We start from the raw sequence: 72,089 nt of genomic DNA on the forward strand, positions 1-72,089 counted from the left end.
CTTAACCAAATAACTTGACAAGCACAAGTTATTGCAGCAATAAATTAAGCTTTTGTAGTTGACAGGGAGACAATTGGTTGCTTCTTAGAAGACCATGATACGACCCCTATGCCCAACATAAAAGCATAGCCTGAAGTGCTTCTTCTATCATCTTGATCTTCTGCACAATCACTGTCAGTAAACCTGAATAACTCTAACTTTTCACCCTTCTTGAAGAATATCCCAAAATCTTTAGTTCCTTGTAAGTAACGAAGGATTCTCTTGGCAGCTAACAAATGTATTTCTGTTGGATTTTCCATATATCTACTTATTAAACTCACAGAATATATTATGTCTGGTCTTGTCGTAGTTAAATATATTAAACTACCAACAATTTGTTTGTAAATTGTACTGCCCACCTTCTTCCCTTCATGATCTTTGTTTAGCTTCAAGCCAAACTCAGTTGGAGTGCTTATAGGATTACAATCCTTCATTTAAAACCTGTCTAAAATTTCTCGCACATACTTCTTTTAAGAAATAAAGATTTCATTAGTTGATTACACTACTTCTATGCCAAGGAAGTAATGCATCATACCAAGATAAGACATTTCAAATTCAACCATCATAGATTTCTTGAATTCTTTAAACATGACACCATCAGTTCCAGTAAATATAAGATTATCTACATATAAGCAAACAATGAGCAGTTTCCCTTTTTCTCCAATTTTAACAAAAAGTATGCATTCATATGGAGATTTGTGAAAGTCTTCTTTAAGAAAATAGGCCTCAATGCAACTATACCAAGCTCGTGGAGCTTGTTTTAATCCATAAAGGATTTTCTTTAATCTATATACTTTATGCTCATTTCCGATCTTAATATGACCAAGGGGTTGTTCAACAAATACTTGTTCCTCCAAGTTTCCGTGCAAGAATGCCGATTTGACATCTAGCTGATAAATAGACCATGAGTTATGTGCGACCAATGTGATCACCAATCTGATTATGTCATGTCTTGCAACGGGAGCAAAAACTTATATATAATCGACTCCATATTCTTGCTTATATCCCTTAGCTACTAAACACGTCTTATACTTGTCAACTTCACCATGTTCTTTTAGCTTTATTTTGAAGACCCACTTTACACCAATGGTTTTGTTCCCTTTTGGAAGATCAGTCAACTCCCAAGTATCATTTCTTTCAATGACTTCAATTTCATCATCCATCTCCTTACGTCATTTTCCATCTTTGACGACATTTTCAAAAGTTGTAGGATCACAATATGAAAATAAGGCAAAATGAGTGATTAGATCTTCAATTTTTGTTACCTTATAGTCTTCCATCCATGTAGGCCTTCTTTGAATCCGATGAATAGATTGAACTGCTGTATTAGTAGCTTCTGCTGCTGTTGGAAAAATTTCAACAGTTGTTGGCAAAATTTCAGCAGTTATTGAACTATCTTCTAATGAATTTTCAAGCATAGAGACTGCTGATGTTGGCTTTCTTTCAGAATCATCGTCAAAAAGAGCTTGAGTAGGTTGTTGCATATTCCAATCCCGATAGTTTTCCTCATCAAAGAAAACATCTCGGTTGATCACAATCTTCTTGGTTTGTGGATTAAATAATTTATATGCTTTGAATACTTCACTAACACCAAAAAAGACACTTTTCCCCCTTATCATCAAGTTTCTTCCTTTTCTCATCCGGGATATGTGCATAATGCAACCAAAAATTTTAAAATGATATACGCTGGTTTCCTTCCACTCCAAGCTTCCTATGGTGTCATATTTGGAATAACAAGTGTAGGACTTCTATTCAAGATGTGAATACTCCAATTTACTGCTTCAGGCCAAAAAGTTTTTGAAATTCTCCCTTTTGTCAACAAGTTTCTCACCATATTGAGAATAGTTCTGTTTTTCCTCTCTGATATACCATTTTGTTGGGATGTAAAAGCAGTTGTCAGCTCTCTTCGAATGTCATGAACTTCACAACAAACTTCAAATTTGTTTGAGCAATATTCTCCACCACGATCTGTTCAGAGGATCTTAATGGTGTGTCTTGTTTCATTTTCTACACAAACCTTGAAGCTTTGAAATGCGCAAAATGCTTCTGATTTTTCTTGTAAAAAATAAACCCAAGTTTTTCGAGTATAATCATCAATGAAGGTAATTAAATATCTTTTACCTCCATTAGAACATGGTGTTATCGGGCCGCATATATCAGAATGAATTAGCTCCAAAACATCTTTTGCTCGCCATGACTTCCCTTGAGGAAATTGAGAACGATGTTATTTGCCAACAATACATTCTTCACAAACTTGGGAAGGAATACTAATTTGTGGAAGACCTGTCACCATATTTTTCTACTGGAGGATCTTCAATCTGCCAAAACTCAAGTGGCCATAACGAAAATGCCGCAACCAAGAAGGGACTTTTACTTCATCCACCAAACAAGATTGCACACTTGTAATCTTCAAGAAACAACCTATTTGAGTTCATTAGTACAACAACAATGGTTCCTCTAGTGGGATCATAAATCTCACAAACACCCTTTTGAATAGTGATTACATAACCCTTTTCTTGTAATTGACCAGCACTTAACCGATTACTTTTCAAGTCAGGAACGTAAAGGATATTAGAAATTGTTTCTATAGAACTATTCTTAGTTCTTATCTTTATATTACCTTTTCTCATCACTTTCACAGTGGAAGAGTCACCAAAAACTTACTGTAGAATGAAAGCCTTCATTTAAATAAGAAAAAGAAAACTTACTTCCACACATGTGGTTACTGTAACCCGTATCCACATACCAAACATCAGACTCAGGTTCCTGATTAACTTGAACAGTCATTAACAAAGTTTCCACTTCTTACTTTTCTGCAAAATTCGATTGCGCTTCCTTTTCTTTGTCTTCAGGTAATTTAGTATATCATTCAAAATGATAATGTCCAAATTTATTACATCTAAAACACTTTACCTTTGATTTGTCAAAATGTTGATCTCGTCAAAAATGACTATCATTGACTTCGAAATACCTGTTGTTACCTCGATCTCGCCTTCCTCTACCCCTTCCTCTAGAGTTTGAGAAATGAGTAGAGATAGAAGCCTTTAAAGCTTGCTCCTCTGAAGTTGAATTTCAGTTCATCTTCTGTTCCTGGACCAGCAAGGAGTTTTGTAGTTCATCAAGAGAAAATGCATCTATGTCTTTGGATTTTTTAATTGAACACACAACATAATCAAACTTTGGTGTCAAGGAACGCAATATCTTCTCCATAATGGTGATATCTCCCATCTTCTCACCATGAAATCGCATTTTGTTGCTGATCTCCATAGTCCTAGCACAGTAACTGGTGACGGATTCTCCATCCTTTATTTGCAGAGTCTCAAAATCTCTTCTCAAAGCTTGAAGTTGTGCACGCTTCACTCTAGCAGAGCCTTGATATTTTTTCTTTATGGAATCCCAAATATCTTTGGAAGTTTCTTTGCTAAGAATTGTTTCCAAGATGGGATGATCAATTGCTTGGAAAAGGTAATTTTTTGCCTTCAAGTCTTTGAGCTTTCTCCCTTCCAAATCTATTTTCTGGACATCAGTCAAGACTGCATATGTTGCTGGTGCTTGAATTCCAGATTCAACGATTGGCCAATATTCTTTTGATCTTAGAAAATTCTCCATCAACATACTCCAATGGTCATAGTGACCATCAAAATATGGAATCGTAGGTTGCACAAAATTGCTGTCAAACACCATTGAGTCTTGATGCTGCAAGATAAAAGCTGCTGCTTCTTTTTGGCTCAAATACCATTGATACAATGGCAAGGGAAAAAGCAAAAGAGATGTATTGGCAAGGAAAAGCAAAAGAGATGTATTGGAAATGGAAAAGCTCTGCTCGTTGATGAAGAAATCAAGCCTATAAATAGGTTTTACATAGGAACTTTTCAAACTCTATCTCCTATATAGTAGGATCAATAGATAAGAATTAAATAGCTAGATATCTAAAGATTCGGACAAATTAAGAATGACTAACCCCCTAAAGACTTGGAAAAACTAAGAATGGCTAAAACTTTCAATAAATAAAACATTTTAAATCTTAACAGGCCTCTTCATCTCCGACGACATCTTCCTTGAAGACTACATCCAGTTCAGATATCCCACCGCCATCATTAGCCCACAAGATGGCTCCACCATCTTAAACTACATCAACACCAGATCCAAAACCAAAGCCATGTTACTGTTCAAGCAAACCGTTCTCGGAACAAAGTCGGCTCCGGTCATCGCCAAATACACCTCCCGAGGACCGTCGACGAGTTGCCCGTCAATTCTGAAACCCAACATTATCGCGTCGGGTTCCTTAATCCTTGCAGCGTGGCCGACGAACTCATCTATCGGAGTGGCAGATGAGCACGACTTGTACAGTCCATTTAACATCATTTACGGTACGTCCATGGCTTGCCCCCATGTCGCTGGCGTTGGTGCCTTGCTCAAGGTGGCGCTGCCAGAGTGGAGCCCTGCGGCGATCAGGTCCACCATAATGACCACGGCAAGCCATTTTGACAACATAGGGGCTCCAATAAGGACATGGGGTACCATTACAAACAGGACACCCCATTGGCGATGGGGTTCGACCATCTCGACCCGAACCAGGCCCTCAAACCCAACCTAATCTACGACGACGACACAGAGGATTACCTCAAACTCCACTGTGCCATGAATTTCACAATCCCACAGATCAAAATAATCGCCAAAACCACTTCGATAGATTGCTCAAACGCGACATTGGATCTCAACTACCAGTCCTTCATTGCCTATTTCGACACGAATGCAACATCTGTCGATAGCAGCGACGGCGCAGCAGTATGACAATTCTGCCGAAGGGTGACCAACGTCGGCGATCCGACGGCAACGTACCGCGCAGAGATCATGCAGATCAAGGGTGATCATGTTCAGAATCTGAGTCAGACGAAGGTCGGCGGAGATAGTGTAGGTGTTAACAGAGAGGTGACTTTGGCACACCCTATGTATGCACGTCGGAAAGGAGAACCCCCACGTGGAACTTCCAAAGACTGTGGTAGGATAACTGGTAGTACTTGGACTCTGTACATACTCAGATGAGTAACCGGAGTGTTAGAGACAAAAAACCAGGAAAAAATCCCTGGCGCAAGCCCTCCGACGCTCAAGTCAGGTTTTTTCCCCGAAAGAACAATGTACGATGGAAAAAGAACATTTGAAGATAAATACGTATGTGTGTGTACTTGACCAAGAAAGAGAACCTCCCTTTTTATATGACGCTGCATACTTTCAGAGTTTGACCGTTGTTAGAGAATGTCGGGTGTCAAGGTCTGTCGGATGAGAGAAGATTTACGGCGGCCTCCTATTGGTGGAAGGAAGGTTCCATTCTTAGGTAATAGTAGACCATTAGAATATTCCCTGGCGCATGACAGTTATTCTCTGACAGGAGGTTACGATTTTCTGACTTTGTTGCCGCTTAGTGCTTTCCGTTTTGTCCGGGTTCAGCTATAGATAGTTCGGGATGACCGCTCAGATATACCACCAAGATTGAGCCTTGATGAAGAGGATGAGCTATGGTAAACCAACCGGATTTTATCTAAGACTGTGGCGAGGGACTCCTAGGCCTTCTTCATAATTTAACCGTTGAAGAGTCGGTCGGGAGTTGTCTTAGCAAAAATACTAGGACTAGCCACAATGCTCGAGCTAGGGAAACCCGATCAATCGGGGGCATGTCAGGAAATAGTCCAATCTCATATCTGGGGAACTGCCCTGACTGTGACCGATCATGAATTATGTGGCTGATGACACGAAACGGTCTAATTCTCCCGTTCTTTTAACTGCTGACTGTCACATGCTTTTGACTATTGACTGTCAAATTCTCTTGACTTTTAATATCACGTCCCCTTGACTATTAATCTTCTGATCTTACCCCTCTTTTACGCACCACATCAAAAGGATTTACCACGAGCATGGTGCCAGGAGAGATTGATGGTCACGGAGAGGTACGAGAAGCAAAGTTTCACCTTGATCTTGGAGGAGAAGGTGAGTCGAAGGAAAGCTGACACGGAGTCGCATGGGTCGCTGAGTTGGGTGGAGGAGAAGGGTAAGTACCTGGTGAGGAGTCCAATAGTGGCGACGACAACTAGTCCTGATCTGTAATTAAATGGTGGGTTTGTGCTATCAGATAATAACCAATCAGTGTCGGGTTCTTAAATTCTGCGAACCAACATCGGACAAATCAAGTTGAATTGTGATGAAATTTAGTTCTTTTTTGCTTCGATTTCTGTTGGGCTCTCGTCCTTTCTCAGCAAATGGCGTAATAGCTCAGTTTGAATCTAATATAGATTGTCAGAAACTATAGAACATTTCAGCATTACTATTGAAAACGGAGGTTTTGGAATGCTACATAAATAATCAAGAAGAATGAAGCAAGACACAGAAAAAAGGACAAAGAATCAAGACATGCATGCCTTGAAACGTAACTAATGCACAACTCATTTTTACAATAAATAATCAGATCCTCCTTGGTCACCTTCGTCTTGAAAATCTACTCTCCTTGCTGTTATACTCCAAAGAGATGATGGCTAAACGATCTCCATCGACACTGTTTATTGCGTCGTGTAGAACTAATGGGCAGCGAGCAAGGTGTATTAGCATATTGCCAGAAACAGAATCTTTATGTATGAAGCTACATGTTTTGTTTGACGAATGGTAACTGCGTGGCTCCTCTCTCGAGTGCATCTCTCCACTGACGATACCTTAACCCAAGCTTGTCGTATGAGACTGGCAAGTTCCAGACATTAACCCCATTCAACATCCGTTCTTGTTGGCCAATCACGAGGCGCAGGTCCTCGTTTAGCACCTAGCTCATGAAACAACACAGTATGAGAAAACTTGCTTCAAATAGTATAACTACTATCATGCTATTAACTATTAATCTGATTATATGATCTTTAAGCAGTGAAAGATTCACCTTTTCAGCAAAGTGCCTCCACAAGAGGTGCATGAAGGGGATGTTTCTTAGGAAGGGAGCGAAATCCAGAGACATTCTGTAGAGCAATCTTGTTTTTCGACCAGAGGAAGGCAAACACACATGAAGTTGATGTAGATGCGTGGAACATTGTCTGGTAGTTTTCCCCTTCAGTTTGCCAGGCTTTGCGATCCCGATTGTAGAGAAGACAATGCAGGGAGGCCGAAATTCCATGTCGATAGGATAAGGATCCCAGTACCCCTCCAAGCCTGAAGAAGGTGTGAGGAATTTGACCAAGCTGTTCATTTCCATCCATTATTCAGTCCACAACGAAATAGTCAAGGATGGAGACTTGTTTAGGAGTTTAAGAGAGTATCAAGTTAAAATTAGTACCTTGGAACACTCCATCCCTTTGCAAATGTAGAGGTGTGCGTAAATGGTGCATGAGCTAGGTCAAGGAGATTATCCAAAAGGAGCCCATGCTCAATTGGCAACTCCATCACAATCTGTTTGACGAGCAAAAGAAAGGGGATCAGGTAGGCAAAATGTCTCACAATGCACTCTTCAAATTCGTAAGTGTACCTCGGCATGAATTTCAAATCCAGGTGGAGGTTTCAAAGAAGGAATGGCAGCTGAGGGAGGTGCTTCACCTGGCCAAATCCATATCATTCCTTCTTGTTCAAAACAAGGTAATGATCGAATTCGCACATCGAGCATTTTGGTGGATGGCATTTTCTCACATTTTCCGTCAGTTGAGTATTCCCAACCTGAATATTCCAGAACAATTAACATGACAATACATGCAATTGAATATCTTCAATGTACAATAGTATAAGAAAACAAAGTGATGAAGAGGGCAGGCTCTATCAATGTAATTGAAGAATCTATCGATGAACAAACACATTCAAATCCAAAAATGAAAACTTTTTTATTGTATCACAACTTACCGTGATAAGGGCATTGGATACGGCCTTCATTCACTGCTCCTAGATGAAGAGGACAGGCTCTATGGGCGCATGTATTCTGAACACAGCCTGGTTCCCTATTTTTCCCCCTAAATATAACCCATGGTTCGTCGAAGCAATCTATAGGTACCTAGAGAAAGGGTTATAGTAAGATTATGATGCTTACTCCTTTCCGTAGCCACTTAACATAGAAGAAACTCTTATTTACCATGGTATCATCTTTTAGATCACTTGAGAATGCCACTGGATACCAAAAGTTTTTCAGGTTGGGGTGGTACGATTCGATAGGACCAGATACATTTAGGCCTCTTTTGCGTGGTTTAGCCTCTGAAGGTTGTATATATGTTGAAGTACTCAGAGAAATTGGATCAGAGTTGGAGCTAGTGGAACTTTTGTCCTCTATTAGCCTTTCATTCACTAGTTTCTCCATGTGTGCCAGCTTATCCAGGGCTGAACCTACCCTTGCCTCTGAAATATGAACCTGAAAATTTAAGTGGCCAGTTAGCCAGTTGAGCAAGATCCTTGAGGTTTATAAGCTGGAATTTACTTGAAAACACTTATTCACCTCATTGTGAGCCTGTGCCAGCTCTTCCTGCAACCCTGCTAGTTCCTTCTTCATGGTGCTGATGGACTTGAACTCACGAGCTAACGGGTTGAGGACGTCGACAACCTGTATGATTACATTTCAATTGAAAATCAACAACACGAGAGCTTCATTCCTGAAATTAGTCTGGTCTAAGTACTAATATAACTATAGCACAAATCATTGCATAAACCAACAACAAAGTAGAGTATGTCGTTGCACAAATGGAAGAATTCAAGTAAAAGAAAAATCATCAATACCTTCTCATGAAGAAGCATGATACTTAGTACATCTTGACGAGCCCTCCAATCGCAATACTGGATATCGAATAAGGCTACTTGCAAAGCCTGATGCACATCCAGGAACTTCCCCTTGGTATGTGGAACTCTAGGCCTAGGGTCTTCCACATCAAATATGGCTTCCCATGTGCTCCTCTTCCCGAAGCTACCTTCTCCTTCACTAAACACAGCAAATACCTTGAACCCATTTCTGCCACCACTGCCCTGCATAAGTTCACAAAAGTGCCCACAGTAAATTTACGGAAGGAATCTCTTTTTTTATGGACAAATAAATTTTATTGGTCTAACAAAAATAAAAAAGTAAAAAAGCAAGAAAGAAACCAAGATACATGAAAAATAACTCATCAAGTAATCCGACCTATTTCATTCATTGTTTGTTGAGGCTGGTCGCCTTTGATCGAACTATTTCTCAGAAAAAAAAAGAAGAAGAGATAATGGTCGGATTGTTGATCGATCGTCATTGCTTAAACATGTATTTGCCCCTAACTGATCTTCCCATAAAGCTCTGCATCGCTTATCTTCAGGAAATTGCTCAAAATTTAACGAGATTCTGTTGTGAGTTAAAATCAACCCTAAAAGAAGACGTCTACACTACGCAAACTAAAAGCCCCGCATTGTCTCGTTGAAACCTAGTAATCCTTTTACAAGAAGCCATCATCAAGACGCAATTTTTAGTTCGCCAAACATCCAGAAAAGAAGAAACCAGTAATCGACAAGGGAAACGAAAGCCGATGAACCACAGCTACCTTCTTGGAGCTGGAGAAGGGCGTCCGGGGCCGCCGAAGCGTGACCGGGAGAAGAGAGAGAGCGGTCGCCGTGGCCGTCGTCATTCCCTACGCACCTGCGGGCTTCCTTCCTCCGGCGAGGGGCCAAAGAAATCAGTTCGATTTTCCTCGTCGCGTTGGGCGATCCTTCTCTGGGAATCGTCGGCGGGCCAAAGGGGTGGGATAAGGGCCAAGACCGCGAGGGCGATGCGAGGGAAATCTCCCTCGGCCTCCCGCGGACTGACACGTGGATTCGATTGGAAGATTTAGCTGCTGAGGTGGAGGTCGAGCCATCCACCAGCTCTCGTGGGGACCGCGCACTGGGGATCCGAATACCTGCCACGTAGGCAGAGATATCTTGGATTGGGCCTCGCTCGCTCTAGATTTCACGTGGCTCGGTGTGAGGCGGGGAGTGGCCGAAACGGGCACACAAGTGGGATTCGACGTGACGTGGCTAAAATGGTTCTGTGGACAGCTTGGGGCATCTCCAATACAAATTTTTAATGAGGGTGGTGAAATGGAAAAAATTCAACGAACAAACTTGAATGTGAAATTTAAAAGTTTAATTTGAAGAGCAGTAACAAATTTTAAATTTAGTTTTTTTGAAATTAGTAATGTGGATGGGACCCTCAAAATAAAGAAGTGTGATTTAATATATAAGGTCGACAAAAAAAATTATAGATTTTTTTTTCTTAATTCAATTCCTTTGGTTAATTTTTCAAAATAGATCTTATAAATTATAAATTATCAAAAGATATACCTCCTTAGCTATAACTTAGTTCAACTCAAGTTGTCCCGGGGTCATAGTGCTACGATAGAATATTAAAGTTATCACTTAGGTATCTACGATTTAAATCCCAGTTACGACGTATTTATAGAAATTTTTCCTCTAAATAGTAGAGCATAATTAAATGATGCTGAATTTATGAGTTAATCATGTATAATTCTTGATTTATCTTGATAATCGGTAAAAAAAAATTTATAGGATCGAATCAATCATCTCAAAAATAATCAATAAAAATAATTGAGATTATCAATTTTGTGTTTTTTTTCCCTTAGTTCAACTCAAGTTGTCATATCTATCCTCATTTTTAAGAGTCAAAACCTAGAACAAGTAGGAAAATGACATAGACAAGAAAGGAAAGTAGCTATACAACTTTGATTCGATAATGTCTCAATCAAGCTTAATTCTTGTTTACTACCAATGAGACTATGTGGGTTAGTGTTTTAGATAAGTTTGCATCACCTTATTCAAATTAATAAAAAGAAAGAAAAAAAAGGAGAAATGTAACAACTAATATTCCAAGGATGAGATTAAAATATGAAAACCTTCAATGATCGATTTTTGATAGGATCGATGGAAATTTTTTTTTTTGTGTGGCAGATAGTAAGGGTAGGACGGGCTCCATATGACGAGGTTCGAATTTTTCATAGAGCATATTATACGTGTGTTTGAGTCATTTGTGATGTTCATGTTAGATTATCTATCAGAATTTGCTTGTTAAATTTATTCCTGTGGTCAATGGATAACTGTTGTCAAAAATTTATCATAACGAGATCAGATAGTTCATCATCCTAACGGATTAGAAAATCATTAACCCAATCTAAGATAAATTGTGATTAGATGAGTCAGTTCACGATCCTGTCAAAAATTAAAAAATATTTATAAAAATATAAAAAAAATTAATTTTGAATTATGTATTAGACAAGTCAAGCTACAAACACATTGAATTTATCATTTTATTTAGAAATTTCTCAAGGCATTTGCAAGCATTAATTTCAATGCTATAAATCCAATAAAATAGAGTGTGGCTTTCAATCAGTCGTTCACTGCTGCTTTGTTCTAAATTCCTCTACGCTCAACATAAGTATTTATTCTAATAAAGTTTGTTGATCCCCGGATAACTTCTGGAGTATACAAATTGATCGTCCTTTGGGTGAGTGGATGTGTTCATTGCGCACGTGGCGGGTGGCGGGCTCATAGGTGCGAGCACCTGCTCGCCCTGAGCTAAGGGGTAACCTGTCCTTTTATTTTTGTGTTAACTCCATTAACACATTTTCATTAATAAGTAGAGAATACACATCGAGAATTTCCGATGTGGGACTATTCTCCCATGCACTTTATTAATGAATAATAAATGTTATTTTGGGCTGACTTTAAATATTAATTTCTCATTCACCTTTAATCGGTTTTGAGCAAATTAATAGTCTAAATCTATCTACGCGAATCGTAGATTTCAATTTTGAAGTCAATTACGACTTTCAACAATTGATGCTTCCTTCCTCTAAATCGTTTTGGTCCATTTAAGGCCCCAATATCCAACAATCCCCCACATGAATGGAAATTAATGCAATGTGTGTATGCATGCTGACATTTTACAAGAGTCCAATCGATAAGTCACTACATCGGGAGAGGTAGCTTGTGACTTTGAACCTTCCGTAGTGAAATGCTATCGAGTATACTAGGCTGCGCAGTGAACGTGATGTCTTGAACTGCTCAGTTGTTGGTGTATACTGAGACAATAACACCCACACAGAGATCTATCTCACCTACTTTAGGTTCTCATGGTTGGTTCCGTTTCGGCCATGGATACCATGTTGGATTCATGAGTGTTTCATTGAAGCGGTCTGTCTTCACACTCACATAGGTGACACTTCTATCAAGAGTATCCTACCATACTCCACCTTATCAGGTATAGAAGTCACTAAAAGCATAAGCTTAACCTCACTACATGAGGTAGGACAGCACAAATTCATCCTAGGATTGGGATAGAGATAAACTATCTAATGTGCTGGACCACAACTTCTGTAACTTCGTTGTCCCATTGAACCAAGATCTTGGGATCTCCAGTCAACAAGGTTGGGTTACCGCTATAGTCGTTTTTAGTTGTAGATTTTTTAATCCCATTTCTTTTGATGAGCAGTATATTTGATCTCGACTCAACCCCTTCGTTAGAGGATCTGCCAAATTATCTTTGGACTTAACATAGTCGATTGCAATCACTCCATTCGATATCAACTGCCTAATGGTATTATGTCTACGACGTATATGTCGTGACTTCCCATTATACATATTACTCTGTGCCCTTCCAATCGCCGATTGACTATCACAGTGGATTAGTACGGCAGACACAGGTTTCACCCAGCTAGGAATATCTTCCAAGAAATTCCGCAGCCATTCAGCTTCCTCAGCTGCTTTGTCTAGTGCTATAAACTCGGATTCCATAGTTGACCGAGCAATGCAAGTCTGCTTAGTGGATTTCCAAGATACTGCTCCCCCACCGATCATGAATACATATCCACTAGTGGATTTGGAGTCTTTTGTATCTGATATCCAATTAGCATCACAATATCCTTACAACACAGCGGGATATTTTCCATAATGTAATCCATAGTTCATAGTATATTTCAAATATCTGAGAACTCGCATCAATGCTTTCCAATGGGTGTCGTTTGGATTACTCGTAAAACGACTCAGTTTGTTGACCGTACAGGCAATATCCGGACGTGTGTAGTTTGTGAGATACATCAAACTGCCTATTATCCGAGAATATTCCAACTGCGATATGGTCTCACCATGGTTTTTCGCTAAGTGTTGACTTAGATCCGTAGGTGTTTTTACTGTAGAGAGATCGTACGCATTGAATTTTTTCAATACAGATTCTACATAATGGGATTGTGTTAAAACTATCCCTTCTGATGTCCTGAGAATTTTAATTCCCAATATAACATCTGCTTGACCCATATCTTTCATATCAAAATTTCTGGTCAACATTTTCTTTGTAGTTATGATTACATCATGATTACTGCCCATTATTAGCATGTCGTCTACGTATAGACAGACAATTACATAGCCTTCAGGTGTGTTTTTGACATAAATACATTTGTCACATTCATTTATTCTGAATTCGTTTGACAGCATTACTTTGTCAAATTTTTCGTGCCATTGTTTAGGCGCTTGCTTAAGTCCGTACAACGACTTAACAAGTCGACACACCTTTTTCTCATTTTCAGGAGCCATGAACCCTTCGGGTTGCTCCATATAAATTTCTTCTTCCAACTCACCATTTAAGAACGCAGTCTTAACATCCATTTGATGTATTTCAAGGTCATACAGTGCTGCAATGGCTATTAGTATTCGTATGGACGTAATCCTTGTCACCGGTGAGTATGTATCGAAGTAATTAAGGCCTTCCTCTTGCTTGTACCCCTTGGCTACAAGTCTGGCCTTATACTTGTCAATTGATCCATCAGCTTTATACTTACGTTTTAGTATCCACTTACAACCTAATGGTTTATTACCAGAAGGAAGGTCTACTAATTCCCAAGTATGATTATTCATGATAGACTCAATTTCACTATTGACAGCTTCTTTCCACATTGGAGCATCGGGTCTAGAGAGAGCTTCACTTAATGTTCTTGATTCCATTTCTAACATGAAAGTCATGAAATCTGGCCCGAACGATTTCTCAACTCTAGCCCGTTTGCTACGACGTGACTCTTCACTTTGATCGTCAATAGTCCTTTTATAACAGCTAAGTTCGGTAACGTCATTTTTGTTTGAACTTCCGTTGTTATCACTTTCAACGTTTCCCTTTTTATTTGGGAATACGTTTTCAAAGAATATCACATTCCGAGATTCTATGGTTGTTCCCACATGTATATCAGGAATGTCTGATTTGTGAACTAAGAAACGATATGCACTACTATTATGGGCATATCCGACAAATACCGCATCGAACGTTTTAGGTCCGATCTTTACTTGCTTTGGTTTAGGTACTTCGACCTTTGCCAAGCACCCCCACACTTTCAGGTATTTGTACGATGGCTCGCGGCCTTTCGATAGTTCATATGGAGTTTTATCATTTTTCTTATGAGGGATTCTGTTGAGAATGTGATTTGCGGATAATATTGCTTCCCCCCACAAGTTTTGAGGTAAGCCTGAATTTATCAACAAGACATTCATCATTTCTTTTAGTGTCCGATTTTTACGTTCGGCAACACCGTTTGATTGAGGTGAGTAAGGCGCCGTTGTTTGATGGATAATGTCAGATTCTGTACAAAATTCATCAAACGGTGCACCATATTCTCCACCTCTATCGCTTCGAATTATTTTAATTCGTTTGTCAAGTTGGTTTTCAACTTCTGTTTTATAGGTTCTGAACGCCTCTAGGGCTTCGTCTTTACTTCTTAAAAGAAACATAACATAACTTTGTGCAGTCATCGATAAAAGTAATAAAATATTTTTTATCTCCTCTAGTTTGCACAAATTTCAAGTCACATAGATCACTATGTATTAACTCTAGAGGAGTTGTTGTCCTTTCCACCGAATGAAAAGGTAGTTTCGTCATTTTCGCTTCCACGCACACTTCACATTTGTGTGTTCCGTCAACATTGACGTTTGGTAATAAATTTAATTTGACGAGATGTTTGAGAGTATTATTATTCACATGTCCGAGTCGATCATGCCATAAATTAAAACACTCAACAACATAGCTGGAAGCATTTATTTTATTACCATCAAAATTTCGGAGTACAGGCATTACAACCATTTTGAATAGACCCTTTTCTAGGTACCCCTTTCCTACGAAGACACCATTCTTCGTAAGTACAAAGTTGTCTGACTGGAACACTAGCCTAAATCCGGCCTTGACCAATGCCACTCCAGAAACTAGGTTCTTACTGATGTCGGGAACATGGAGTACATCAATGAGTGTTAGCTCCTTTCCGGACGTCATCTTCAGAACAACCTTTCCGAGTCCAATAATTGGCGACGTCGTGGAATTACCCATATAGAGCTTCCTGCCATTTATCGGAGTATACTTGGATAACATCGCCTTATCGGAACAGATATAACGAGTTGCTCCAGTATCAATGAACCACTGCTTCGGGTTGGTATCCACCAAGTTGGTTTCAAATACAACCGCAGTGAGATCCAAGTCCTCATGAGAGGTTGCGACATGATTCGCAACATCCTTTGGGCCCTTGGTTGACTTCTTTGGGCGTCTGCAGTCCTTTGATTGGTGTCCTGCCTTTCCACAGTTGTAGCAGGAGCCTTTGAACTTCTTTGCTTGAGCCTTCTTTTTGAACTGCTTCACCTTTTTGGCGTTCGGCTCGACCAGGTTGGACATTTCGTCTATAGTCCGCTTGGTTCCTCTGGAGTCGGATAACTTTCGATTATCCTCCTCTATTCGTAGCCTCAGGATCAGGTCTTGCAGCCCTATCTCCTTTTGCTTGTGCTTTAGGTAATTCTTGAAATCCTTCCATGACGGAGGGAGCTTCTCAATTACCGCAGCAACTGCGAATGTCTCGTTCAGCTTCATGCCTTCGGCGTCCAGATCATGCAGTATTAATTGCATATCTTGGACTTGAGATGAGACGCTTTTTGAGTCCACCATCTTGAAATCCAAAAACCGACCGACGATGAATTTCTTCAATCCAACATTTTCGGTCTTGTATTTCTTCTCAAGGAATTCCCACAAAGATTTTGCCGTCTCCAGAGAACAATATACGTTATATAACGTGTTGTCCAAGGCGTTGAGTATATAATTGCGGTACAGAAAATCTCCGTGAGACCACGCATCGCTAGCAGCCTTACTACCTTCCGTAGCGGCTGGCGTGTCTTCGTGCAAAAACCGTACAAGGTTTAGCGTTGTTAGATAAAACAACATCTTCTGCTGCCATATTTTGAAGTCGGTTCCGGTGAATTTCTCCGGCTTTTCTCCGTGCGGAATGGTTGTCGGAATGGCGGTCGGAACGTCGTTGGTAGCCATATCAGTTTGCAGGAAATATCGTTTACGACTGTTGATCCCCAGATAGCTTCTGGAGTATGCAAACTGATCATCGAGGCTAGTGTTCGACACTATCTCCGTAAACGATATTGCTCTGCTACGGTGCTTAACGGATTGTTGCAATTCGTTCCCAAGATACAATGACGACGAACGTCTCGGAATCGTAGCACTCCGACTTCCGAGACCAGCGAACCTTCTAGTAGACTTCTTGGACTCTTGAATGCACAAGATGAGATTAATGCTTGAGGAAGAGAAGAGAGGATTGAGTGAATTGAGTGAGTTTTCTATCATCTGGAGGGTTCTATTTATACTGAAAGAAAAGGTTGATTGTCCCTGGATCGATCTAGATCATCCATTCTGAAGGGTTGTAACCCTTCACCAAGCCCACTTCAATCTCATCCATCAGATCTGAGGAGTTGTGACCCTCAGATCCCGCCTATTGTCATCGGCCATCGGATCTGGATCCATTGATTCGATGCTTCAGATCAAGTCTCATCCCAAGCCGTCAGATCGTTACTATTTGCGATCCAACGCTCTAGATCGCATCACAAGCGATCCATCATACCTATTTGATCAACGTTGATCAACGGTAGCCATCCATTCCCTAAGTCAACTGTCCAATCATCTTCCTTTGCCCACGAGGATGCCGCATAGGTGCTGCCACGTCAGGTACGAGCCTGACACGTCACCCGAGTGCCACGTAGGCACATTGTACGTGCGAAGTGTAAAGTGCGCCTACAAAGCGCCCATTGCGCACGTGCGCACGTGGCGGGTGGCGGGCTCACAGGTGCGAGCACCTGCTCGCCCTGGGCTAAGGGGTAACCTGTCCTTTTATTTTTGTGTTAACTCCATTAACACATCTTCATTAATAAGTAGAGAATACACATCGAGAATTTCCGATGTGAGACTATTCTCCCATGCACTTTATTAATGAATAATAAATGTTATTTTGGGCTGATTTTAAACATTAATTTCTCATTCACCCTTAATCGGTTTTGAGCAAATTAATAGTCTAAATCTATCTACGCGAATCGTAGATTTCAATTTTGAAGTCAATTACGACTTTCAACAATTGATGACTTCCTTCCTCTAAATCGTTTTGGTCCATTTAAGGCCCCAATATCCAATAAAGTTTGAATAATTTTTTAACGGATATAAAATATTTGGTTGAGTATTTAACTTTACTATACAAAAGATCATAATCTTAGGATAAAATACCTTTGTAATTTAATTGTCTGTATTTTACTATGGAACCGATAATATTAGATCATTTAGGATAAACGACGTAATATATTTTCCCAAATAAAATCCTCCCACCTAATATTTTTAGAGATGATAATGAGATGGGGTAGGATGGATTTGTTATCTCATCCCCGCTCCTAAATTACATGTTAGTAGCCATCCCTGATTGTATTTAATTAGAGAATCCTCCTCCCGACTTTAAAGAAATTAAATTGACATATCTATCCCTATTTCCACTTTCCATCCTCGAAAATAGATTTAAAGGATATTGAAAAACATTCCTTGAATCTGCTTCTATTTCAGATTTTTTTCTACGGAATCCGAACCCGTGGAAGAAATTATCAGCCCTAATACCGTCTAATCCAAAGCCTCTGTGTCAATAATTTTCTTTTTATTCATGAACTGACATTTTTAGATTTACCCTCAGGCAGAATGTGCTCAGTGTTCCATCGATTACAAGAATATGTTGCCCTGAAATACTACTAGTTTAATGTGTTCATCTTTAATTTAAGTTATTGTTGGTCTCCGCGCTTCGTTATATTTTAGAAGTTTTTTTTTTCAGCCCGCTGTCAATCAAGTCCACTACAAATCGATTACTGCGGGTCACGTGTCGAAGTGGGTTAATCCGTCGTAAAATGAATTGATAAGTTCAATACCTTTAAATTATTTAACGGGAGATACCAATCAATAGATCACATCCAAATTGATGATTCTACCTAAATTTTTTTAAAAAAAATCGAGTTTTTTCAAATTAATCGAATGGAAGAACTAAATATCTGAATAAAAAAAATCTTGTCACTTGAGATAACACTTTTAAAAGTCAAAAGCTTGGCGTGAGTAAGTCGTTCAGTTACGTATCTACATAAACCATGAATTTTACGCGTGACATAAAATATAAAGTAAATAGAAATCTTGATATAAAAGTAGTCACTGTCAAAGGTTAAAAGGCAGTACAAATACAAATGTTTTACTTATTTTTTCTTACTAAAAAAGAAATTAAAAAGAAATAAATTTAAAAAAATTGAAGAGGCATATGATGCACCAAACCTGTGAAGTTAATGCATGGGAACCAACGCAGCATTAATTGTATGCATTGAAATCTTAGTTACGTCTGATTTCAGTCATCCACGGGATAGAACGTTGTGCTTTATGACACGTAACTAAATTTAGGCTATTCCTATCTGACGTGTCATAGGTCTCGCCCATCCATCTTCATTTCATTGTTGCGATTTAAAAGAAGTAATTGTAGGGGAATTTTTAAAATGCTTCTTAAAAGTCCTACCAATTATCATTAGTGTAGAATTTACACTTAATATTTGATTTTGCTACTAGACTATTTTGAGTAAAATTAAAATAATATGATGAGAAATAAATGCTTTTTGGGGATTCAAAATGTGGGACCAACAGACATTAATATTTTATTATTGTATTATCTACGACCGTAATTTTAGATCATATCACTAAATATAAAACTTATAATTGTCTTCGATCCTTAACAACACGTGCAAGGCGCGTGTGCTTATGACAAACGCGCGAAGAGACCGGTAACTGCCTTTCATGTCCATGATGACGTCATGTTTTGAGACGTGTTGGCTTATCGTTAGAAGTTATCCAGTGTATTGAAATCGCTGTGTGACACGAACTGCTCCTCTCGAGTGGGTCCCGCCCAAGGACAACCAGTGTAGCCGTGGTAACTGGCTGAACCCGGTGTATGACCACGGCAACGAACGTAGCGACGATGCTTTCTAAACTTAATCGTCATCAAGACACACAAATTCGTAACCGGACATTCTATTCCGTTAATGATGGGTTTATATTATTATGAAATAATATTCCACCAATAATAGAGCGGGTAATGTTTCTGGTAGTTTGTCAGTAAAGTGATAACGCCATTCATCGTCTGCTTCTATCCTATAAATATTGCAAAACTGGTTGTGATGGCTTCTGGTAAAGTTCTTACCCTGTTTCAGTGTCTGGGTTCGAAAGAGAGAAGACAAAGAGGAGTGAGAAGAGAGATCGGCGATCACTCGATCAACCAGTGGCGATCTGGCAATGGAGAAGTACGAGGTCGTGCGAGACATCGGATCCGGGAACTTCGGGGTCGCGAAGCTGATGCGCCACAAGGAGACCAAGGAGCTCGTCGCCATGAAGTACATCGAGCGCGGTCGCCGGGTGAGCCCTCAACAGATTGGATCCTTTGATCTGTAACAGATTGCGTTCCTTTTTTTATTCAATTTTCTTGCTTTATTGTTTTCGAGCGGCGTAGATTGATGAGAATGTGGCGAGGGAGATCATCAACCACCGCTCCCTTCGGCATCCTAACATCATCCGCTTCAAGGAGGTAATTAATCTGGGAAGAGTTATATGGAAGAGCGGATATTTTATTTTTGGGGATCCTTTGATCATGTTCATTTAGATGGGATTCGCTTCGATCCAGGTTTTGCTGACGCCGACGCATCTTGCGATCGTGATGGAGTATGCCAAGGGCGGGGAGCTCTTCGATCGGATCTCCGACGCCGGGAGATTTAGCGAAGACGAGGTTCCGCAACTATAATCTTCCCTTGCAATTTTCGAGGAAAATAGAGCATTTAATTTCATACATTAATCTAGTTTTAATTTTTGTCCTCTGGCGAGACTGAAATTGAATAGAATCTCGGAACTTTTTCTCGAATTATTGATTCTTTTGTCACAGGCGAGATATTTCTTCCAGCAGCTCATTTCCGGGGTCAGCTACTGCCACTTTCGGGTATATAATTATTTCCAAAACAAATCACGCACATATAAATAGAAATCAAATATTATTAACATAGGAGCAACGATGACTGAATTCTGTTAAATGAATTTTGTCAGCAAATTTGCCACCGTGATCTGAAGCTGGAGAACACCTTGCTCGACGGCAGCCCTGCGCCGCGCCTCAAGATCTGCGATTTTGGCTACTCCAAGGTTTTAACTTTGCCATTCGATTGGAACTTAACAAATATTAATTTATTATAGTCATAATTTTTTTTGTCCCAGAGGAATGAAACAAGTAAATTGAAACTATCTATGATTGTGGCAGTCGTCGCTGTTACATTCGAAGCCGAAATCGACGGTGGGGACGCCAGCGTACATCGCCCCAGAGGTCCTCTCCCCCCGCGAGTACGACGGGAAGGTGACTGTCTGTTCCGAACACTTGCTTATTTGTTTGATTACTACGCTGTTTAAGTATTTTTAGTAAAAAAGCAGATATTTATGTTGAAAATTCTGACACGGTCTCCTACCCTACAAATATCCATTCAAATTGTAGAGTTACTTTTAATTTAACATTTTAAAATAAATTAGTTTTTTTTGTCTGATTAGAATAAATAGAATAACTCTTTGAAATGACTTCTCGAATATTAATAAAGTTAAATTTCTCCATTAATCCCTTTTTAGTCTCATAATTTTCTAAAGATCTTTAAGAAACTTTATTGTATTTTGAAGTAATTTGCTCGGAGCAACATTTAACTAAGTGTAAGTCAATAGTCTCGAATCCTAAGAGATTCGATTTCAAAATATTTTTCTAAAATAGCTAATATTTTATTTATAGTTATTTGAACCATAAATTTAATCTGTTTTATATCTTAAAGAAGATTGGGATAACTTAATAAGTCTTCTTTTCGTTTGTTTGTTTCACCATCTTCAAATTGGATTGGGTTCTGTGGGAACAACGTGGGAACAGAGGAAGAAGTTGGGTGTTTGTGTTCTATGTGGTGGGTGGGAATATTTGGATGAGAACTAGTACCAGCCAACAAGATTTAATGATTCTTGACTGTTAATTTACATATACAATAATCGTAAAAAAGTGATGCGTTGGTCTAGTCTATCGATTCATCTCTAGGTTAATAAAAAAAAGTAAATTATAAATGACTATTAACTATTAAGTACAAAATACATTCAGACATGATGAATTTCCATCCCAAAATCTTAGATGACAGTACCTCGTACTATCCAGAGAGATCTCGTGGGAGGCAGGCATGCTACTGGCCATTGTGTGTCTTGGTCAAGTTGTCCTCTAGTGCAGCGACTTGTGACAATTTTTTAATATTTTTTAAGTTTGACATGTTGGGTGCATCCCATCTCTAATATAATTGGATGATGATGTGATCACATTGGATGGCCACTGATGGAGGCGTCTCGATGTAGGGGATCTTTTTATCCACCATCCTAAATAGTTTTTTGGTTTACTGCTTATTGGAATGTGTATTTGAGATTGTGGGAGGGATAAAAACGGGACACCACCATGTGAGTAGAAATCTCTCGATTGCAGAAACTTGGTAGGAGAACATCCATATACTTATTTGCCTTATCAACATAGAATACGTGATCAAATATCCTTTCCACGTTTCTGCTGACTGTAGCACATGTCGAGCATACATATTAAGAATATGCTAATCCACAAGTTTATATATCTCAACACTCGCTAGAAGGCATGCAATTGGTCAAATAGTTGCCAAGCGTGTGTCATTTTGCCAAATGGCTAATCTATGATACCGGAAAAGAACAATTGACTATTGGCTTGTAATTTTGTCCTAAGAAAATACATGTCATAAATTAATTCGGACATTTTTCCTAAAATGAGCCGTAAATCTTTATGATTTAATAGTCTGGAAGCTTAAAGTGTGATTTATTTGCACGATATCCTCTAGCACAAACTTTCAAAAAAGAATACGAAGTTGTTGGATCATGAAACCCACAATGGGCCGACCGGCAAACACTCAGGAGGACTGCCCACTTGGTCCAGCAGAACGTGATTGATGAGGGACTCAGTCTTCATTCAACCTTTTCGTTGACATCAAGGGTGTGATATGTCCGATCGGTCTGCAAGTACAATCGGCCATTGGAAAGTCCGGTTGATTAGGTTGTTATTGCTTTTGCACCATGAGGCCCTGAGGCCTGATCGGTCATCCAAAGTCCGATTGACTGCTTGAGGACGAATCACTCATATGATCCGTTTAGGTAGGTCCTTGCCCCAGTTGATGACTCTTAAGGTTGACTATGTCTTAACTTTCATTGCCTCTTCAATTGATCTTTCCAAACTCCGAACTTGACCTCCCTTTGGTGTCCACTCTTATCATCATATTAGATATATATATATATCCTAAAAGGACAGATTGACATGTGGTTTTTAATTAAAAAATCAAAAAAGGAAAATAGGAAAAAAAAGAAACAAAAGGAAAAATAAAATCTGGTATAGATGATTGGAAGAGCTTTTCATATATTTAATGGTGACTTAAGATCTGGTAGAGAGAAAGTGAAAAATAAAATAAAATGATGTTCTATTTTTAGAGTACTTTTCTTATAAATGCATGTTGTTTTCATCCTTGATGCATTATTTTAAAATTATGTATTATGTTCTAAAAAGATATATCTAGTTATGAGTTATAGAAATAACAAATTTTCTTGTTGATCTAATCTTGTGTAATGCAAATTTTCAGCAAGCAGATGTATGGTCATGTGGAGTCACCCTCTACGTCATGCTTGTGGGAGCATATCCATTTGAGGACCAAAACGATCCTAAAAATATTAAAAAGACCATCAGAGTAAAGTTCAAACTTAAACATTAATTTAATCCAAACTTCTTTTGCCTTTAAGCTAATATTTCCTCCCGTTCAAGTCTTTGATTGATAATTGGATTTGCAGAAAATAATGTCAGTTCAATACATGATACCAGACTACGTCCACGTATCTCAGGACTGCAAGCAACTCATTTCTCGTATCTTTGTTGCCAATCCAATGAAGGTAATTAAAAGTTTTCCTTTTAATATTTCTATATCATTTATTCTTGCAACCCAAAACAATTTAATCTAAACTTTTAAAATAATCAACTTAGCACTATCAGGATTAGGACAGATTGGGAGAGAAGCTAACCTTAGAATGTGACACCCAAACCTTAGATGGGATTATGGCATGGAGAGATTGGAAAGAAGAGGACCGAAGTAAAGTAACTTTACGGGATAGAGATAAAAATTTGGTCGATGAATTTTAAAATCAATTGCAATCAATTTAATATTTGATCATTAATTTAATGATCGATTTAATTTTTGATCCCTAATTTATGATTGAAAATTAAATCGGTCTCTAAATTAGCTATCAATTTTAAAATTCATCTTTAATTTGTGACATAAATTTGTTCAATTTTAAAATATTTTATGAAGGATAATTTAATTGATCGTTAATTTAATGAATGAAAATAATTTTATCGTTAATTTATGATTGAAAATTTATTTGATCGTACATTAATATAACTGATTTTAAAATCCATCGTTAATTGACAACTACTAATTTAAACAGTCTCTATTTTAACGAACAAAATTATATTAGTTATTAAGTTACGATCAAATATTTAATCGGTTGTTAAATTAATGGCCAAATTAATTTCGTTATTAATTTAAAAATTTTATTCAGGTCGCTATATAATGACCTAATTTTATTTCGATCGTGTAAATTCGGTTAAATGACCATTCTCTTGTATTGCGAATTTACAATTCATTATTGATTTTTCTGGTTGACTGACAAACCCAAGTTGTTTCAAAACATGTGCACTGTAGAGGATTACCATAAAGGAGATAAGAAGCCAAGCTTGGTTCATGACGAACTTGCCTAAGGAGCTTACAGAAACAGCACAGGCTTTGTATTATAAGAGGGACATCAACGCTCCCACTTTCTCCACCCAGAGCGTGGATGAGATCATGGAGATTCTAGCAGATGCCAGAACACTCTCAAAGCCAATGCGATCTTTATCAATCTATGGGTGGCCTCATGATGAATCAGAAGGAGAAGACGACAATAACAAGGAAGAGAACGAGGAGGAGGAGGAGAAGGAAGAAGATGATGAATATGAGAAGACAGTGAAGGCAGTACATGATACTGGTGAATTCAAGATCGGTTGATGTGCAATTCCAAATATTGACGATACCGGCCAGTGGGAATATTTAGAGCAGTTAGAATCTGTAATCCATTGCCCCTCCATTCTACTGTAAATCATGGATGAAAGGTTTACTAGTTTGGTACCTTCTTGCTATTTACATTTGTACTACAATTTCGAAGTATGTGGTAGAATAAGTTAAAAATTTAATAAAATGATCGATTCTAGATAAACACTGAGATGGAACACTACTTATGCCCGATGCTCTACATATAGGAAGGAGGAAAAAAAGAGAATAAACTGAAAATAGAATCACTGGTTTAGTCAGACACTTCTTAATGGATTCACAAGTTACAAGTTTGAACTTAAACTCAAGCATAGTAAAAGTTTAATTAACATTTCAAATATTGTTAAATCAAGTGGCTATTAAACTTATTGCCACAATGCTTATTGTCTCATCACGACATTTTAATTAAGTAATTATCTATCTATCAGCCTTCAAATATCGACAGGAAATGTTCGACTTGGCTTTGCCCTTGCTCATGAGCTCCTTCACCAAACTCATCCACCATCGCACTGCAAGAACCCGATTCATTAATATTTATAATATTGCTATTGTCATTGTTATCAATGAACTTTGGTGAAGCCGAGGAGGAAGCCAGAAGCAGCTTATCCAAAATCTTCCAATCTATCAACTGCTTGCTGCCATTAACAATGGTGTTGTCCTCAACATTACTGGCTTGATTGAGGCATTGCTTGGTGGATAAATTAGTCGTCGGTCTCTCCAAATGAGGGATGTAATTGTTAATCCCACAATAGCCATTAGGAGTTTGGTCAGAAGAAATGTGGGTGTTTACTGGAAGAATTTCAGGGTCATACTGGGAGTAGAAAGTGTCAAGGTTGGTGGTGTAAGAAGGGCTAAAGCATATTGGCCTTTGAGTGCTAGGGTTTGGCTTTTGGAAAGCTCTGCAGACAACCCAACCTTCTTCCTGCATGCAAATTTAAGCTAAATACTCAGTGAACACTAAGAACTACCACCTGAATTTTTCAAAAAAATAAAAAATTAAGGAATTTCATGTCTTTATGTTTGATCAAGTCTAGTTTTGTACATATCTTTGAAGAAGTAATTTAAACTTTTTTTTTTCCTGTTGTTGATGGAAGAATAATTGACTTGCCTGAGGAGGTCCATGTTCACTTGTTTGGAGCCTGTACTCATGCATGATCCAATCGCTCTTCCTTCCGTTTGGAGCTCTCCCTTTGTAGAACACAAGTGTCTTCCTCATCCCTATGATTTTGGAGTTGGAAAGCACCGGCTTGTCTCTCCCTGTCGCCTTCCAAAACCCGGCAGCAGTGGCCCGATTGGTTCGAGTACCACTCGGGTACTTTCTATCTTTGAAACTAAAGAAGTACCACTCACTTTGCTCATCATCTCCATATTTGCACCTATCTATAAATTTATAACATAAATCAAAGAAAAATCATCACTTTGTGGTACTATATATAGGAATGTTAAACTTGACAAATTTAAATATGTACTCAAAAACTTAATTAATTGATGCTGTAAACCTCATTAACATGCACAAAAGGGATTAATTTTTACAACATAACCAGTGCATGACTCGACATATTGCATGATCACTCAAACAAAAAAGCTTAATTAGGGGATTGTTTAAAGCTTCAAAAACTCTTGCATATTCCAAGTTAGTTTTATTTTTCAAGAAAAAGATAGTAAAGTTGATCTAAAGGAAAAACATGATCAACCTTTTGAAATTTTACAAATACCAATCCAAGCTAAGGAGAAGATGTGTTCTAACCTTGGAGATCCCATGGCTCAATGCGATAGAGATCGACATCGCGAATGACATCAAGATCGATGCTTTGGCAGGCAACCTTTCTCGCGAGATAGTACCCGACTAATTCTTCCTCGGTGGGGTGGAATCTAAAGCCCGGTGGAACACAAGATTCCACCTCCATTGCTACTAACTCACCTGCAAGACCTTGCACCTCTGAAAACTTACAAGCACAGACACATGATTTGAGAACTAGAAAGAGAGTGGGGCCGAGAAAACTTTGGACTCACAACAAAGAGATCAAGAAAACAATGAAACTATTGGACCACACACCACATACATAAGTTCACCAACTCCATATCTATATATCACTTGTTCAGTTCAATTTATAATATGTATGTTTTTCTTTCCCCTATGTTTGTTGTTTTATAAATAATTGGGTCTTCTTCTTCCTGTCGGCCATAAAATATGGAGGATTGATGGGAGAGGAAGAGTAGACGAGAAAATTGACATTTTTTAAGGTAGAAGCATGCGTTGTGTTTCTTTGAGTGCACTACATGCATGGTTGCAATGCAAAGGGGTCCCCTACACTACTGTATAAAAAATCCCAAGGCACTTTGGATGGCCAGCCTTTTACAGTGACCATGCGCCGCAAATTTTTCGGTATAAATGTATAATTAATAAGAATGACCGACTCCTAACCATTAGGAAGTTAATGATTGTTTACAACCATTAATCCACTTTGATTAGGATTAATATATATCTATTGTCTCCTTGTCCACTCACCTACATGCTCTGTTTAGATGAAATCGTGATGTGATTGATGAGCTAAGAGTTGGAATTTGAGGAGGGATGTGAAGATTTTAAAACCAGAGAAGACTTTAACAATTAACATGTAGATGAAGAGTACATGCACTTACTGGTGGAGCAGTACTTCAGATGGCAATTCATGATGCGCAGTATGTTTCGACTGATCAAGAACTGAGACCGATTCCAAAACGCAGGATTGAAGTGAGGTCGAGGAGGTGAACGATCAGTTAATTAATTAAGTCGAAGCTAACAGAATAAGAATGTAGAGGAATTAAGCAACAAAGACTGATATATAAGAAGCAGAAAGGGTGTGAGGGAGTGGATAAATGAATTGACATTGAGGAAGGAGAACGTCGAGAAAGATGGGGTGGTATAATTGCGCGTGGGGTGGCAAAATTGAGAAGAATTAAAGGGAAAGGAGCGAACGTAGGAGATGGCAGGCGGTGGCCGGCGGTCGATTTGGGCGGCGGCGAGTGGAGTGGCAAGCAACCGCCGCCACCTCCACCTCCTTCCGGTTGTAGCATTTAATTTCTTGCGGTCGGCGGATCCAATGATTACTGATATTGATGTTTTAGAATTCTCAGAGAGAGAAAAAAAATAGTGATCACGAGCACCGTTGAGCCAATCACAGTTTGCAGTCTAAAATAGTGTTTTAGAATTATTAAGTTATATAGAAGATATTACGAAGTTAAATTAAAATAAAAAGTATTTTTTAGTATTTGTGTACAAATTCACTTGGAAAGTTATGAACAAATAAAGAAATACAAATAGAAAAATTTCCTAACAAATTAAATAAATTTGATGGCCCATTAGCATCCATCTTTACCAATTGTCACAATAGCAATGATTGCATCTTTATCTCCAAATCCAAATGTTGTGCAAATGATTTAGATTTATTTTGGTGTTTTGTGGATTAAGGCTCCAATAAGTCTTGCGTCATGGCATTCAAAGTGGAGAATATCTGAAACTAAAGATATTGCGGATAATATTTAATTATTTCTGTCCCATGCCTCGAAACAAAGGAGTTACATATGCATCGTCCATGGTCCTTGCAAGTACAAGTTGAGGCCAGCCAGCAAAATGACGACTCTCCCAAGTTATTTAAAAAACAAAGAATTAGCCAAGTGTTCTTGAAAACAGAAGGTTAATTAAAGATAGTTAATGAATTAATTTACTAGCTAAAAGAATGAATTGATGGGAAAGCACGCATGCTTTCTTTGTAGGGCGAAGCGTGAGAAAAGTAACTTGACGTTTATGAAAGCTAATGAGACTCGACTTTATGAAACATAGACGTGAGGCCGGCCCTTAATTGTTAATCAAACTGTGTCTGATTTTTTCAATAAAGCAATCTAAAACCTAATCCCAATTAAGGTCTAGATTCAAGTATAGACTAGGCTAGCTAATGGAATTTTTATTTATGTATTTTGTTTAACAAATTCTAATTAATATGAGATTTAGAGTTTGTAAGATGATGGACTTTATATATCGAGAGAGGACTACTAGGAGCTTTGAACTTAAACATGACACATGAAATTTAACTTGTAAAAGTTTGTATGTGCAAAATTGGACATCTGTGATCAAAGCGAGTTGAGAGAGACAATGGCCCCCACGGGCGGGATCAGCCGGTTATGACATGGTATTCTTGCATCATGAGTCGGGAGGTCAAAGGTCTGCGGCAGCAATTGCGATAACATCAATATCTGTCCGTGCTAAACACCTAAGACCGCCATGTCATAACTGGGCCCGTATTCACCGTGATTTACTCCCTCTCATACTTGTGGGGCCGGGGTGAGGGGGCCGCTGGGTTGGCGGTTCCAACCTTTTGCATCATGAGTTGAGAGAGACAATGACAGAGATCAAGAGGACTACAGGAGAGAAGATCTAGGTGTCTTTGCTTTTTAAAGCCCAGGTATCCAAGTATTGTTACTCGAATGGTGAAATTGAAACATCTCTTTAGGCATTTGAAATTTTGAGTTTTGTTCGTGATTAAGTTTTGAGTAAACTTGTTTAGTCTGTAACCTTTTCAATTTGCTTTTGCATTAACTACATAAATTATTAATCTTCGAGTAATTTGTTCTTGATTTTGTCGAGTGTTTGACTATATATGATGGGACACAAATGCTACAACTTTGTTTTTCTTGTTGGATATTGCAGATATTGATAGATTCAGTCAGTCAGTCAGCTGGACGATGAATGATCAATAGGAATTGGTGGATATGACGATGTGAACATTGTCTTATTTATACTATCGACCTATCCTTTTAGTTATTGAGGCATCCTTTCACATAATAGACATATCTTATTCTAGGTATCGTTGTTATAGACTTAATTTCGCCAGTCATCTAGTTTATCTATTTGGATATCAATACACTTCTTCAAATAAGCTTATCCCTACCGTAAGAATGCTAAGTGATGCGGTGATGATGAAGGATTTCATCCTGCGGAAGATAGCTATTATGATGGAGGTCAAAATCAAGGTGGTTAACGTTCAGATATCATCGATCGGTCGGGCGACCATGCCCCGATCGGAGGGAGAAGGTTCCTGTCCGATCCTGCGTTCGACATGGGGAGGTGTCAAATGACCGACGCTCAATGGATTTTTGGACGCCGAACGGAGGAGAAGACGAGGTGTAGAAGCCGAGCCGAGCGGGGTCGCCCGACCGGAGGGAGAAGGTTCCTGTCCGATCCTGCGGTCGACATGGGGAGGTGTCAAATGACCAACGCTCAATGGATTATTGGACGCCGAACGGAGGAGAAGACGAGGTGTAGAAGCCGAGCCAAGCGGCTACCCCGCTCGGCCAGACAACAGAGCTTGATATGGGCAGAATTCAACTTTGGTCGAGCGGCTACCTCGCTCGGCCTGGCAGCAGGTCTCGGTAGTGGTAAAGTGGAACTTCAGTCGAGCGAACACACACACACAGGAGTAGCGAGATTCTGACCGATCAGACGAGACACCAGAGCAGTGAAATTTTGACCGAGCGGCTAACCCGCTTGGCCTAGCAGTACACTCCCTTTGATATCCATCGACATCCAGAAGATCGTACAGTGGAAGCTTCCACTGTCACTTCAGAGATATGCTCGACCTGTTAAGGTACTATGTTAGGGACACTTTACTGACAAATCTTTTCGGGAAAAACTTTGAGAAGCGTGCTCGCCTTAGGAAGTGTGCACGCGTGCTACAGGAACTCTATATAAAGGGGGGTCCAAGTATCGGCGGAGGTACGCAATGCGCGAGACACTGTGCTCTCTACTGTTCATTTTTTGCTTTGCCTTCTACTTTATCGCTGGTGACTGACTTGAGCGTTGGAGGGCCAACACGGGGGACCCCTTCCCTGGCTCGGCATTGACGTAATTTGTGTTGCAGGTCCGAGCGGAGTGTACAGGCGGTCAGCGGGAGCGGCACATCACCAGCTTTCCATCTCATCGACTTTCGGACAGGATCATATTTAGCGTCGTCCGTGGGAATTTAACCTACATCCGAGCCGAGAAGATGGAGGATGCTGGACGACTCACCACCTTGACGCTCACCCAGGAAGAGCTCGACATGCTCGTGCAAGCCCGAGCGGCAAAGATGATCGAGCAGTAGCAACAATAGGCGTTAGCCGATCGGCAAGTGCCGCAGCCTCCAACATCGGCGGCCAGGAAATGAGCGGGGCAGGAAGACTGAATGGAGCAAATCTCCGTATGGAGGCAGAATAGAAGGCCGACTGGCACACATGGGGAAGCGCCGCCCGCACTGATACCCTTCCATCGCGTCTTGTTCCAAACCCCCTCAGAAATAACCCAGGCAAATCAAGAACGGGGATCATCTTCGGACAACGTGCCCGTTTGGGACACACGAAAAGGCAAGGCGCCCCGAAGTAACTGTTACCCGAACGGATCAATCGACAATTCTCCGAGGAGATTATTCAAGACCCTCTGCCCAGACACTATACCCCGCTGGTGATCGGGACATACAACGGATTGAGTGATCAATATGATCATCTGGATAGGTTCGATAATGAAGCCACGTTGCACAAGTATGCAGATGGGGTGAAGTGCCGAGTCTTTCTTACTACCCTCTTCGGATCGACACAGTGTTGGTTCAGAAGATTGTTAGACAGATCTATACGCGACTTCAAGGACTTCCGAGCTGCATTCTTACATCATTTCGCCAACAGCCGACGCTATCAAAAGTCGAGCGTCAGTCTCTTCTCCCTGAAGCAAGGATCAAAAGAAACGCTCCATGCCTACATACAGCGTTTCAATCAAGTAGCCATGGACATCCCCTTAGTCTCATCCGAGACAATGATGAACACCTTCACTCAGGGGCTCGTCGAGAGAGATTTCTTCCGATCACTCATCAGGAAGCCACCCAGGGACTTCGACCATATGCTCAAGAAGGCCAACGAATATATACATGTGGAAGAAGCTCAAACGGCCAGAAGAAAAGAGGCACCGACCAAACACTCGGCGCCGACCGAGCGTCGACCCTCAAGCAGCCATCAGCTGCCCAAAGGGCCAGGGTCAAAGGAGCATGGCCGCACCAGGAGACCAAGACACATGCCGTGTAGTATGTGGACTCCGGTCGATAGAAGGCGGCAAAAGGCAAAGTGTAGACGCCGATGTTCTGTTCTTTACACTAGTCGGCGACCCACAACATGCGTGTTTGCCGTGGTCTGACACCAATCATCAGCTGACCGGCTCCAAGAGGATATCGCCGCCGATCTCCTTCTCTCGATTGGCGACAAAGGCATCGATCTACTGGGCGGTGGGAGGATAAAAGGAGGGCGCCCGAGCGGCAACATTAACATCAGCGAAGGGATGCCACTGATCCCTCTCGAGTTCGGGCCAAGCGAAATAGACCCTCCGCTCGGGAAGATGAAAATAGAAGCAACGCATCCCAAGAAGAAATAGGTATGATCGCCAGAGGGCCGACTGACGGCGACTCCAACAGAGCCAGGAAGTTGTACGCTCGACAACTGGAGATCCACGCGGTGGGATGCAACAAGGAGGAAGCCGAAGGGCCCCAGATCAGCTTCGGCCCCAGCGACTTGGAGGGAGTGGAGATCCCTCATGACGACGCGTTGATCATCCGGGCGGTAATCGCTAATTATACTATTCATCGAACTTTTGTTGATACAAGAAGTTCGGTGAACATCATCTTCAAGAAGGCATTCGATTAATTATAAATTGATCGGAATGAGTTGTTGCCCATGACGACCCCTCTTTACGATTTCATGGGCAATGAAGTGTTGCCGCTCGAACAGGCCCGACTGGCCATCTCGCTCGGGGAAGAACCAGTGAGGAGAACCAGAACCACGAATTTCATCGTGGTGGACGCATCGCCGGCTTACAACGTCAACTTGGGCCGACCGACCCTCAACGAGTTCCGGGCAATAGTTTCTACTTACTGCCAAAAAATCAAGTTCCCGGTAGATGACCGGATGGGCAAGGTCAAAGGCGATCAACTGGCCACTCGGCGATGCTACGCCGAGATGGTCAATTCCAAAGAGAGAAGCGCTCAGAAGAAACCGCGCTTGGAGGTGAACGCAATCACTGAAAAGTCTCCTACATTGGTGTACGAATAAAAGGAGGAGGTTCAGATCCACCTCAGCCGAATGGAAGCAACCACCTTTATCACCGCCGACCTGGAGGTGGAGAAGAAGGCAGAGTTGATCACCTGCCTTAGACAAAATCATAATGTGTTTGGTTGATCGACACACGAGCTTCCCGGTATCTCCCCGAGCGTGGCTCAGCATGAGCTTCATGTCCAACATGACGCTCGGCCAGTGAAGCAAAGAAAGAGGGACTTCAACGCGGAGCAAAATTTGATCATCCGGGTGGAGATAGAGAAGTTGCTGGAGCTCGGCCGTATTAAAGAAGTTTAATTCCCGAGTTGGCTAGCCAATATCGTATTAGTCTCCAAGCCGGGCAATAAATGGCGGGTCTGCATCGACTTCTGTGATTTGAATAAGACATGCCCAAAAGACTTCTATCTATTACCCAGGATAGATGATCCTGTCCGAACAGCTGACTCAACGGACACTGGGCACGTGGCGCTCTCCGGTTGCTGATGTGGGTCTTCGACTGGTCGTACGAAGCTCCGGCGACCCTGCACAGAAGTCGGGCCGGGAAGGGGTTCCCGGCGGCGACCCTCCGACGCTCAAGTCAGGCAAGCAAGTGGTAAAGAAAGTGGCTCCAAAGCTTGTAGAATGCGTACCTCCGGCGAAATCTGCGGCTCTTTATATAGAGCGGTGAAAGAGCCTCTACACGCCCACCGAGGCGCGTACGTGTCCGCAGCCCATACCTCGGTATGTGTTTGTCAGAAAGCTTACCTGACGCCATACTGCAACAGTCCCATCGCGCCTTCGATGGGACAACAAGACATCCCGTTGTCAGACTAGGAGTATGGCTTAGCCATATGATTTGACGGCTGTCAGAAGATGTTCCTGTTCTCCTTTAACCACCGCCGGCCGGGACGTACGTCCGGCTGGCTGGATGGAGACCATCGTCCGGACGGCCTTTATCCCCTGCGCCGGCCGGGCGGCACGCCCCTCACGTCTCGCCTGTCGCTTGCGTTGAAATGCTGGGGAGACTTCCGGGCGAGTGCCTTCCGCTCGGCTCTTAGACATTGTTTCATTGAGCGTCGGAACCCCAACTTTAGTCGGGGCGCCTATTGCCTCAGCTATTCACCGGTTGGTCTACCTATCCGGTCGGCCACTTGGCCTTTTAACTCCAGCGTGGCATGGACCCCTCAGAATGGGGGTCCCCCGTTCTAACCGCCGAATCACTTGCCTCCCCCTCGAGTCTAGTCGAAGGAGGCGAAGTCTGACTGACTGGACTGCCGATCTGATCGAGCAATGATCACTGCATTAGGCCGCTCGGCCAGGCATAGGGATACTCATCCGTTCGGCGATATCTTGTCCGTGCCTTGTGTTCTCTTGGAATCCATGTCCGATGCTCTCCCCTACTACCCATCACGTGCGCTACGCACGGTAAGGGGAGCTCATTAAATGCGGCCAATATCTTGCTGACACGTGACGATCGTGCGTTTGTCAGCGTATGGCGGTGGCGTCACTTCCGATGGGACAGTCGCCGTTTGAAATGAACGGCTGGATGATGACCTCGTTATCGACGACCTGGATCGGACGGTGGAGGTTGCTCCCGGGCGGCGATATAAAGCCCGCGACTCCGTTTCCGCCGCATTGTTGCTTCATCCTCCTCCGGCGCTCCTCTGCTCGTTTTTTTCTCCGGCGACCTCGCCCCTCAACTCTTCGGCAACCCCCAGGCCCCCGTCGATCATCTTTCTTGCTCGTAAGACCCTCTTTCTCGTTCCCAATGTTTTCTTCTTTCTGTTAATCGTTTCCTTCAGTCGGTTTTCCTCCATTCCTTGCTTGAACCTTCCCTTTTGGTCCCGTATTCTTGTCTTTCGACCATGACTAGCACCTCGCAGTCGACCAGTGGCGCTCCGGGTCTATGGTACACGACCATGGAGAGCCGTTTTGACGAGGAGGACGCGTTGCGTCTCGCTCGGACTTACGACATTCCTTCCGACCACCAAATAGTATTAGCCACACCGGCCGATCGGCCTCATGAACCGCCGCCCGGCACAGTTCTTTTTTTCCGAGACCAATTTTTGGCCGGGCTACGCTTCCCACCCCATAAATTTTTCTTGCAAGTTTGCAACTACTTCCGCATCCCGCTCGGCCAACTAGTTCCGAACTCCGTAAGGCTGCTGAGCGGGGTGATAATTTTATTCAAACTGAACGGCATCCCCCTCGACCCTAAGATTTTCCACTACTTTTTTTATCCCAAGCAAGCCGAGTGGGGCACCTTTGTTTTCCAGTCTAGGATAGGTTTCATCCTCTTCGATAACATGCCGAGCTCCAACAAACATTGGAAGGAGCATTTTTTCTATATACGTTTTCCCGAGCGGCCAACTTTTCGCACCAAGTGGCAGACGATGATGCCAACGCAACCGGAGCTTGGCAAATTTAGAGGCGACGCGGCCTACCTTCATGCAGCCGAATGGCTGGTTGGTCAGCGCTATCATATTGACAAGCTACTCCTTCCGAGAGTAATGCACATATTCGGCTTGTCTTCTACCCCCGCCGATCTGCCCTGCAGCATGAGTAAGCGATTCTCATCCCTCTTTTTTCTTTTGTTCTAATTGATTTAATCTTTGTTTCTGCAGCTGAAGTCATGTGGCGTGCTAAGGCGACCGAGAAGCTCAAATTGAAAGCCGCTCAGATTGAGGCGGTGAAGAACAAGGAGGTCGCCGAGCGGGGCCTTGATCCAGCCGATCCGACCGGCGAATTAGGCGAGGGGACTCAGGATGCCCCTGAAGCCTTATCAGCTACTACCTCTCCCGAAGAGGCAGCGGGCGGCCCAGAACCTTCTACCCAAGCTGAGGTGGAGGGCCGTTCGGCCGATGATGTTCCGCTACTCACTCGGAAGCGCCGACGACCGGAATCTGCATCTGCCTCAACTCCACTTGATGAGCCACAGCCCGAGCGGAGCGCGGATGCTCCGGTGTTGTCCGGGACGGTTTCCCTAGAGAGTACCCCGACCCCACATGGCTCTCCGAGGGCAAGCTCTGAGGTGCCGCCGTCCAGCGCCGTATCAGGCGTTTGGGCGAGCTTCCTTCCTCGTCCACCGGTGGGCCATCCGGTAAGGCCGATGCTTCTCGGGGCGAGCCGAGCGGCTCAAATTTAATTAAAACCGTCCTGTGCCTCCCCTCAGAGGAATATATGGATGCTGCTGATCGGCCAGTGGTCCCCGAGCAGCAGATCACCTTGACAGACCCTCTTGCAAAAGCTTGGGAGGACGCTCGGCGCCGGATAAAAGCGATGACTCCCGGGCAGCTCGGCGACAGCAACCTTCAACAGGCCACCGGGGTATGCTCTTTTCCTTTGTTCGTGTATTTGAATTAAGTTTTTAACCTGTTCACTTTTGCTCGTAGAACTGGGTGGAGCAGATTGCCGTTAGCAATCGGTTGGCCGAGCTGGAGGATGAATTGAAAAAACTCAAAGCCGCGGGGGACAGCCAACAATCGACGGCCGCTCTGGAGAAGGCCAAAAAATTACTGGAAGCCGAACGAAAACGGGCTTCCGATCTGGCGAGCAAGGTCGTTCGGCTTGAAGCGATGATCAAACAACGAGATAAGGAGATCAAGACGGCGACCACTCGGAAGCGGCAGGCCATCGATGACATGGACCAAATGAAGGTGGAGATCAGAGGGCTGGAGCAACGCATCAAGGATCTAGATGCTCTTCTGGCCACCGAGAAGGAGAGCCGCTCGGCCGATCTCCAAAGGTTTGATGGAGACTTGAAGGATCTCCAAGCCACCAGCGACGCTGCCCACGCCGCGCTTAAAGAATATCAAGAGGGGGAGTCGGCTCGTTCTGACGAAGTGAGGAAGGCGTATCTCCGCTCGGAAGATTTCGGAGAGAAGTTTATCGACAAGATATCCCTCATTTCGAAGAAGCGATCAAGGCGGCGATGGATTACCTGAAGACCAAGGGCCACCTGCCCGCCGAGCTGGCCATCCCCCCCGAGGACCTCGCGACCGTGATGGGCGCCATCCCTGACACTCTTTTTGACTTTGACGCGTGATAAGCGTTTTTTCTTTTTATGAACTTTTTTGTATTCCGGCCGTTCGACCCAACTTATTTTTGTAGTAACTTTTTTGGTTCACCCAGTGCATAATAGATAATCTTTTCTGTTCCTTCAACTTTTGTTTTGGCAAGAAATTTTCCTTTCGTCATAACTAAAGTGTTCTTTAAAACTCCTCCGCTCTGCACTACGCTCTGTCAGACAAGGCGATCGTCTTTAATGTCTTTCATTATGCGACTGAGCAGCCGCTCGGCGCGCGAACGTCACTCGTTCACTTGCTCGCATTTTTAATTCCAATTAACCATCTTTTGCTTCACGCCTTACCTCAAAAGGGGTTTTCGCTAGATTTTCGCATGCGAGCCGCTCGGACGTTTATAGACGCCGGCTCGTTTCTCGATATTTAACGTCGGAGCTCGACGACCTTCCGCTCGGACGTTTATAAACGCCGGCTCGTCTCTCGATATTTAACGTCGGAGCTCGACGGTCTTCCGCTCGGACGTTTATAGACGCCGGCTCGTCTCTCGATATTTAACGTCGGAGCTCGACGGTCTTCCGCTCGGACATTTATAGACGCCGGCTCCTCTCTCGATATTTAACGTCGGAGCTCGACGGTCTTCCGCTCGGACATTTATAGACGCCGGCTCGTCTCTCGATATTTAACGTCGGAGCTCGACGGTCTTCCGCTCGGACATTTATAGACGCCGGCTCGTCTCTCGATATTTAACGTCGGAGCTCGACGGTCTTCCGCTCGGACATTTATAGACGCCGGCTCGTCTCTCGATATTTAACGTCGGAGCTCGACGGCCTTTATGGCTAACTTCGACATTGCTGATCGGCGGAACCCTCGGCCATCCTTTGAATTAATTTTGCTTCCTGCATTACAAGGACCTGGGCGACTAACATATACAAAAATGATTTACATTCGTGCACCTTTCACCCCACTCGATAAGGCTGAAGATGATTCGCACTCCACGGTCGATCCAGCTGCCGCCCGTCTTCATCCTCCAAATAATAAGCTCCCGAGCGGAGTTTTTCAATAACCTTGAAGGGACCCGCCCAAGGAGCTTCAAGCTTGCCGACGTCGCCGACCGGCTTGACTTTCTTCCAGACGAGATCGCCGACCTGGAATGATCTGGGGATTACGCGGCGGTTGTAGTTTTGCTTCATCCGCTGCCGGTATGCCATCAGCCGAACGGACGCCTTGGCTCGCTCCTCGTCGACCAAATCCAGCTCCATGTTCCTCCATTCGGCGTTGCCATCATCATAACTCTGGATCCGGACGGACTCAACGCCGACTTCGACCGGAATGACCGCCTCGCCGCCATACACCAAATGGAACGGCGTGACGCCCGTCCCTTCCTTCGGCGTCGTTCGGATGGCCCATAAGACGCCCGGCACTTCATCCGGCCAACTTCATCCCAAATGGTCGAGCCGAGCGCGCAGAATACGAAGAATTTCCCGATTGGCTACTTCGGCTTGACCGTTGCTCTGGGGATAAGCCACGGACGTGAAGTGTTGCTCGATGCCGTAGCTTTTGCACCAATCCTCTAGCACCTTCCCTGTGAATTGCCGCCCATTGTCGGAAACCAATCGGCGAGGGATGCCGAACCGACAGATGATGTGTTGCCAGATAAATTTTTTGACCATCTGTTCGGTGATCTTTGCCAGCGGCTCGGCCTCCACCCACTTGGAAAAATAATCGACCGCCACTAGCAAAAATTTCCTTTGCCCGGTCACCATCGAAAATGGACCGACAATATCCATTCCCCATTGATCGAACGGACATGAAACAGTTGATGCCTTCATTTCCTCGGCCGGTCGGTGGGAAATGGACCTCCAAATTGATCCTGTCCGAACGGCTGACTCAACGGACGCTGGGCACGTGGCGCTCTCCGGTTGCTGATGTGGGTCTTCGACTGGTCGTACGAAGCTCCGGCGACCCTGCACAGAAGTCGGGCCGGGAAGGGGTTCCCGGCGGCGACCCTCCGACGCTCAAGTCAGGCAAGCAAGTGGTAAAGAAAGTGGCTCCAAAACTTGTAGAATGCGTACCTCCGGCGAAGTCTGCGGCTCTTTATATAGAGCGGTGAAAGAGCCTCTACACGCCCACCGAGGCGCGTACGTGTCCGCAGCCCATACCTCAGTATGTGTTTGTCAGAAAGCTTACCTGACGCCATACTGCAACAGTCCCATCGCGCCTTCGATGGGACAACAAGACACCCCGTTGTCAGACTAGGAGTATGGCTTAGCCATATGACTTGACGGCTGTCAGAAGATGTTCCTGTTCTCCTTTAACCACCGTCGGCCGGGACGTACGTCTGGCTGGCTGGATGGAGACCATCGTCCGGACGACCTTCATCCCCTGCGCCGGCCGGGCGGCACGCCCCTCACGTCTCGCCTGTCGCTTGCGTTGAAATGCTGGGGAGACTTCCGGGCGAGTGCCTTCCGCTCGGCTCTTAGACATTGTTTCATTGAGCGTCGGAACCCCAACTTTAGTCGGGGCGCCTATTGCCTCAGCTATTCACCGGTTGGTCTGCCTATCCGGTCGGCCACTTGGCCTTTTGACTCCAGCGTGGCATGGACCTCTCAGAATGGGGGTCCCCCGTTCTAACCGCCGGATCAATAGACTAGATGGTGGACTCAATGGCGGGCTACAAGTTGATCTGCATGCTCGACGCATACCAAGGGTATCACCTGTTGGATCGTGACGTTTTGATAGAGGGGGGGGGGGTGAATATCGATTAAAAAAAATTCATTCAAACAGAGTTACGCGCAGCGGAAATGGAAAAACAATGCTAACACAAACCAGTTTTACTTGGTTCGGAGCCTGTGTCGACTCCTACTCCAAGGCCCGCACACAAGGGTGCTTTCGGTGGACAATCACTAGCAGCTCGAAAAATTATTACAAACGAAGTGCTGAAATGCTAATGAAAATTAAAGCGAAACCGTCAAGAAAATTAACCAAAGAAGAAAGAGCGCGTTGTCAGAGCTTTGTTAGCGTCGCAGGAGCGCAGAGCAGCAGAGCAAGCAGTAGAAGATCTCTTTTTTTAGTTGTGTTTGAAGCTCCCCCCTGACCCTCCTTTTACGGGGCGCCCCGGATTCCTTCCAGGCACCCTGGTGAGACGTGGCAGGTCCAATCAGCGAGCTCCACGTGGCGACGCGCAATCTGGATAAAAATCGCCTCCCGGGCGCCCAGATCCCCTCTGGGCGTCCAGACCACCTTTCTCCAGAAACTAGCTTTCTTGCAAGACAAGGTTAGTCCGAGGCAAATAAATAATGTACATCCTTCAAAACAGAGTGTTAGCACAGTTTATAGGTTTGACATAAAAAGTATGACTTAGATTCCGTCTTTCCGAGACCGGAATCTAGTCACGATCTCGACTTAGAGATCCGAAATGGATCTAAACCGGATCGACGCCTAATGTTCCCTTCCCGAGAACGCGTCCTCACAGTCACTCCTTTCGAGTGACTTACCTTTACTCACCTGCCAGACGTCCGGTCAGCCCTTCGACCCATCTGGACTTCTCGCCAGCTATCCGGTCTTCTCGCCAGCTATCCAGTCAGCCCGTCGACCTAGCTGGACTTCTCGCCAAGCGTCCGGTCAGCCCGTCGACCCGCTTGGACTTCTCGCCAGCTATTCGGTCAACCCGTCGACCTAACTAGACTTCTCGCCAAGCGTCTAGTCAACCCGTCGACCTGCTTGGACTTCGTGCCAGACATCCGACCTGTCTGGACTTTGTCTACACACTCGGTCAGAGTGTTAGATCACAACAAACCTATCTTAACTCGATTTGTCATTCATCAAAACCTGAGTTAGACCGTTAGTACTAATCGCACCAACAATCTCCCCCATTTTGATGGAATGACAACCTGGTTAAGTTAGTACAAATATGCGAGTAAAAAAGTTAAACCTTTTGTTCTAGCATGTTAATTTATTTTATTTTTCTAACTTAACCACCTATCCCTCCCCCTTTGGCATTCATCAAACAAGGACACATTAATAAATATAGAATACATAAAAATGTAGGAAATGATGTCAAGTTAACTTGGGGGAGTTTAAACTTTCGAAGATTTGTTTAAAATATTAATTAATTTTAAGGACTAAGCTAAAACATGTAAAACAGTCTTTTGGAAAATAGCTAAGTTTTGAAAGAGTGGCTAAATATAGAGCATTTAAAGATTTATTTTTGCAAAAGTTAATTTTCAAAAATGACTTTATAAATTCATAGAGGATTTTCAAATCATAAATTTGAAAAGCAATTTTTTAATATAAGTATAAGTTTCAAATTTTAGGATCAAGGTGAATTTTCAAAATATGTTTCAATTTTGAAGTATTTTTTTTTAAAATACTAAAAAAAATGAGTTTTAAAAGGTGTTTACTTTTCAAAAATGAGTTTTAAAAAATCTGAGTTTATAAAAATCTAATTGAAGAATTTAATTTTATAAAAGCTAGTTTTAAGAAAATATTTGAAAATTAAGATTTCAAAAAACTAAGTTTGAAAAACTTTTCTTTTCAAGACTTTTTAAGTTTGTAAAAGTTTTAAAAAAGACCAATTTGAATACTGAAAAAAATATTAAAAAAAATATTATGTTTAAGGTGGAGAAAATAATGTTGGTGTTAAGTGTTGAGTTAATCCTCCCCCTAAACCGGACATCTAAGATAGTTGTCTAACCAATTAGGTACTTACTGACTATCAGAAGATAGCAACTTTCACTTGGTTAGTCAAGTTAAGTTCATTATGATCAGTTAGCGGTTGACTGAACTGAATAACTTAACTTGATCAATGTATGTTTTGTATTTAACGCCCAGATTTATATCGATGCACTGACATAAGCATCTTAAGTCCAGACAATTGGCCTATACATCTCACCCCTTTCTATGTTTGTCAATCACAAGCAAAGTAAACCTAGGGTGTTGGTGAGATGCTCAAATAATAGTCCTAAGGGAACATGATTTCTAAAGGGATTTTTCTAGTCTAAGGCTAAAGTTATTTTGAAATTCTAAAAGTTTAAAAATAAAACAATTGTAACCTAGAATTTAAAACAATTTAGAATTTTGAAAATCCTAGTCTATTAAATTAGAGTATAACCAATCAAATCTGAAAATGAAGATCAATAGCATAATATGTACTACAAAAAGCTGTAATAGTGTCATAACAATGCTATATAGTAACCACGACTACTAAGATGATGATGGAGGTGGTCCGGAACCCATCGACCGAAGCAGTGACAATATCTCAGTGTGACGAGCCCGATCGTCCTCTCGTAGATCTCGTCGCAGGTCGGAGATCTCCTGCCGCACATCTCGCCGTAAATCAGAGACCTCCTGTCGCACCTCTCGTCAGAAATCAGAGACCTCTCGTCGTATGTCTCGATGAAACTCGGAGGACTCCTGCTGGAGGCTCGACATAGCTCTCTCTAGCCCGGATACTCGATCGTCTAGAGTGCGAGGAGAGGGACGTGGGGCTCGAGCTGGCGCTGGGGCAGGAGCGGCCTCGTCAGGAAAGAGTGCGAGAAAAAACTCATCGGCCTCCTCTTGCTGTGCGTCTGGGTCAGGCTGGTGCTGTGCCCCCCGCTGCCAAGTCATGATACCCTCATCATCTATATGAATACTAGCTAGGAAAAAATTCCTAGATCCTATAACGTCAAACTCGGTCATATAGCGGATGTCACCTCTGGTGACATCAATGCCCAAAGAGGACATATATGCTGTCAGAATGTGACAGTAGGGCATATGAACTCGCCCACTCGTCACATATCCCGCCGAGTAAATAATGGTGGAAAAGATATGCAGGCTAATGTCAATATCTAGCGTATGACACAGAGCATAGAGGAGAAAGGAATAGAATGGGCGCATCATCACGATGTCGCGAGTGCTCAGTGGTAGAATGCAAAAGACTAAGACCCTATAAAGGGCATAATCCTGGACTCGAAGGGTAACTGACCTAAACTGGGTCACTGTGGGTACTCGCTCGCCCCCGAAAAAATACGAATAAATCGTATCAAGAGTGATATGCGAGTAGGGATCTCCAAAGGGTAGCTCCCTGGGAGGATAGCACTGAAAGGGACAGGTAGACTCTCGTAACTCCAAAAACTCTTGGATGGCAGTAGGGGACAACGTGATATCAGTCCCAGCTGCCCTAGTAGTATAGGTAAAGTCATCTACTTTCACTAGGTTGTTATAAAATTCTGCACAAACTTATGTTTACTGGGCTAGTACATTCAACAAGGTTCTGAAGGTTGTAGTGGTTTATGGCCTCTATAGCTTGAATGCAAGAGCGTAAAAAGAATGCTTTATCTATACATTTGGTCCTAATGGCCATGTAGATGGTTGACTCAAACTTAATCCTAAGCTCATCAGTGGGAAACCTAGGATCAACACTGGGAGTAGAGGGTCCAGCACCAGATTTAGAGCGTTTCCTAAATTATATAACAAAATTATACTAATTAAAGAAAACAAACATGCAATAATATTCTTATACTTTAAATAGAAGACAAGAATTTTACCGAGGAGCCATTGTGAAAATAATTTTAGAACTGACGACCTCGGTTGATTCGCGACAGCGTATTAATCGTAGAACGAGGGAAAATTTTAACTTTGAATGCTTTCGTAGTGAAACTTGGAATAAGCTTGAACGAGAGCTTGGAAGAGGAGGTGCAAGGGTAGGGGGCGCCCCTGCCCCCCTATATATAGGGGAGTCCGGGCGCTCGGACCTATTCCGGGCGCCCGGGGTCAAGTGGGGCAGGGCGCCCGGATTCCCTCCGGGCGCCCCGGGTTCGTATACCAGGGGCGCCCGCCCCTGGTTTTTAACTCCGGTATTAATTTTTTTAATGTAGGTTTTAATTTAAAATAAAAAAAATTAAGTTAAGTTTTTTTAAAGAAATTTTTAAGTTAAAAAAATTAAGTTTTAATTTAAAATAAATTTTTAAGTTAAAAAAAAGTTTTAATTTTTAAAATAAATTTTTAAGTTAAAAAAATTAAGTTTTAATTTTTAAGATAAATTTTTAAGTTGAAAAAAATAAGTTTTAATTTTTAAAATAATTTTTTAAGTTAACAAAGTAAGTTTTAATTTTTAAGATAAAATTTTAAGTTGAAAAAAAATAGGTTTTAATTTTTAAGATAAATTTTTAAGTTAAAAAAAATAAGTTTTAATTTTTAAAATAAATTTTTAAGTTAAAAAAATAAGTTTTAATTTTTAAAATAAATTTTTAAGTTAAAAAAAAAATTATTTTTAAATTTTTAAAATAAATTTTTAAGTTAAAAAAAGTTTTAATTTTTAAAATAAATTTTTAAGTTAAAAAAATTTAAGTTTTCATTTTTAAAATAAATTTTTAAGTTAAAAAAAATTAAGTTTTAATTTTTAAAATAAATTTTTAAGTTAAAAAAAAAATAAGTTTTAATTTTTAAGATAAATTTTTAAGTTAAAAAAATTAAGTTTTAATTTTTAAGATAAATTGTTAAGTTAAAAAAAATATGTTTTAATTTTTAAAATAAATTTTTAATTTTAAAAAATAAGTTTTAATTTTTAAGATAAATTTTTAAGTTAAAAAAAATAAGTTTTAATTTTTAAAATAAATTTTTAAGTTAAAAAAATAAGTTTTAATTTTAATTTTAATTTTAAATTAATTTTAGTTTAATTTTGATTTAATTTAATTTTAATTTTAAATTTTAAATTTATATTTTAATGTCCTTAGTCATCTCACCCGATCTATGTTTTCAATCAGGGAATCCTATAATTTTGTGAGATGAATTAGATTCAGTTTTAGGGTTTGTTTTTAACTTGCGTTAGATTCAGGTTTATCTTTGGGTTCAACAGATAGACGTTCTCTAGATAAATTTCTGGGCTATGGTGAGTCACTCGGACATCATTAAAGTAACCATGCCTTCGAGGTTTTCCAAATAGTCCTATCCACTGGACTTAGTACAAAACCTTGGTCTAACTGGTTAGGATTCATAAAGGGTAGCTTCGGTTAGTTCCACTTAGCCAAATGCACCAGGTCGAAACCATATCTTCCTAGACATGCATAGACTAAGCTTCCCTAACGTACTATCATCTAATATTTCACCAGTACCATTTTTCAAGTTAAACTTGAACCCTTTTTAACTAATCCTAATTACCCTGTCGGGTAGGTTGGTTAGGGTTACCCTGCCGGGTAGGTTAGTTTTGGAGGTGCCAGCTATTCTGGAGCCTCCCCCTGAATTAATGACCATTTAATTTAACTTTGTTCTCGGTTTATGTCTATTTCTTTTGTAATTATATTTTACTTGGTGATAGTTTACATTTTGTTGAGTTTTACTATGTTTAGATTTTAAATTTTTTGGTTTAGGTTTGTATTTTGGTCTTTGACTTGATTTGTTCGAGTTTATATAAACTATTTTTGCTTTGGGTACGTAGTATTGATTAAGTCCTACTTGCGTGATTAAACACGCTTTCGGAACCCAAGCTTGTTTTGTTGGTTTGTGTTGGGTTATTAATGACTTGAATGTTTTATTTGAGCTTGACTTATAGCCAAGTCCGGTTTTATTATAAATTTCTTTTTGATTATTTAATATTAAATCTAAGTTTTCAGATCTTGTTGTGAATTTTTCTAACATTTCTTTTAAATTATTAATTTCTAATTCTAAAGATGAATTCTCCTCCTCAAGTGTTGGATTTTGAGTTGGTGTATTATTTACAACTTGTTCCTTGAGAATTTGATTTTCCTCGAGGAGCATGTTGTTTTCATTTTCTAACTTAACTAATTTATTATTTAAACATGAAATAATTTTAAAAAAAATTCGGTTTAAATTTAGGAATACCTCTTCGGAACCTTCGGAAACGAGTACGGACTCATGGCTCGATTCGGGTTCGGACCCGTCTTCCGATTCTTCCTCCGATTCTTCTTCGCGGACCATCAGCGCGAGGTAACTCTTGTTCTTCTGTTCTTCGGCTTCCGATTCATCCGAGGAAGTGTCGTCCCACGTTGCTTTAAGGGCTTTCTTTTTGGTTGTCCTTGGTTTCTCGTTTTTCAATTTCGGACACTCGTTCTTGTAGTGGCTCTTTTTATTGCATCCAAAGCATGTCACGCTCCTCTGGTCTGTTGGAAAATTGATCCTCTGAAGGTCCTTTTTGTTGAAGCTCCTTTTCCTCTTGGTGAACATTTTCCTTACCAAGTTCACCAGGTGCTCTTCATCTTCAGAGTTCTGATCAGAGTCGTCTTCAGGTTCAGACTTGTTCTTTATCTTCTCCTTGGAGGAACCTGCAAACAAAGCTACACCCTTCTCGGCCCCGACATTAGTTTGTTCGTGTAGTTCTAATTCACAAAACAACTCATCTAATTTAAGCTTAGATAAATTTTTAGAAATTTTGTAGGCATCCACAATAGATGCCCACAAACTATTATGTGGAAACGCATTCAGTGCATACCTTATTAAGTCCCGGTTCTCCATTTGGTGGCCTATCGCGTGGAGCCCGTTGAGGATGTCCTTGATCCTCGCGTGCAACTGACTTGCAGTTTCCCCTTCCTGCATTTTTATATTAAGTATTTTATTTAAGAGTAAATCCCTTTTTGTTACCTTAGCATTGTTGGTGCCTTCGTGCAGCTCGATCAGTTTGTCCCACAGCTCTTTGGCGTTCTTATGTGGTCCGACCCGGTTTAGTTCTTCTCTAGTCAATCTGCACTGTAGGGTGTTGATTGCCTTGTTCTCTATTGATGCCTTCTTTTTTAGGTCTGATGTCCAATCTTCTGGATCCAGTAGATTCCCGGAACTGTCTACTGGAATTTTGTAGGGTCTGGTGACGCTCATCCACTGGTCGAAGTCCGTCTTGAGATACACTTCCATTCGCTTCTTCCAGTACGGGAAATCGTCCCCGTTGAAAAGGGGAGGTCGTACTGTGCTGAAGCCTTCAAGCTGAGACATTTTAATCCCTGCACACAATCAAACAAATGGACAGACAAATTCCCAAGACTTGGTCTTGGATTAGCAGTGCGGGAGGAATTAAAAGACAATAAAGGAACTAAATTCGTGTTGCACCAATTTAGATTTAATTGCAATGAGAAAACTTTCCAAAATGATAATAGTATCAGTTTGGAATTAAATGTAAGACTGAAAGCGAGAGAAAAGAAAAAAAAGAAAACAAAAGAAAATTTCACCCCCTTGTCTGATTGGTGGTTGCACCAAATCAGAGTGGTACCGGCTCTGATACCACTTGTTGGATCGTGAGGTTTCGATAGAGGGGGGGGGTGAATATCGATTAAAAAAAATTCGTTCGAACAGAGTTACGCGCAGCGGAAATGGAAAAACAATGCTAACACAAACCAGTTTTATTTGGTTCGGAACCTGTGTCGACTCCTACTCCAAGGCCCGCACACAAGGGTACTTTCGGTGGGCAATCACTAGCAGTTCAAAAAATTATTACAAACTAAGTGCTGAAATGCTAATGAAAATTAAAGCGAACCGACAAGAAAATTAACCAAAGAAGAAAGAGCGCGTTGTCGGAGCTTTGTTAGCGTTACAGGAGCGCAGAGCAGCAGAGCAAGCAGTAGAAGATCTCTTTTTTCAGTTGTGTTTGAAGCTCCCCCCTGACCCTCCTTTTATATGAGGCTCGGGGCACCCCAGATCCCTTCCGGGCGCCCTGGTGAGACGTGGCAGGTCCAATCAGCGAGCTCCACGTGGCGACACGCGATCTGGATAAAAATCGCCTCCAGGGCGCCCGGATCCCCTCCGGGCGCCCATACCACCTTTCTCCAGAAACCAGCTTTCCTGCAAGACAAGGTTAGTCCGAGGCAAATAAATAATGTACATCCTGCAAAACAGAGTGTTAGCACAGTTTATAAGTTTGACATAAAAATTATGACTTAGATTCTGTCTTTCCGAGACCGAAATCTAGTCACGATCTCGACTTAGAGATCCGAAATGGATCTAAGCCGGATCGACGCCTAATGTTCCCTTCCCGAGAACGCGTCCTCACAGTCACTCCCTTCTAGTGACTTACCTTTACTCACCTGCCAGACGCCTGGTCAGCCCTTCGACCCGTCTGGACTTCTCGCCAGCTCTCCGGTCAGCCTGTCGACCTAGCTGGACTTCTCGCCAAGCGTCTGGTCAGCCTGTCGACCCGCTTGGACTTCTCGCCAGCTATCCGGTCAGCCCGTCGACCTAGCTAGACTTCTCACCAAGCGTCTGGTCAGCCCGTCGACCTGATTGGACTTCGTGCCAGACATCCGACCTGTTTGGACTTCGTCTGCACACTCGGTCAGAGTGTTAGATCACGACAACCCGATTTGTCATTCATCAAAACCTGAGTTAGACCATTAGTGCTAATCGCACCAACATCACCAAGTGTCGCTCGCCCGAGAAAACTAGGAGAAGGTCAGTTTCATTACGCCCGATGGAACGTACTGCTATAACGTCATGTTGGTGTGGGAAGCATCCGATGATCGAACCTAAGTTTTGATAATGGCAAAGGGTTCAAAGTTAAGGTAATTTGTTGTCTAACATGTTTGAATGAGTTTGCAGGAAAGTCTTAAGTGTACTTAGGTAAAAGTCCTAGCTGCGATTAAGTAGGTTGAAAATCCTAGGGGGTGGTAACCCTAGGTCCTAGGGGTGATAACCCTAGGTGGAAAGTCTTGGTGTATCAAGGGGTTCGGGCAAAAGTCCTAGAGTCGGGGACTCTAGGTGGAAAGTCCTGGTGTCGCGAACCAGGTGGAAGATTGGACGGGTCGTGGAGCGGACGCCCAGCAGAAAGTCCTGGAGCCTCGGGTGCTAAGTAAAAGTCCAGTTGGTCTGGAGGATCAACTGACAACAGGTAAACTCTCCTGAGTAGAGTATGTGAGGACGCGCTCCCTGGTGAGGGAACAGTAGGCGTTAGTTCGACCTAGGATTTCCGGATGGAAATATAAAGTCAGAACCAGACAGTCCGGAGACTATCAAATACTTTATTTATCATGTGTATATTGTGCTAACTTTGTTTTGCAGGGTATGGTTAGTTTTTGGGGCTAACATATTTTGCACGAAGTGAATTTGACACATTTGCCTCGGATGAACAGTACTTGAGGAGCCCTCCATGGAGCTTAGCGGCGCCTCGGATGCACTATTGAAGACCTCCACGTAGCAGGGCAGAGGGCGCCCTCCATGGAGCTGGAGGCGCCCTAGACACTGGGTGGAGGGCACCCTCTATGAGCTTGGAGGCACCCTCAGGAGGATAAGCAACGACGAAGCAGGGCTTATCTACGTGCGGCTGACCTGAGGATTGGAGGTGCCCTCAATGAGGTCGAGGGTGCCCTCAACAGGCTATATATGCCTTGCTCGACCAGCAGCAAAAGAACAACGAAATCTGACAATCATTCTTCCATGTGCTACTCAAAGATCGATCCGACAAAACTGTAACTCAACCCCGATTACCAGAAGCTTCAAGTTTACTATTCTAAGTCATTAGTATAATTTTCTTTATTACTTTAATATTGTAATTCAAAACTGTAATTTTTCAAACTGATAGTGATTGCCCAAAGTAAACGCTCAACGAGCGTGAGCCTTGGAGTAGGAGTCGCCCCAGGCTCCGAACCAAGTAAAACCCTTGGTATTCGTGTGTATTTACAATTGTTTTATTTATTTCCACTGCATATTTTACTCGATAGTTTTCCGAAACGTAAGTGAAAGTCACGAGCGCTATTCACCCCCTCCCCTCTAGCGCTTTCAATCTTGCAATTGGTATTAGAGCGGGATCACTTTGAATTGGTGAAACCACTGTTCAAGCAGTTTTTCGTGGTAATTTTTTTATTTTTCGGAGTCAATCGGAATCAGTATAATTGTCGCCTTTTCGATCTATTTTAATCACAATTGAAATTTTTGCTCGAAGCTGGTGCAACACCACTCGAGTTCGCGTATTTATTTTTTAATCCCGCACTACTAATCCAAGACCAAATATTGGAACAAAGTTTCTTGTTTTTATTTGTGCAAGATTTTCTTCCTCAATGTCCCATCAAGAAGGCTACAACACATCCCGCCCACCTCTTTTCTCCGGCGAGGACTTTGGCTACTGGAAGAGCTGGATGGAATACCACCTCGAGACGCAAGTCAAGATGTGGATAATTTTCCAAACCAGACTCGAGCTTCCACGAGACGACACTGGAAAACTAGTCTCATGCGTGAACTGGGACACCAGCTTAATGAAAAAGATTGAAGCAAATGCCAAAGCAACCTGCATGCTACAATGCAGGCTGACAAAAGAAGAACTGAACAGAGTTGACCCTTTCTTAAGAGCGAAAGAACTATGGGAAAAACTGATCGAGCTGCACGAAGGCACCTTCGATACAAAAGTAAGTAAGCACGATTTAATTTTGAATAAATCATATAACATAAAAATTCAAGAAGGTGAGACGACTAGTCAACTTCACGCGCAGATTCAAGATCTATTGAACGGACTCCACGCGATCGGACAGAAGGTGGAGAATCGGGATGTAATAAAGTACGCACTCAACACTTTTCTGAGGAATACATTGTGGGCATCAATGGTAGATGCCTATAAGGTATCTAAGGATTTGTCTTTAATTAAACTAGATGAGTTGCTTTCCGAATTTGAATTGCATGAACAGACTAATGCATGCCTGACTGAGAAAGGCATTGCGTTGATTGCAGGTACAAGCAAGGTAAAGGAGGCAAGAAAGAAGCATCAGATTGAATCCGAGTCCGAAGAAGAACCAGACTCAGACGATGATGGCAATGAAATAGCAGCCGAACTTGTCAACCTAGTACACAGACTCTACAAAAAGAAGAAGGGATTCATAAAGAAGGACATCAAAAAGGTGATTCAATCCAAGAAAGTACAAACAAGTCCAAATGTGAAGTTCGAAGTAACCTGCTATGGCTGTAATCAGAAGGGACATGTCAAAGCCAACTGTCCAAACCAAAAGGAAGCAAAGAAACAGAGGAAAAAGAAAGCACTGCAAGCAACTTGGGATGAGTCATCGTCAGAAGATTCCGACGATGAGCTTGGGCAGACGAGCTTCCTTGCGCTGACAGCCCAGGAACAAATCAATGAATCGAAGATTGAGAGCGAATCGGAAATAGAGTCTGAGAGAAGCCACGGATTTGTATCCGTTTCTGAAAGGCCTCAACCCATTGTAAGTATTTCTCAAGTAAATAAAGTTTATAATTTAGTCAATTACCTTATGCGCAAATTAGCTAAATCCAATGTCCGAGTCAAATCACTTCAAAAGGAGGTAACAACCTTTAAAGAAGTGACTAACCCTAGCTCCTTGACTGACCTCATTCAGACTAGAACCTCTCAAGTACAAAAGCTTGAGGAAGAGAATTCTAGCCTGAAAAATCAAGTCAAGGAACTAAAGGATATGTTGGAACGGTTCACCTTGGGTTCCAAGAATTTTAATTTGATTCTTGGAAAACAGCGAGCCGTTTACAACCGATCCAGACTTGGATTTAAGACTAAACAAAAATACAAGTCTTATTTATCAATTATAAATGGAGCTAATAGAAAAATAGTCCAAGCATGGGTCCCCAAGTTGAACTTGGTTAATTAAGTTGGACTTGAACAATATTGGGTCCCCAAGGATCAAGTCCACTACCTTAATAAACCTTATCAAGGCTATGATTCAGGGGGAGCCGATAGAAAGACTATTTTTATTAATAAATAGATTTTTTTGATGATTGTTGATAACCATGATTTTACTGCATTATTTTGATTCATTTATGCATGGTTTTGAGGTTGATTTTATAGGTAAATCATGGTTACATCACATTTTGTGCATAATATGTATTTTTGGACCTAATTGCAAATAATCTTATTTTTGGTATTATTTGATGCTAATATTTGATTCTTATTTTGTAGGCATCAAAGGATCTTAGATTTGGATCTATTTGGACCGAAATTGGGCTCGAATCGGAGTTCAAACAAGAAGATCAAGCTTTGGAGCATTATGAGCCGTTCATCAAGAATAGGATAGATCTGGACCATCCGTTGAAGATCTGGCCGATCCAACTTAATGGGGAGCAGATCTAAGCTATTGATGAAGATCCAGAAGTTTTGATCCAGATCTGAGTTCATCCAGCCATTGATCCAGCTTAATTAATCTGGGCCGTTCATTGAAGACTGTGCAGATCTGGGCCATCCAGTCATGATCTGATCGATCCAACCTATGGGAGGGTAGATCCAGACCCTAGATCAACATCAGTACCTTCGGATCGGATTTTGGATGACATTTCACCGTTGATTTAGCCCGGAATCAATCTCAGCCGTCCGATCAGATCCAGATCTGATTTAAATGAGAAGCTACAGTACCTTTCTTCGTCGTCGACTCCTCCGCGCACAGCGCCGCGTCCCGCGAGTTTTCCAGTGGATTCCGACCACCATCCTCTTCCAGATCCACTTCTCAGTGAGTCTTGTTTGCGTTGGAGCTTCCATCCGTTGGCTTCCAAGTCTTGATCAACTGCACGCACCGGCGAACATCTCTCCGGAGCTCAGATCTGTCCGTGAGTTTCCTCTTCTTCAGCCATCATCGGAGGAATTCCTTGGTGACAGTGGCTCGCTCTCCATCGGAGAGCATCGATTCAGAGACTTCATACTTCAGATCTGCAGAATTTCGAGCTTGGCAGATTCATTCTTCACCAGCTTTTCCGGGAAGATTTTCTTCGGTGCTGGAGAATTCTGAACTGAGTTAAGTGTTTGAGAGCTTCTTCATTTATGTTCCTTGTGTGACGGCAAGGAAAGACTCATTAGAAGAGTAGATTTGGGTAGAGATGGTTTAGATTCAAATTCTGAAATTTATTATTTCTGCATTTTGTTTCTTTCATGTTCTGATTTTGTTGATTTACTGTTTAGCAAACCCCAGTTCTATTCTAACTTGTTTAACATTCCTATCCTGATTTCTAATTTGATTTGAATTTTACTTGGAATTCTTTGTTAGGTTTCAATAAGTTAGAGGTAGTTTCAATTAATGAATTTCGGAAACTCTTATTTGATTCATTGGATTTTGTTGTGGTTGTTAACATGTTGAAATTGTGGATACTTAACTTGAGATGTTGATTATGCTTCTCTGTTCAAGGTAACAAGAAAGCATTTGAATTAAATGGTTGTATCTAGTGAGAATGAGGTTTGGATGATACTTTGGCTTTACAAGGCTGTTTGAAATCTTAAGTATACTTGTTACTTGTTAATTTTGTTCTCTGAATTGGAATTGTGATGGTTGCAGTGAAACTTTAATGATAAATTCTTACTTGAGATTTCGATTGTTACTTGAATAATATGTTAATGATCAAATGTGAGATTGGATGGTTTACTAGTTGAAGAATTTGAGTCATTGATGATAGATTGGTGCTAATTTGATGAAATGAAGATGATGATGTTTTGAGGAAGTCAACCTTGTTTAAATTCTATTCTAGAGATGGCTGAACCTATCTTGTGGATAAAACAATTTGATTTGAATCAATTCTAGAATTCACACACATTTACTAGTTAACCTTGGAAAAAATACGACTTGGGACTCGTTGCTACAACGCTTGTTTTAATTTTAATGAGTTTCAATCTTAATTAATTTGATGTGCCAAGTGACATGAAAATGGCTAACACCAATTGTCTTTACTGCTTTTATTATACATGCTTAGATTAGGCTAGATAAGGACCTATGCATAATTTACACTTGACTAGTAAGACCTAGGGATTTCAAAAGGAAAATTAAATATCTAATTTCTTTGAAAGGCTTTGTTTAGAAATGTTGGATGACTCCATACCCAAGAAGGCCTACTGCCTCACCACATCCTGGAAGTCAATCTTTGAAATGAATATTTAATTGACTAATTGGAAAACCTGAGTCTAACTCAAATGTAAATTAATCCTTAAATGATAACTTAAATCAAATATTAAATTAACAATCTCACAAAAACCTATAAGGTTCCCTGATTGATAATTTAGAAATGGGTGAGATGAACTTAGGTAAAATTTATATCACTCAATTAAATTAATTAATTAATCTAATTAAATTAATCTCAATCAATTAACCTAATCAATTAATAAATCTAATTAATCTGATTAAATTAATCTCAATCAGTTAACCTAATCAATTAATAAATCTAATAAATCTAATTAATAAAATTGATTAACTTAATCTCAATTAACTCAATTAACTTAAAATTAATATTACCTAATCTAACCCAACCAATTCATAACTTAAACCTAAATCTGATTAACTCAATTAAACGCAAAACCATCTCACAATCACTCATAGGAGTATCATGTTTAATAATCTAGACTAGGTGAGATGAAATATTAAGGGGTTAATTTCAATCAAACTATCTTTTGATCCGTCAAATTGAACCAAATCAAATACTTTATGTGTATGAACATAAAGATTTGGATCAATGGATGTTAAATAGTGAATCCTCCAGATACATGACTGGAGACAAATTGAAATTCACTAAACTAAAATTCAAGAACCTAGGACCAGTTGCATTCCGCAATGATAGAACACTTAAGGTAATCGGAACAGGTAATATCCAACTAAGTTCCGATTTCTATATTCGAAAAGTTTTATTGGTTGATCAACTGAATTTTAACCTAGTATTAGTCAATTATGTGACTTAGGGTACTTAGTCACATTTTCAAAAACTGATTGTTTAATTAAAAATGTTGAAAACCCTGAAATTGCACTTAAGGGAATTAGGAAAAAGAACATCTATATAATTGACCTACCAACCTCCTCACTAAAGTGTCTATTAACACAACAAGAGGAAATTAAGTTGTCGTACAGAAGACTGGGTCACACTCATACCAGACTCATTTCGAAAATAAGTCAAAATGACTTAGTTAGAGGTTTACCCAAATTAAAATTTGTAGCAAATACAATTTATAAAGTTTGCCAACAAGATAAACAAACCAAATCAACCCATAAATTAACCAACTTAAATAGAACTAACTCAATACTTGAGCTCCTACACTTAGACCTATTTGATTCACATGGAGCCAAGTCACTAAGCAAGAACCAGTATTGCTTAGTTATAATTGATGAATACTCAAGATTTATTTGGATAAAATTTCTAAAAACTAAAGATGAAACTTACGAAATCTTTAAAACCTTTTGCAACTTAGTAGAAAATGAAAAAGATACTAAAATTAAAAGGATTAGAAGTGATCATGGAGGAGAGTTTGAAAACCATAAATTTATTGAATTTTATGAAATTAATGGATACAAACACGAGTACTCATGCCCTAGAACCCTCCAACAAAATGGTCTAGTAGAACGCAAAAATAGAACCCTACAAGAAGCCGCTAGAACCATGTTAAATGAATATAACTTAAATAGTCAATTCTGGGCTGAGGCAATTAATATAGTCTGTTACATTCAAAATAGAATTTTAATTAATAAATTTCATAATTAAACTCCTTACGTAATATATTATAATAAAATAACCAACCTAAATTATCTAAAAGTGTTTGGATGTAAAGTCCACATTCTAAACACTAAAGACTATCTAAGAAAATTCACATCAAAATCAACCCCTGAGATCTTTTTAGGGTATTCCGCAACCAGTAGGGCCTATAGAGTCTATAACAAAGAAACCCTAAAAGTTGAAGAAACCACTAATATAATTTTTGATGAAGATAATAACTCAATAAATGAAAATGTTAATCAAAACATAGAAAATATTAATTCAAGAAACATACAAGATGATGAAGATGTTCAAATTAAACCTAGTGAATCATAAGAATCAATTATTGACCCTAATATAAGACCATCAAGAATAAGTACCAATCACCCATCTGACCAAATTTTGGGTGATCCAATCCTAGGAGTTCGAACTAGATCATCTTATAGAAACCTAAGTCAGATAGCCCTTATCTCTAAAATTGAATCCAAAACTATAGAAGAAGCCCTACCAGACGCATACTGGATATTAGCAATGCAAGAAGAGTTAGCCAAATTTGAAAAAAACTAGATCTGGGAACTAGTACCTAAACCCATAAACAAAACCATAGTTGACACTAAATGGGTATTTAAAAATAAATTGGACGATAAGGGCGAAATAGTAAGAAATAAAGCTAGATTGGTAGCAAAATGGTTCAACCAAGTAGGAGGGTAGACTATGATGAAACCTATGCTCCCGTAGCCAGACTTGAATCCATAAGGATGCTGCTGATCTATGCAGCACATAAAGGATTCAAGTTATATCAAATAGATGTAAAATCTGTATTTTTAAATGGGTTCGTCAAAGAAGAAGTGTATGTAAGTCAACCCCCAGAATTTGAGGACTTGGACCACCCAAACCATGTCTTTAGGTTAAAGAAAGCCTTATATGGACTAAAACAAGTACCTAGGGCTTGGTATGAATGCTTATCAACTTATCTAATATCTAAGGGGTTTAAACAAGGTCAAATAGATCAAACTCTATTTGGAAAAACCCTAGAAAAAGACATTTATAGCTCAAATTTACGTAGATGACATAATTTTTAGTTCAACTAATACTAAATTTTTAAAAGAATTTACGAAATTAATGGAAAGTGAATTTGAAATGAACTTAGTTGGGGAGCTCAACTTCTTTTTAGGCTTACAAATTAAACAAACCAAAGATGAAATTTATATTTTTCAAACAAAATATGCTAAGGAATTAATTAGAAAATTTGGCATGGAAAATTCTAAAAATATAAATACTCCAATGGCAACCAATGTTAAAATTGATTCTGATCTAGAAGAAAACCCAGTAGACTTAAACTACTATCGAAGTGCGATAGGGAGTCTACTTTATCTAACTCAAAACTGACTTGACATTTTGTTTGCAGTAGGTATGTATGCAAGATACCAATCTTGTGTTAAGGAGTCACACCTAATAAATGTTAAAAGAATACTTAGATATATTAAGGGACCCCTAAATATAGGACTCTGGTACCCTAGGTCTTGCACCTTTGACCTAATTGGCTATTCTGACTCAGACTATGTCGGATGCAAACTAGATAGAAAAAGTACAAGTGGTAACTGTCAATTTCTAGGGCAGTGCTTAGTAAGTTGGTCAAGCAGAAAACAACACTATGTTGTTTTATCCACTATTGTTGGTTGCTACTCGGAAAACCTATAGGTTCCACTGTACAAAATTTTGTACAAAGGTCTGAACCTTTTCCTAGCTACCATGTGTTCTTTTAAATTAAATTTTGGATCGCCTGCGGAACTTAACACGTTTGATCCAAAACTTAATCTATTTGTTCTTTTAGGTTTTGACTTGGATCTCCTGCGGAACTTAAACAAGTTCGACCCAAGTCTCCTTAAGTTATTAATTCCATTAAATATTAATTTCCATAATTGATTCCCAGTACTGACGTGGCGAGGCACATGGCCTTCTTGGATATGGGAGCAACCACCACCGACTAGACAAAACCTTTTATAGAAATCTAATATTTAATTTCCTAAAATAACTTTAGGTTAACCAAAGAGAACAATCAAATCACAAGGAAAAAAAAACAAAAGAACACAACATCGAAAAACATATTCGAAATTCTAGAACGTAAGCCTCTTGCATTTGGTATTATTTCCATAAATAACTAGTATGATGCGGAAAGAAAAATTACTAGTTATACCTTGTAGAAAAATCTCTTGATCTTCTATCGTATTCCTTTTCTAACCTCGGACGTTGTGTGGGCAACGATCTACCGAGATGAGAAACCACCAACCACCTTCTTCTCCTCCAAGCAAGGTTCGGCCACAAAGGAAGAACTTCACCAAAGAAGAAAACTAAAATACTAACCAAGCTCCAAGAGATGCTAGCTTTCTCTCCTTCTTCTTCTTCTTCTCCAAGTAGTATCCGGCCACCACAAGAACTCCAAGAGGGATGAAGTATTCGGCCACCACAAGAGGAAGAGAAGGAGAGGATGATGGCCGGCCACAACACCAAGGAAAAAGGGAGAGAAAATAATAGAGGTTGTGTCTCATGAAGGCACCATCACCCCTTCTTTTATATTCCTTGGCCTAGGCAAATTAGGAAATTTAATTACAATAAAATTTCCTTAATTTCCTTGTCATGATTTAATTGAGAAAAATAAAATAAAATTTCCCAATTTAATCTATATTGGCCGGCCACATCATTGGAGAACAAATTGGACAAGTTTTAATCAACAATTAAAACTTCCTAATTTGTTTCCGGAAATTTTAAAAATAAAATTTCTCTTTAAAAATCTCTACATGGTTAATAAAAAGAAATTTTCATAATTTTAATTTTACAACATGTGAATAATTTTTAAAGAGAAAATAAAATATCTCACCAATCTACAAATAAGGAAAGAGATCAAATCTCTTTCTTTAATCTTTTGTAAATTTTACAAGAGAGATAATTTTAATTTAAATTCTCTTTAATAAATTATTTCTTCCACATAATAAAAATTAAAATTAAAAATTCTTTTTAATTTATTTTGGCCGGCCCTACTAGCTTGGGTTCAAGCCAGGGCCGGCCACCCAATCTTATACCTAGGCCGGCCCTAGCTTGTTCCCAAGCTAGCTTGGCCGGCCCCTATTGGGTGGGTATAGAAGGTGGGTATAGGTGGGTATAGAACTCTATAAATAAGAGGCTACGATAGGGACCGAGAGGAGGAATTGGTTTTGGTCTCCCGATAAAATTAAGCATCCCGTGTTCGCCCCGAACACACAACTTAATTTTATCAATGATAATTCATTCCACTAGAGAACTATCATTGAACTACCGCACCAATCCCAAATTATATTTTTGAGCTCCTTCTTATTATGAGTGTGTTAGTCTCCCTGTGTTTAAGATATCGAATGTCCACTAATTAAGTGAGTTACTGACAACTCATTTAATTAATATCTTAGTCCAAGAGTAGTACCACTCAACCTTATCGTCATGTCGGACTAAGTCCACCTGCAGGGTTTAACATGACAATCCTTATGAGCTCCTCTTGGGGACATTATCAACCTAGTATCTCTAGGACACAGTTTCCTTCTATAATCAACAATACACACTATAAGTGATACCATTTCCCAACTTATCGGGTTTATTGATTCATCGAACTAAATCTCACCCATTGATAAATTAAAGAAATAAATATCAAATATATGTGCTTGTTATTATATTAGGATTAAGAGCACACACTTCCATAATAACCGAGGTCTTTGTTTCTTTATAAAATCAGTATAAAAGAAACGACCTCAAATGGTCCTACTCAATACACTCTAAGTGTACTAGTGTAATTATACAGTCAAGAAAAACTGATACCTAATTACACTACGACCTTCTAATGGTTTGTTCCTTTCCATTTTGGTCGTGAGCTACTGTTTATAATTTATAAGGTACTGATAACATTATCTTCTGCATGTGACACCACATGCTATGTTATCTACAATATAAATTAATTGAACAACTACAAACAAATGTAAATAATTTGACCAAATGTGATTCTTTATTCAAAACAAATGTTTACAAAAGCTTAGGCTTTCAGTATATACTCCAACACCCTAGGTCTTGCACCTTTGACCTAATTGGCTATTCTGACTCAGACTATGCCGGGTGCAAACTAGATAGAAAAAGCACAAGTGGTAACTGTCAATTTCTAGGGCAGTGCTTAGTAAGTTGGTCAAGCAGAAAACAACACTATGTTATTTTATCCACTACTGAAGCTGAGTACATAGCCCTAGGAGAATGTATATCTCAATTATTATTGGATGATGCACACTTTAAAGGACTATCAACTAGAATATAAAAATTAAAAAAATTCAATTGATAATATAACTTAACCAAGAATTCAATTCACCACTCAAGGACTAAACACATAGAAGTGAAACATCACTTTGTGAGGGATCATGTAACTAAGAGTGACATTGTACTCAACTATGTTGAGTACAAGTCAAACCTGGCTGACATTTTCACAAAACCCTTACCTGAACTTGAGTTCAGTAGTGCACTTAGAAGACAAATAGGGATGTGTTTAATAGAATAGAATTTTTTTTACTACTTACTATTTCAAAATTATAATCTTGGTTTTAAAATTCTAGGAAAAATATTTTTCAAAATTCTATTTTTGTTAGTATTTCAAAATTTGGACTTAGCCTAGGTAGCTACTCCCTAGAAAGCATGTACCCCTAGATGTCAGCCAGAGTATCTCACAAGCACATTAGAATTACCTTGCTTGTGTATGAAAGACACTTAGAATGGTGTGAGATGCATAGGGTACTGTCTGGACTTTAGAATGCTTATGTCTGTGCATTAAATACCAAATTCATATAAATCAAATTAAGTTGTCCATGCTTAGTCAAACTAACTGGAACACTTACTTAATTTGACTAACCAAGTGAAAACTGCTACCTCATGGTAAACAGCTAGTAACTAAAGGTTAGACATTTGTTTGAAAGTAGATATTTCGTTACTCATGCTTGGACTCTAGGACCTTAATGTTTTTGTTACAAAAATTGACTGGCATTAATCAAGGGGGAGTAAAAGAAAGATTTTCGAATTAAGCCAAGTTCATATTTTTGTTTCAAACAGAAGTTTTTTGTTAGAATTTACTTAAAATTATTTTTAAAATTTGGTTATTTTTAAACTTGGTGTTAAAATGAAATTATTTTTCATGTTTAAAATAAATTATTATTAAACTTAGTGTTTATTCAAAATTAAAATTATTTTTTCAGCTTATTGTTGAATTAATATCAATTTTTTAAGTAAAATTAGTTTTTAAGCTTAGTGTTTATAAAAAAGTTTTTTTATACTTAACTAAGTTGATGCTTTTATCAGAACTTTTATTTAAGATGAGTACATTTAAAGCTAAGTGTTTAATCAAGTTCTTTTAAAACTCATACTTACCTATGTTTAAAATCCTTTAAAGCTAAGTTATTTTCAAATTCTCTTTCAAATTTTGCTTCTTCTTACAAAACTATATTTAAGTAAAAGCTACCTTTCATGGGGAGCTAATTATCTTTTCTCTTACACTCCTTTCTCTATTATTTTTGAAGTGGTACTTTTGATATATGGCAAAGGGGGAGAGGAAAGTGAAAGTTAAGTAGCAAAGTGATTAAGGAGGAGATACAAAAACAAATTGCAAACAAATTGCTATGCTATGTTGCATTTATGCTATGCTTTTATGCTATGCTATGATCTTGCTATGTTGTTATGCTATGTTGCATTTATGCTATGATTTTATGTTTTTACTTAACTTTGAATTTTGTTGTCATAATAAAAAAAAGGGAGATTGTTAGTGCGGGAAGCATCCGACAATCAAACCTAAATTTTGATAATGGCAAAGGGTTCAAAATTAAGGTAATTTGTTGTCTAATATGTTTAAATGAGTTTGCAGGAAAGTCCTAAGTGTACTTAGGCAAAAGTCCTAGCTGCGGTTAGGCAGGTTGAAAACCCTAGGTCCTAGGGGGTGATAACCCTAGGCGGAAAGTCTTGGTGGGTCGAGGGCTTTGGGCAAAAGTCCTAGAGTCGGGGACTCTAGGTGGAAAGTTCTAGTGTCGCGAACTAGGTGGAAGACTGGACGGGTCATGGAGCGGACGTCCAGCAGAAAGTCCTGGAGCCTCGGGTGCTGAGCAAAAGTCCAGTTGGTCTGGAGGATCAACTGGTAATAGGTAAACTCTCCTAAGTGGAGTAAATGAGGGTGCGTTCCTCGGTGAGTGAACAGTAGGCGTTGGTTCTACCTAGGGCTTCTAGATGGAATCCAAAGTCAGAACCAGACAGTCCGGAGACTGTCAAATACTTTATTTATCATGTCTATATTGTGCTAACTTTGTTTTACAGGGTATGGTTAGTTTCTGGGACTAACGTATTTTGCAGGAAGTGAATTTGACACATTTACCTTGGATGAACAGTACTCGAGGTATCCTTCATGGAGCTTGGAGGCACCTTGAGTGCACTACTGAAGACCTCCGCGCAGCAAGGCAGAGGGTGCCCTCCATTGAGCTGGAGGTGCCCTGGATGCTGGGTGGAGGGCGTCCTCCATGAGCTTGGAGGCGCCCTCAGGAGGATAAGCATCAACGAAGTAGGGCATATCCAAGCGTAGCTGACTCGGGGATTGGAGGTGCCTTCAATGAGGTTGAGGGCGACCTCAACAGGCTATATATGCCTGGTTCAACCAACAGCAAAAGACAACGAAATCTAACAATCATTCTTCCATGTGTTGCTCAAAGATTGATCCGACAAAGCTGTAACTCAACCCCGACGACCAGAAGCTTCAAGTTTACTACTCTAAGTCATTGGTATAATTTTCTTTATTACTTTAATATTGTAATTCAAAACTGTAATTTTCTGAATTGATAGTGATTGGCCAAAGTAAATGCTCAACGAGCGTGGGCCTTGGAGTAGGAGTCGCCCCAGGCTCTGAACTAAGTAAAATCCTTGGTGTTCGTGTGTGTTTGCAATTATTTTATTTATTTCCGCTGCATATTTTACTAGATAGTTTTCCGAAATGTAAGTGAAAGCTAAGAGCGCTATTCACCCCTCCCCCTCTAGCGCTTTCGATCCTACATGTCATGTCATTCAGACTCAAGAATGTCGGAGTCACTTACTAGAGACTGATGAATAAGGTGTTCCGACGGCAGATCAACCGTAATATGGAGGTATACGTCGACGACATATTAATAAAATTCCTTCGGGCTGCTGACTTGTGCGCAGATATCGAGGAGATCTGCCGAATGCTGAGGACCTATGGAATATAGCTGAACCTAAGCAAGTGTCTGTTCGGCGTGAAGAGTGGTCGTTTCCTGGGTTACATCGTCATCGAGCGGGGCATTGAAGCCAATCCAAGCAAGGTCAAAGCGTTGCAAGACATGCCTCCACCTCAGAACTTGAAGGAAGCTCAACGACTGACCGGTCGGATCACAGCGCTGTCCAGATTCATATCCAAGTCATTCGACTGGAGCCTGCCATTCTTCAAAGTGCTTCGCCAAGCTACAAAATTCTAGTGGGACGCCAAGTGTGATCGGGCATTGAAAGAGCTGAAGGAATATCTAAACTCCTTGCCTGTACTAGCCAAGCTAGTTGTTGGCGAGTCATTTTGGATTTATCTATCATCAAATGAACATGCCGTTGGATCGGCTCTAGTTAGGCAAACGGTCAAGAGTAGCAGCCTGCATACTTTTTAAGCCATATATTGAAGGATGCAGAGTCTCGCTACACCGATCTTGAAAAATTAGTTTATGCTTTGATTCTTGCCGCTCGGAGGTTTCATCTGTACTTCCTAGCACACACACTCATTATGCTAACTAACATCACCTTGGGATAAGTCCTTCTCAACCCCGAAGCATCAGGAAGGCTAATCAAATGGATGACCGAGTTAAGCAAATTCGACATTCAATATCAACCCCAAGCGGCAATCAAGGCTCAGGCCTTGGTGAATTTCGTCAAAGAGGTCCAGAATGTCGAGCCGGAGGCAACATGGAGGATATATGTTGACGGCTCGACCACTCGGCAAGGCAGCGGAATCGACATATTGCTTATCTCACCTCAGGAGGACCGGATGCAGCTCTCTGTTCGGTTGAACTACAGAGCCACCAATAGTGAAGTAGAGTATGAGGCATTGATAGTCGGCCTATAGACAGGCCGACATGTGGGAGCTGTCAAAGTCCTCATCCACTCGGATTCTCAATTGGCTGCTCAACAGTTATTCGGGGCGTTCGAGATAAGCAATGGCCGACTCAGGCTCTATGCGGAGGCCTTTGAATAGTTGAAGACCAACTTTCAAGAGGTCATTATACAAAAAATCCCTCGATCGGAGAAATAGACGACAAATGCATTAGCAAAATTGGCCAGCTCATTAACGCTGATCGTCATAGGCAGCCGATCGAACAGGTCTCGCTCGTGGCGCATATCGATCGAATGGAAGGAATAACCTTCCCCAACAACTGGAGAATGACCCTAATAGAGTTCTTGCGGTTGGGAGCCACACCTGCCAATCCGAAAGAAGCTCGCTTGCTGAAGAAGAGGGTTGGGCGGTTTACCTTGGTCGGGGACCAGCTTTATAAGAGAGTCTTCTCCAGACCCCTTACTCAAGTGCGTCGAATCAGAAGACGTTGAATACATTCTGTGGGAGGTGCACCAAGGTTCCTGCGGAGGTCACCCGGGCGACCGTACATTAGCTTGAAAGATACTCCTGGTTGGATATTTTTAGCCGACCCTCAAAGAAGATGCCACTTGGGTGGTGGTCACCTGCTTGTCTTGCTAGAAGTATCACAACCTTCCACACCGACCGACCGAGGAAATGAAGGCGTCCATAGTATCTTACTCGTTCGACCAATGGGGCATGTATATCGTTGGGCCATTCCCCAAGATGATCAGTCAGCGAAGATTTTTGATCATCGTGGTGGACTACTTCTCAACGTGGCTGGAAGCTGAACCGCTTGCAAGAATAATCGAGCAGATGGTCATTAAGTTTGTTTGGCAGAACATCATATGGAGATTCGACATCCCATGCCGACTCGTATCAGACAATGGGAGGCAATTCGCCGGTCAGGAGCTCAGAGAGTGGTGCGATGGCTATGACATCCAATTGGCCTTCACATCAGTGGCATACCCCTAGGGCAATGGACAAGCCGAAGTCGCCAATCGAGAGATCCTCAGAGTTTTACGCGCTCGGCTCGACCATGTTGGAGGCAGCTGGGTCGACGAGCTCCCTAGTGTGTTGTGGGCCCTTCGCACGACCCCGAAGGAGGCGACCGACGTAACTCCCTTCCACTTGGTATACAGCGGCGAAGCAGTCGTCCCCCGTGGAGGTCAGAGTATAATCCGATCGGGTGCAGTACTACGATGAAGGAAACACCGAACGGAGGCTCATGGAGCTCAACTTGGTGGATGAATGACATACTAGCAACGGATGAAACAGAACTACAATCGGAGGGTGATCCCGAGGTCCTTCCAGGTCGACAATCTCGTCTGGAAGAAAGTGAACTCGGTCGGCATCGTCCCTAACCTTGAAGCCCCATGTGCGGGACCTTTCAAGATCGTGCAGAAACTCCGTTCGGGTGCCTACTACCTGGAGGATGAAGAAGGAAGGCAACTCGAGAGGCCATGGAGCGTGAATCATCTCCAACCCTATAGGGCCGAATGAGAGGTGCGCGAGTGAATACATGTATTTTTGTATGTTTCCCGAACGCAGGGCAAAATATAAAGAAAAAGCGAAGGCCTCTTGAGATGCGTCTCTCTTAACGATAGAGCGATGATGACCTTAAACTCTAATCATCATCAACGGTCGAGCGACAACCTTAAACTCTAGTCGTCATCAACGGTCGAGCGCGACCTTAAACTCTAGTCTCCGTCAATGGTCAAGCGACGACCTTAAACTCTAGTCTCTGTCAACGGTCTAGTGGCGACCTTAAACTTTAGTCGTCATCAACGGTCGAGCGGCAACCTTAAACTCTAGTCGTCATCAATGGTCGAGCAGCGATCTTAAACTCTAGTCTCCGTCAACGATCGAGCGGTGACGTTAAACTCTAGTCTCCGTCAACGGTCGAGCAGCGACCTTAAACTCTAATTGTCATCAACGGTCGAGCGGTGATCTTAAACCCTGGTCTATGTCAATGGTCGAGCGGCGACCTTAAATCCTAGTCTATGTCAACAATCAAGCAGTGACCTTAAATCCTGGTCTACGTCAACGGTCGAGCGGCGACCTTAACCCTTTATCTTCCTCAATGGTCGAGCGATGACCTTAAATCCTCGTCTTTCCCAACAGTCGAGCAACGACCTTAAACCCGAGTCTACATTAATGGTCAAGCGGTGACCTTAAACTCGGGACCACATCAACTGTCGAGCGATGACCTTAAACCCCAGTGTTCGCCTAATCTTCCTCAACAGTTGAGCGCCGACCTTCAACCCTTGGCTCAGTGAGGGCAAGCGTCAATGAATAGCCGACCATGAACCTGAGCTACTCGAAATCTTGGTCTCCAAAATATAGTCACCGTTCGGGACTATGCTTCAAAATACTCCCAGGGCCGATCAGAAGTTCGCAGAATCATAATGAACTCTAAAGACAAAAAGGATCGATCGACTGGATAGACTAATCGTGAATGATCAGAGGAGTCACGGGGCCATGAGTTGAAAAAAAAACAAAACAAATAGAAGGAGATCAAGCTTGGATGGACGGACAAACATTCATTAAAACTTCAAAAATTTTACAGAAACTCTCAACCTCACTCGAGGTAATCTAAGGCGTCATCAGACAACGATGCGGTAAGTTTATCTCAGCTAATGATGTTGTTGGTCAAAGTTGCCGACAGGTAGTCATCCTCTCTGAGCTAGTCGATCGTCCCGTCAATCGCCAGGTCGAACAGGCGGAGTGCCCGGTCGGCAACTTTGTCGTTGAAAGCGTCTGAGCGGATGCAGTTCTTCTTCATAATCTCGAACCGACCAGCCTCAGCATCTTCGTAAGTCTTCAAAGCCGCTTGGGAGGCCTCCAACTCATCCTTCGAGATGGCCAGCGCATTATCTTTGGCGGAGAGTTGGCCGCGAAGGGCAGCTTCTTCAGCTGATCGGTTGTTCCGCTCGATGATCAGAAAATCCTTAGCTTCCTTGAGTTTCTTGGCGAGAGCCCGGGCCTCCTTATTCTTTAGTTCGAGGTTTTCGATGGCTCAAAGCTTCCTCGCATTGGTCGACTCGATCTTGTTGTCAAAAGTGCTGACTTGCTTGTTGAGCTGAGCCAGCAGAGTGGCCTGCTCTGCACTTTTTTCCCGCTCTGCTTCTAGCAGCTGATTGCTCTTCTCTAGGTCAACTCTCAGCTTAGCCACTACAACATTTGTCTGCTGCTGAGAGGAGGATGGATGACTGCTCGACGCTTTGAGTTTCTTCACTTCCTCCTTCAAAAATGCGAGCCTTTGGCACATGGTCAGACTTTCCACCCAGTACTACAAACAATAGAGAGAATATAAGCGCCGATCGGAAATAAACTATGAAAATGCAACACTTACCCCAGTAGACATCTGGGTGTGGTTGTCTGCGAGTGCCCTAGGAGGCATCATCGCTGCACGGGCCCGGGCATCAACCCATATTTGGGCGAGCGACCCTTGGATGATTATGTGGTACTCGGGAGCTCATGATTTAGTGCTAGGTTCGCACCACTCCTCGGTCTGCAAATGCAGTACCGTCGTTATATGGTGTTGGTCGCTCGAGGTTGATTGTGCAAAGGTTGCTCGCCCAGACGGGCGAGATGAGGATGCCGGGCAGATACCAAATTTTTTGGCCTTCAATTTTAGTGGCATGAAGGCCACTGGTGGTGCACAAACTGTTCCCTGGGTAGACCAGACAAGGAGGGAGTACGATCAGACGACGTAGGAGCCGCCTTCTCTTGGACTGGAGCAGGGGTCGACATTTCAACTTGTTCGGCGGACCGCATCGTGGAGGATGCGGAGTGTGATGAAGGCTCCGCTCGGCAAGCCTCTTGTGCATGATCAGTGGCTCGCCTGAGGCGATTGAGCCTGAAGCCTCCTCAACTTGAATGACCTAAAGCCGTTCGGAAGGAGGTTGTGAGCCACCAGTCGCTCCACCACTTACCAAGACGGGAGCCGCTTCACTCTCATCTTGTGTCTCTTCTTATGAGCCGACCGGCTATAGGCCACGACTCTCCAATTCTTCCACAGCAGCCGCATTGATCACGACATCCGCAAGTTTCTCCTTGTCTGTCGGATGTGTACGTAGCATGACTTTGGCTGCAAAAGAGGAAGAAAAATTAGTTAGAATCAAAAGAAGGATTGAAGAAGTTGAATATCAAGGCTGGACGGAAGTTGAGTGCGGATTAGACTAAGGTCGAAGATGTAGAGGACGCCCTCCAATAGTAATTTGTGGATGTCATACTTCTGACCGGCCAGTATGGAAGCGACATTGAGATAATCCGATCGACTCTTGTACTGTTTCAAGGGAAGTTGATTCACCACTTTGAGCTGTTAGTGGGCCGGGAAGTTTGACTGCTCGGGAAGGCGTACAAAAAAGAAATATTCCCTCAAATGCTTGTTGGAGGTAGACATCTTGTCGAAGAAAACCAAGCCCACTCGGGCTTGGAAAAGGAAAGTCCCCGACTCGGACAATTTTGGATAATAAAAATAGTGGAAGATCCGGGGGTGAGAGGAATGTCGTGTAGGCGGAACAGGATCACTACCCCGCACAGCAGCCGAAAAGAGTTCGACACTAGTTAATGAAGGGAGATACGAAAGTACTTACATACGGCGGGAAAGAGTGGGTGAATAGGAAATCGCAGACCGGTGGTAAATTGGTCCCTAAAGAAACGAATGCAGCCAGGCTGATGAGAATTTAGCCAATCGGAAGGAGAGGAAAGAAAGACTTGATAATCAGGAGGAAATTCATAGGTGACAGTCAAACTTTCAGCATCGTTGGGTCTCGGTAGAGGTGTACCAGAGGCCAGGGGTGCCGATGGGAGGCTGTGAGGAACTCGCCATCACAAAAACAAGGGAGGGTGAAGAGATATGAAGGGGAGAAAGCCTACCAGCAGAATTATCGCCGAAACACTACGAGACACCGAAAAACTTGAAGACGGGGAAGTACAGAGGAAGAAAATAAGGTGTGATTGGAAGAAAGCTTACTAGAGATCGCAGAAGGTTGTCGGAGAAAGGGGGCGATGGAGTAGATCGCAGTGTTACAGAGGAGCTTGCAAATGAAGACGACGCAGGGCAACGAAGACAAAGTAGGCGATATTTATAAACCCCGGGGTCGGCCGATCGGAGCGGCCCGATCTAGGTCTCGGAAACCTAGGTAAAGATATGGGCGTTGATTTTTAACCGCTAAACATTACATCGCCAGCGGATATTCGCCTGTCACGTCAGGCATGCGACGGCAGCAGGCATGACACGTGGCACATTGCAATGGGTCGACATTTAATGAGGGCAATTAAAAGACATGGGGGAGCACTCAACTTTAATGCGTAGAGATTTACATGATTTCCTAGAAATTGAGGTGACGTAAGCTCGGATAGCGCTTACCCAAAGAAGCCCCAGAAGAGATTGCCAAGTATGAATGCTCGTTATTCCGATCGACTTAAGGGAGCATACCTATGGCCGAACGACAAGCTTCAACAAGTCGACCGGCAGAGAGCGGCCACACAGCCGACCGTTGCGCCACGTTAGCCCAATCAGAAATCAAGGAGTGATGAAGCCGATCGGATGGCATGCTTCATAGACAATTGTCCAGTCAATCGGACTTGCAGCCTCCTTCGACTAGACTTGAGGGGGAGGCATGTGATGCAGTGATGATGAAGGGCCCCACCTCGCGGAAGATAGCTGTCATGGTGAAGGTCAAAGTCAAGGTGGTTAACGCTCAGATATCATCGGCCAGTCGGGCGACCATGCCCCTACCGAGGGGAGAAGGTTCCGATCCGATCTCGCGTTCGACACGGGGAGGTGTCAAATGACCGACACTCAATGGATTATTGGATGCCGAATAGAGGAGGAGACGAGGTGTAGAAGCTAGGCCGAGCGGCTACCCCGCTCGGCTAGACAACAAAACTTGATATGGGCAGAGTTCAACTTCGACCGAGCGGCTACCCCGCTCGGCCTGGTAGCAGGTCTCGACAGTGGTAAAGTGGAACTTCAGTCGAGCGAACACACACACAGGAGTAGTGAGGTTTTGGCCGACAAGACGAGACACCAGAGCGGAGAAATTTCGACCAAGCGACCAACCCACTTGGCTTAGTAGTACACTCCCTCTGATATCCATCGACATCCTTTTGGGAGTTGGTGTCGCATACACCAGGCATGGACATCCAGAAGATCGTAGAGCGGAAGCTTCCACTGTCACTTCAGAGATATGTTCGGACCGTTAAAGTACTGTGTCAGAGACACTTTACCGACAAGTCTTTTCAGGGAAATTTTTGAGAAGCGTGCTCACCTTGGGAAGCGTGCACACGTGCTACAGAAACTCTATATAAAGGGGGGGTCCAAATATCAGCGGAGGTATGCAATATGCGAGACATTGTGCTCTTTACTGTTCATTTTTGCTCTGCCTTCTATTTCATCATCGGTGACTGACTTGAGCGTTGGAGGGCCAACACAGGGGACCCCTTCCCTGGCTCGGTACTGATGTAATCTGTATTGTAGATCCGAGCGGATTCTACAGATGGTTAATGGAAGCATAGTTTGTAGAATCGCGATCCTACGCAGAATCGATTTAAGGTCAGGATCGGATCGTAGAATCGTACGATCCTACCAAAAACCCTTAAAATCTTATCATACATGATTAATAATTAAAAAAAATACATAAAAAACTTATTTACATATAAATAAATAACTAATTTTGTATATATATGCAATCATTTACACTCAACACCTCAAATTACATTACTACATGTACAAATTTAAATTAACTTGTAATTCAACTATCATTTTTGCATAGTAATAATATTTATATTTTCATATCATAAAATGAAAGAATATAAAATTTCTATTAACACAATAATAATAACACATTAATGTCAAAAATATTTCCTTGGTTTATAAGATAATTCAATTTAAAGGCCAACAAAACACCTAAACGTATATAACATAAGCTATTGAAACGCCGGAAATAATCTTTTAAACACTGGTTGATGCAACACAATACTAGACAATAGACATCCAAAAACTCATTATTTTGGAGAAAAGAAATGATAGAATATTATTGACAAAAAACTAACTCAAAAATAATTAAACATATGTTTAAATAATTTAAACCCCTAATAAGATGAAAAGCAGATAATAAAAAAAAGATAAAATCTTCTAGACATCCGAAAAAGATTTAAATGATATTTTTTGAGTTTGAAATAGGGTGGTTAAAGATAAACTTTGAAATTTATTAAAGATCTCTGAAAGAGCTTTGATTTGATATATTAAAGCTTCCACCGATCCTGCTCTGATTCTGCTCCGATTCTGCTCCGATCCTGTTCTGATCCTACTGATTCTGTTCTGATCCTACCGATTCTGCTGCGATCCTACTGCAGAAAGCGATTCTGCACGATCCTGGATGCTGGATCGATTTTGGATTTCCGGATCGTAGAATCGTACGATCTTATGATCCGGATCACGATTTTGCAAACGATGAATGGGAGCACCATATTCCTAACTTTCTATCTCATTGACTTTCGGACAGGATCATTAAGATTATTAAGATTATGATTTATCGACCATCACTTTCAAATTACAACGAGTTATAATTCGAAACAGGAACACTAAGTCTCAGCAAACTGTATAAGACTTAAAACTTTTAAAAGTGGAGATACAAAAGAAAGTTCAAACGGAGATTTCACAATTTGAGATTGAATTAAATATCAGGTAGCTAGAGTATGTTTCCTTTTATAACGATGAAAGAATACTTTGAAGAGTTTCTTCTGAGGGTAAAAAATTATAGATATATTTTTTAATCAATACAATCCATAATCCATGTATCAATTAATTGATTAAGTAATATTGCAGTGAATTAATTAATCTTTTCAACTAAATAAATATTAATTAATATATCTATTAATTAAATTTGACATGTTGATTAATTTTTGTGGAAATTAATTCTCGCTCGTTTGTATATTCGCGTCTATAAACCTAACTCACGTGCAAGTCGATGTTTTTGTCTGATTACACCGAATCAACATTTATTACTTGTCATTCAAAAAATTTGTTGATCACAATGATCTACTTACGAAATACTGATCCTGTCCGTATTTAATTTATTAATGATCGAAATTAATTTTCCCAACGTTAGCTAGCCATGTTGAGTGATAGACCTGGAAACCTATCCAACTACCCTCTTGAAAAGCAGCAGCAGTACGTATTTCTTCTAAAAGTCTTAGATTTCAGCTCTGTTTGATTACGATCTGCATGGATTCCTTGGCAGTTTCCTTACCAGACATTTCAGGAAAGTTAAAGAGTGACTAAACTGTCTCAGTTCAACCAATCGCTGTGCTCTATTGTTCTTAATAATTGATCATATGCAAGACCAAAATACAAACACATAATTTTTGTGTGTTCCACTTCAATGCTTATCGATACAGGCCATTTTTGCTGTACTCTTGACTCTGCCACCTCTAGCCTTTGCCTTGCAGAACATGTTCAATTTAACTCTGGCCAGCAAATGGCAGCTGGTAATGATCTGCAGACCTAATTTCCTATAGGAAAACCATGCATACTCTTGAAAATATAGTATTTCAATGTTGAAATAAAACTGTCAATTTGCTACCGAATTAACTACGTACTGACTCCCGGAATAAAATCATAGGTAGCTTATATCTTGAAGAAAAAAAAAAAACCTCTGTCAGACTACCTAATATTTGACCCTAAATCCAAATTCAACTTTGAAACCTAATCATTTTGTTTTATGCTAAACTTTAGGAATAACTTTCTTTAGCACGTTGAATTCCCACAGAGCATCTATGATTAGGACAGCCAGAATTATTAACTTTGGTATTAATTACATCACCGTCGTCATCATTAGCATCATGATTGCGGTGACTTAAACAACAGCTTGGCAGTGTGAGTA

General features: G+C 41.2%; 3 protein-coding genes across 4 annotated transcripts; 1 reads left to right on the plus strand and 2 right to left on the minus strand.

The window, feature by feature from the left end:
* Positions 1 to 6,335: 6,335 nt before the first annotated feature.
* LOC121997891 (chlorophyllide a oxygenase, chloroplastic-like) lies at positions 6,336 to 9,738 on the minus strand. The gene is made up of 9 exons (XM_042552556.1): positions 9,546 to 9,738; positions 8,761 to 9,003; positions 8,483 to 8,587; positions 8,126 to 8,398; positions 7,900 to 8,047; positions 7,535 to 7,719; positions 7,346 to 7,458; positions 6,956 to 7,250; positions 6,336 to 6,844 (listed from the first exon to the last, which is right to left on the minus strand). Exons 1-9 carry the CDS (start codon positions 9,627 to 9,629, stop codon positions 6,671 to 6,673), a joined length of 1,620 nt encoding a protein of 539 aa, XP_042408490.1. The 5' UTR covers positions 9,630 to 9,738; the 3' UTR covers positions 6,336 to 6,670.
* Positions 9,739 to 19,555: 9,817 nt separating this feature from the next.
* Positions 19,556 to 24,702, plus strand: LOC121997893 (serine/threonine-protein kinase SAPK7-like). Of its 2 annotated transcripts, XM_042552557.1 has the most exons (9): positions 19,556 to 19,768; positions 19,863 to 19,937; positions 20,034 to 20,135; positions 20,289 to 20,342; positions 20,447 to 20,539; positions 20,655 to 20,747; positions 23,053 to 23,157; positions 23,258 to 23,356; positions 24,166 to 24,702. In XM_042552557.1, the coding sequence occupies exons 1-9, from the start codon at positions 19,649 to 19,651 to the stop codon at positions 24,505 to 24,507; spliced, it is 1,083 nt and encodes a 360-aa protein (XP_042408491.1). In that variant the 5' UTR covers positions 19,556 to 19,648; the 3' UTR covers positions 24,508 to 24,702. The 2 variants fall into 2 exon arrangements, with proteins under 2 accessions (XP_042408491.1, XP_042408492.1); XM_042552558.1 differs by lacking the exons at positions 23,053 to 23,157; positions 23,258 to 23,356.
* A 99-nt stretch (positions 24,703 to 24,801) lies between these two features.
* On the minus strand, positions 24,802 to 27,332 carry LOC121997894 (NAC domain-containing protein 105-like). Its single transcript, XM_042552559.1, has 4 exons — positions 27,193 to 27,332; positions 26,297 to 26,470; positions 25,658 to 25,929; positions 24,802 to 25,471 (listed from the first exon to the last, which is right to left on the minus strand). The coding sequence occupies exons 1-4, from the start codon at positions 27,221 to 27,223 to the stop codon at positions 24,974 to 24,976; spliced, it is 975 nt and encodes a 324-aa protein (XP_042408493.1). The 5' UTR covers positions 27,224 to 27,332; the 3' UTR covers positions 24,802 to 24,973.
* Positions 27,333 to 72,089: the final 44,757 nt, after the last annotated feature.

Source organism: Zingiber officinale, chromosome 6A (assembly GCF_018446385.1).
Source record: "Zingiber officinale cultivar Zhangliang chromosome 6A, Zo_v1.1, whole genome shotgun sequence".
Lineage (NCBI taxonomy): Eukaryota > Viridiplantae > Streptophyta > Magnoliopsida > Zingiberales > Zingiberaceae > Zingiber > Zingiber officinale.

What these genes read in the sequence shown, in the direction of transcription:
- LOC121997893 (XM_042552557.1), top strand. Translation starts at nt 19,649, where the DNA reads ATGGAGAAGTACGAGGTCGTGCGAGACATCGGATCCGGGAACTTCGGG. An exon ending in CCCGCGAGTACGACGGGAAG is followed by an intron (nt 20,748 to 23,052) that starts GTGACTGTCTGT and finishes GCAAATTTTCAG; the next exon opens with CAAGCAGATGTATGGTCATG. An exon ending in ATATTAAAAAGACCATCAGA is followed by an intron (nt 23,158 to 23,257) that starts GTAAAGTTCAAA and finishes TTGGATTTGCAG; the next exon opens with AAAATAATGTCAGTTCAATA.
- LOC121997891 (XM_042552556.1), bottom strand. Translation starts at nt 9,629, where the DNA reads ATGACGACGGCCACGGCGACCGCTCTCTCTCTTCTCCCGGTCACGCTT. An exon ending in ATCTAAAAGATGATACCATG is followed by an intron (nt 8,048 to 8,125) that starts GTAAATAAGAGT and finishes CCCTTTCTCTAG; the next exon opens with GTACCTATAGATTGCTTCGA. An exon ending in TATCCAATGCCCTTATCACG is followed by an intron (nt 7,720 to 7,899) that starts GTAAGTTGTGAT and finishes TGGAATATTCAG; the next exon opens with GTTGGGAATACTCAACTGAC.
- LOC121997894 (XM_042552559.1), bottom strand. Translation starts at nt 27,223, where the DNA reads ATGAATTGCCATCTGAAGTACTGCTCCACCA. An exon ending in TCTGAAGTACTGCTCCACCA is followed by an intron (nt 26,471 to 27,192) that starts GTAAGTGCATGT and finishes AAGGTCTTGCAG; the next exon opens with GTGAGTTAGTAGCAATGGAG. An exon ending in TGAGCCATGGGATCTCCAAG is followed by an intron (nt 25,930 to 26,296) that starts GTTAGAACACAT and finishes ATAAATTTATAG; the next exon opens with ATAGGTGCAAATATGGAGAT.